This window comes from Mytilus trossulus, chromosome 9, assembly GCF_036588685.1.
Source record: "Mytilus trossulus isolate FHL-02 chromosome 9, PNRI_Mtr1.1.1.hap1, whole genome shotgun sequence".
NCBI lineage: Eukaryota > Metazoa > Mollusca > Bivalvia > Mytilida > Mytilidae > Mytilus > Mytilus trossulus.
In genome coordinates this window covers 6,461,998-6,522,294 of record NC_086381.1, presented here as the reverse complement: position 1 = coordinate 6,522,294, position 60,297 = coordinate 6,461,998, and the positions used below count along the sequence as shown (strand labels likewise).

The following is a 60,297-nucleotide window of genomic DNA, read 5'->3' as shown; positions in this document are numbered from 1 at the left end:
TGTCTATGGTTTTATATGTTATGTTTTGTCATAAACACATTATTTTATTCGTGTTGCCCTGTCTATGGTTTTATATGTTATGTTTTGTCTTAGACACATTATTTTATTCGTGTTGCCCTGTCTATGGTTTTATATGTTATGTTTTGTCTTAGACAAATTATTTTATTCGTGTTGCCCTGTCTATGGGTTTATATGTTATGTTTTGTCATAGACACATTATTTTATTCGTGTTGCCCTGTCTATGGTTTTATATGTTATGTTTTGTCATAGACACATTATTTTATTCGTGTTGCCCTGTCTATGGTTTTATATGTTATGTTTTGTCATAGATACATTATTCTATTCGTGTTGCCCTGTCTATGGTTTTATATGTTATGTTTTGTCATAGACACATTATTTTATTCGTGTTGCCCTGTCTATGGTTTTATATGTTATGTTTTGTCATAAACACATTATTTTATTCGTGTTGCCCTGTCTATGGTTTTATATGTTATGTTTTGTCATAGATACATTATTCTATTCGTGTTGCCCTGTCTATGGTTTTATATGTTATGTTTTGTCATAGACACATTATTTTATTCGTGTTGCCCTGTCTATGGTTTTATATGTTATGTTTTGTCTTAGACAAATTATTTTATTCGTGTTGCCCTGTCTATGGGTTTATATGTTATGTTTTGTCATAGACACATTATTTTATTCGTGTTGCCCTGTCTATGGTTTTATATGTTATGTTTTGTCATAGACACATTATTTTATTCGTGTTGCCCTGTCTATGGTTTTATATGTTATGTTTTGTCATAGACAACTTATTTTATTCGTGTTGCCCTGTCTATGGTTTTATATGTTATGTTTTGTCATAGACACACTATTTTATTCGTGTTGCCATGTCTATGGTTTTATATGTTATGTTTTGTCATAGACAACTCATTTTATTCGTGTTGCCCTGTCTATGGTTTTATATGTTATGTTTTGTCATAGATACATTATTCTATTCGTGTTGCCCTGTCTATGGTTTTATATGTTATGTTTTGTCATAGACACATTATTTTATTCGTGTTGCCCTGTCTTTGGTTTTATATGTTATGTTTTGTCATAGATACATTATTCTATTCGTGTTGCCCTGTCTATGGTTTTATATGTTATGTTTTGTCATAGACACATTATTTTATTCGTGTTGCCCTGTCTATGGTTTTATATGTTATGTTTTGTCATAGATACATTATTTTATTCGTGTTGCCCTGTCTATGGTTTTATATGTTATGTTTTGTCATAGACACATTATTTTATTCGTGTTGCCCTGTCTATGGTTTTATATGTTATGTTTTGTCATAGACACATTATTTTATTCGTGTTGCCCTGTCTATGGTTTTATATGTTATGTTTTGTCATAAACACATTATTTTATTCGTGTTGCCCTGTCTATGGTTTTATATGTTATGTTTTGTCATAGACACATTATTTTATTCGTGTTGCCCTGTCTATGGTTTTACATGTTATGTTTTGTCATAGACACATTATTGTATTCGTGTTGCCCTGTCTATGGTTTCATATGTTATGTTTTGTCATACACACATTATTTTATTCGTGTTGCCCTGTCTATGGTTTTATATGTTATGTTTTGTCATAGACACATTATTTTATTCGTGTTGCCCTGTCTATGGTTTTATATGTTATGTTTTGTCATAGACACATTATTTTATTCGTGTTGCCCTGTCTATGGTTTTATATGTTATGTTTTGTCATAGATACATTATTCTATTCGTGTTGCCCTGTCTATGGTTTTATATGTTATGTTTTGTCATAGACACATTATTTTATTCGTGTTGCCCTGTCTATGGTTTTATATGTAATGTTTTGTCATAGACACATTATTTTATTCGTGTTGCCCTGTCTATGGTTTTATATGTTATGTTTTGTCATAAACACATTATTTTATTCGTGTTGCCCTGTCTATGGTTTTATATGTTATGTTTTGTCTTAGACAAATTATTTTATTCGTGTTGCCCTGTCTATGGGTTTATATGTTATGTTTTGTCATAGACACATTATTTTATTCGTGTTGCCCTGTCTATGGTTTTATATGTTATGTTTTGTCATAGACACATTATTTTATTCGTGTTGCCCTGTCTATGGTTTTATATGTTATGTTTTGTCATAGACAACTCATTTTATTCGTGTTGCCCTGTCTATGGTTTTATATGTTATGTTTTGTCATAGACAACTTATTTTATTCGTGTTGCCATGTCTATGGTTTTATATGTTATGTTTTGTCATAAACACATTATTTTATTCGTGTTGCCCTGTCTATGGTTTTATATGTTATGTTTTGTCATAGATACATTATTCTATTCGTGTTGCCTTGTCTATGGTTTTATATGTTATGTTTTGTCATAGACAACTTATTCTATTCGTGTTGCCTTGTCTATGGTTTTATATGTTATGTTTTGTCATAGACACATTATTTTATTCGTGTTGCCCTGTCTATGGTTTTATATGTAATGTTTTGTCATAGACAACTCATTTTATTCGTGTTGCCCTGTCTATGGTTTTATATGTTATGTTTTGTCATAGACACATTATTTTATTCGTGTTGCCCTGTCTATGGTTTTATATGTTATGTTTTGTCATAGACAACTCATTTTATTCGTGTTGCCCTGTCTATGGTTTTATATGTTATGTTTTGTCATAGATACATTATTCTATTCGTGTTGCCCTGTCTATGGTTTTATATGTTATGTTTTGTCATAGATACACTATTCTATTCGTGTTGCCCTGTCTATGGTTTTATATGTTATGTTTTGTCATACACACATTATTTTATTCGTGTTGCCCTGTCTATGGTTTTATATGTTATGTTTTGTCATAGACACATTATTTTATTCGTGTTGCCATGTCTATGGTTTTATATGTTATGTTTTGTCATAGACACATTATTTTATTCGTGTTGCCCTGTCTATGGTTTTATATGTTATGTTTTGTCATAGACACATTATTTTATTCGTGTTGCCCTGTCTATGGTTTTATATGTTATGTTTTGTCATATACATATTGTTGTATTCGTGTTGCCCTGTCTATGGTTTTATATGTTATGCTTTGTCATAGACACATTATTTTATTCGTGTTGCCCTGTCTATGGTTTCATATGTTATGTTTTGTCATAGACATATTATTTTATTCGTGTTGCCCTGTCTATGGTTTTATATGTTATGTTTTGTCATAGACACATTATTTTATTCGTGTTGCCCTGTCTATGGTTTTATATGTTATGTTTTGTCATAGACACATTATTTTATTCGTGTTGCCCTGTCTATGGTTTTATATGTTATGTTTTGTCATAGACACATTATTGTATTCGTGTTGCCCTGTCTATGGTTTTATATGATATGTTTTGTCATAGACACATTATTTTATTCGTGTTGCCCTGTCTATGGTTTTATATGTTATGTTTTGTCATAGACACATTATTTTATTCGTGTTGCCCTGTCTATGGTTTTATATGTTATGTTTTGTCATAGACACATTATTTTATTCGTGTTGCCCTGTCTATGGTTTTATATGTTATGTTTTGTCATAGACACATTATTGTATTCGTGTTGCCCTGTCTATGGTTTTATATGTTATGTTTTGTCATAGACACATTATTTTATTCGTGTTGCCCTGTCTATGGTTTTATATGTTATGTTTTGTCATAGACACAATATTTTATTCGTGTTGCCCTGTCTATGGTTTTATATGTTATGTTTTGTCATAAACACATTATTTTATTCGTGTTGCCCTGTCTATGGTTTTATATGTTATGTTTTGTCATAGACAAATTATTTTATTCGTGTTGCCCTGTCTATGGTTTCATATGTTATGTTTTGTCATACACACATTATTCTATTCGTGTTGCCCTGTCTATGGTTTTATATGTTATGTTTTGTCATAGACAAATTATTTTATTCGTGTTGCCCTGTCTATGGTTTTATATGTTATGTTTTGTCATAGACACATTATTTTATTCGTGTTGCCCTGTCTATGGTTTTATATGTAATGTTTTGTCATAGACACATTATTTTATTCGTGTTGCCCTGTCTATGGTTTTATATGTTATGTTTTGTCATAAACACATTATTTTATTCGTGTTGCCCTGTCTATGGTTTTATATGTTATGTTTTGTCATAGACACATTATTTTATTCGTGTTGCCCTGTCTATGGTTTTATATGTAATGTTTTGTCATAGACACATTATTTTATTCGTGTTGCCCTGTCTATGGTTTTATATGTTATGTTTTGTCATAAACACATTATTTTATTCGTGTTGCCCTGTCTATGGTTTTATATGTTATGTTTTGTCATAGACACATTATTTTATTCATGTTGCCCTGTCTATGGTTTTATATGTAATGTTTTGTCATAGACACATTATTTTATTCGTGTTGCCCTGTCTATGGTTTTATATGTTATGTTTTGTCATAGACACATTATTTTATTCGTGTTGCCCTGTCTATGGTTTTATATGTTATGTTTTGTCATAGACACATTATTTTATTCGTGTTGCCCTGTCTATGGTTTTATATGTTATGTTTTGTCATAGACACATTATTTTATTCGTGTTGCCCTGTCTATGGTTTTATATGTTCTGTTTTGTCATAGACACATTATTTTATTCGTGTTACCCTGTCTATGGTTTTATATGTTATGTTTTGTCATAGACAAATTATTTTATTCGTGTTGCCCTGTCTATGGTTTTATATGTTATGTTTTGTCATAGACAAACTATTTTATTCGTGTTGCCCTGTCTATGGTTTTATATGTTATGTTTTGTCATAGACAAACTATTTTATTCGTGTTGCCCTGTCTATGGTTTTATATGTTATGTTTTGTCATAGACACATTATTTTATTCGTGTTGCCCTGTCTATGGTTTTATATGTTATGTTTTGTCATAGACACATTATTTTATTCGTGTTGCCCTGTCTATGGTTTTATATGTTATGTTTTGTCATAGACACATTATTTTATTCGTGTTGCCCTGTCTATGGTTTTATATGTTATGTTTTGTCATAGACACATTATTTTATTCGTGTTGCCCTGTCTATGGTTTTATATGTTATGTTTTGTCATAGACACATTATTTTATTCGTGTTGCCCTGTCTATGGTTTTATATGTTATGTTTTGTCAAAGACACATTATTTTATTCGTGTTGCCCTGTCTATGGTTTTATATGTTATGTTTTGTCATAGACACATTATTTTATTCGTGTTGCCCTGTCTATGGTTTTATATGTTATGTTTTGTCATTGACACATTATTTTATTCGTGTTGCCCTGTCTATGGTTTTATATGTTATGTTTTGTCATAGACACATTATCTTATTCGTGTTGCCCTGTCTATGGTTTTATATGTTATGTTTTGTCATAGACACATTATTTTATTCGTGTTGCCCTGTCTATGGTTTCATATGTTATGTTTTGTCATAGACACATTATCTTATTCGTGTTGCCCTGTCTATGGTTTTATATGTTATGTTTTGTCATAGACACATTATTTTATTCGTGTTGCCCTGTCTATGGTTTTATATGTTATGTTTTGTCATAGACACATTATTTTATTCGTGTTGCCCTGTCTTTGGTTTTATATGTTATGTTTTGTCATAGACACATTATTTTATTCGTGTTGCCCTGTCTATGGTTTTATATGTTATGTTTTGTCATAGACACATTATTGTATTCGTGTTGCCCTGTCTATGGTTTTATATGTTATGTTTTGTCATAGACACATTATTGTATTCGTGTTGCCCTGTCTATGGTTTTATATGTTATGTTTTGTCATAGACACATTATTTTATTCGTGTTGCCCTGTCTATGGTTTTATATGTTATGTTTTGTCATAGACACATTATTTTATTCGTGTTGCCCTGTCTATGGTTTTATATGTTATGTTTTGTCATAGACACATTATTTTATTCGTGTTGCCCTGTCTATGGTTTTATATGTTATGTTTTGTCATAGACACATTATTTTATTCGTGTTGCCCTGTCTATGGTTTTATATGTTATGTTTTGTCATACACACATTATTTTATTCGTGTTGCCCTGTCTATGGTTTTATATGTTATGTTTTGTCATAGACACATTATTTTATTCGTGTTGCCCTGTCTATGGTTTTATATGTTATGTTTTGTCATATACACATTATTTTATTCGTGTTGCCCTGTCTATGGTTTTATATGTTATGTTTTGTCATATACACATTATTTTATTCGTGTTGCCCTGTCTATGGTTTTATATGTTATGTTTTGTCATAGACAAATTATTTTATTCGTGTTGCCCTGTCTATGGTTTTATATGTTATGTTTTGTCATAGACAAATTATTTTATTCGTGTTGCCCTGTCTATGGTTTTATATGTTATGTTTTGTCATAGACAAATTATTTTATTCGTGTTGCCCTGTCTATGGTTTTATATGTTATGTTTTGTCATAGACACATTATTTTATTCGTGTTGCCCTGTCTATGGTTTTATATGTTATGTTTTGTCATAGACAAATTATTTTATTCGTGTTGCCCTGTCTATGGTTTTATATGTTATGTTTTGTCATAGACAAATTATTTTATTCGTGTTGCCCTGTCTATGGTTTTATATGTTATGTTTTGTCATAGACAAATTATTTTATTCGTGTTGCCCTGTCTATGGTTTTATATGTTATGTTTTGTCATAGACAAATTATTTTATTCGTGTTGCCCTGTCTATGGTTTTATATGTTATGTTTTGTCATAGACACATTATTTTATTCGTGTTGCCCTGTCTATGGTTTTATATGTTATGTTTTGTCATAGACACATTATTTTATTCGTGTTGCCCTGTCTATGTTTTTATATGTTATGTTTTGTCATAGACACATTATTTTATTCGTGTTGCCCTGTCTATGGGTTTATATGTTATGTTTTGTCATAGACACATTATTTTATTCGTGTTGCCCTGTCTATGGTTTTATATGTTATTTTTTGTCATAGACACATTATTTTATTCGTGTTGCCCTGTCTATCGTTTTATATGTTATGTTTAGTGTACTGTTGTTGATCTGTGAGTTTTTCGTTTTTTTGCCATGACATTTTATGTTATTTTTTGCTAATGATAATATCTCGTTGGTATCTTTCGCCTCTCTTTCATACCGATGAAATGCATTAGTCAAATAAGTTTTTTTTATTAATGTAAACAAAGATATGGTAAAGAAGCTATTTGAAAAATACTTCACCTGGAAACCATCATTTATGAACTATTATTATCGGTGAAAGTAAAACTGACAATAGAGAAAAATTTGAAGAACTCCATTGTGAAATTTAAAAGATGAAAAAGATATGTTTTTACTTTTTGTCCTCATCGATAACAAAGGACATTTGTTTAGTAGTATGATTAATGGTTATCTAACTGTGTGTCCAATATTTAATTATATATGATCTAAAAACGTCCTTGTAGTAATATATAAATGGTTTGAAAACATTATCATTAGCATGTATAGAACGGAACACCCATTTAGAGATTTATAAAGGCTTAGAATCATTTCAAGCATAGAAGCAGTACACTGAATACATTGTTGGTTTTTTATTTATAAGAAAATAAATGAACATATGGGGCAATGCAAATATAAAAGTGCATTACTGACGAAGATGACAAACAATCTCAACTCAGAACAATAATAAGTTTAAAATACGTAACGCTGCTTAGAATAAATTTGGAACAGATGTACCAGGGATATATGTAAAAAAAAAAGGTCACAAAATTACTGAACTCTGAGGAAAATTCAAAACGACAAGTCACTTATCAAATGGCAAAATCAAATTATCAAACGAATGGACAACTGTCATATTACTGACCTGGTACAGGCATTTTCAAATGTAGAAATTGAACCTATTACTTGTCACATCAAATTTCATTTTATTTACAACGATGCGTGTAAACAAAGATAGATGGATGGTTGGTTTGGTTTAAGGTCATGTAGCAAATATTACATGAATATAAATATTTGATAATAGTGCACGGGAACAGTTAATCTTTGGATAACCTGCGATGTTTAGAAAACTTGTCAACAATTTATAATGAATCGAATGTATGAATTGACGTCATTTATCAAGCATGTTATTATTTGTCGATGATTTCCATTCAATTTTATAAAATAACCACAACGATTCAATTAGATTATCTGCCGATAGTAACTTTTACACCACATCAAGGTTTATGATACTCAAAATACTTTGCTTCTAAATAAAAAAATTGCTTATCCTTGTTTAAATCAATTGCATGGAGTACATGTTTACATATTATATCATCAAAGTCTAGTATAAATCAGTCTGCATTAGGAAGAGCATACAACTTTTATAAATGATACAAAATTAACGACGCATAGAACTATATATTTCTGAAATTATTTTGCATAATGTCAAAATAAAATTATTTCAAATGAGTGAATATGACGGTTGAATCGGATTAATTGAAATACAATTTTGTTAACAGAACGGTGTTGAACATTCAACAGCAATATAACACAGTTAGGACAAGGAAAATCAGTGTATGTAGCCATTTAAGAGGATATTAAGCTTAAAGAACTAATATGGGATCGCGTGTTTTGTACTTCAACACATAGTTTCTCCAATGACTATGGACTATGGACTATGTTTTCCCCTTTACTTTGACGTAATCAGCTTCTTGTATAACTATATCAACATCACATGCTAAGTTTGCTCCTTAATAAGCAATTACTTGTAATAGAAGTAATAAAATGGAATCAATAATTAAAATCTAATATTTATGAAGTAATAATCGAGTGCACTCAGTGTTTTATCTGACTTAGACATGACAAAAGAATATAAATGCACAAATTAATCATTTGTTTCAGAGATGTAAATGGAATGTAACGATGCGCTTAGAATTCAAGTGCGAATCAATATGGTAACTGATTGCTATTAGGCTTCTAAACTTGTTATGAAGAGACAAAGTGTATTACATATTTTTAATGGATTGGAAATTAATGAATTACGCAACGTAAGATCATACCGTATTGTTGACGTTTTCTACTACCAAAATCCGTCAAACTTTATCAAAAGATACTTTTACAGAAACAAAAAATATGACATGAATCAGAAATAGCTAAAAGCATACGAAAACATCAACCAAAAAACAGACAACCTCTCTGAAAAACATCTAATCGAAAGACAAACAGAATAAAGATACACATTGTCCATACATCATGACTTTTGATAAAAAGCTTTTTTGGTGTTTCGTCATCCCACAGAAATGGTAAAAATAATATGGCTTGTCTAGAATGTAGATACATTGCTTGTTTTAAACGTACGTTAATTTTTGAGACAACAACCCGATTAAGGTGGTATGGGTGTCTTTCGCCATCTTGGATTGTAAAAAACAGAGAATCTAAGGTACATATTTTCTATCAAATTAGCAAAATTTGATGCAAGAATGCAGATATTTCATGTGTTTTTACATTTAAAAGATCCAATTTATAAGAATATAACTTATAAATATAAATATATGTACAAGTGTAGATTATTTTTGGTTGTTTTTAAATAATTTGAAATTGTCATTTTAAGGGGAGGTAACTCTAAAACAGTGCATTTTCTGTTGGATTGTTCATGGAATTTTCCTACTTTGTATTTTAGCCGGAAAAAACGCACGGTGACCCTATCTTTTCTTTTGATATTATCAAAGCATTGTTTGAAAGCTATATTTTCCTAATTTATTTTACAATTCTATCATTTCGTTTAGTTTCTATTCACAAAATGGTGTTTTTTCCTGTATAATCCATACAAAATGTGTCATTTTGTCACGACCCGTAGCTTGAAAAAATGCACGGTGACCTATCATTTTTATAATATTTTTTAACATGTATCAATAGATACTACATTTTGGCAAAGTATGAACAAATTCTATCATTTTCATTTTAGACTCCCATACCACCTTAAAGAGTAGGAAACAACACAAGGCCACCACTAGGACTCCAAGACCAAGTTCGAACTGAAAACCTACGAAACTCACAATAAAGGTCATTTAGATAGTACAATAGTTGAGCACACACTATTTTTAGCCCAATAAATTACTATTTCAAATAAACTCATCATAGATACCAGGACTGTATATAAGCCAGACGCGCGTTTCGTCTACAAAAGACTCATCAGTGACCCTCGAAACCAAAAAAGTTAAAAAGGCCAAATAAAGTACAAAGTTGAAGATCATTGAGGACCAAAATTCCTAAAAGTTTTGCCAAATACAGCTAAGGTAATCTATGCCTGCGGTAGAAAAGCCTTAGTTTTTAAAATTTTGTTAATTTATAAATGTAACCATATCAATAATAATTCATGTCAGCACAAAAATGCTGACTACTGGGCTGGTGATACCCTCGGGAAAATAAATCTCCACCAGCAGTGTCATCGACCTAGTGGTAGTGAAGCCTAAATTAAAATTATATGACTAAACGGTGAAAGTTCACACTAATAAACCTTTCACGACACTGACTGCATAGATGATGGAATGTTTTTATTCTGCACAACTGTACAGCATGCATGGTATTTTTTACTTTTATGATATTTATGGTAAATAGACATTATCAGCACCTACGCACACAAACAGTATTTAATACTCATTAATGAGTTTAACTACTATACCAACTAAGGAAAGCAGAAGGAGTTCTTAATTATGCACTTTATATTGTTGACAATCACGAATAAAAAAGATAAAACATCAATATTTTTCTCTCAACCCACTCCATTAAGCATACTTATTCCAAAACAACTTTAGTTAAGAAAGAATAAAAAGTGTGATTTCTTCTTTTAATTTTTTATTCAATCTTGTTATATCTTTACATTTTCCCCTTAAAAACATGTTTTGTAAATAGTGTTCTTTCGTACAGTCCTCAGTTCTTTTATCAAATAAAATAATCGATTTTTTATATAAATAAGTTAATCGATTAACATCTTTACCGACACTATATTTCATTATTGACTTTTTAATTGGAATCGATTATATTTTTATAGCATTTCAACACTTTATATAAAACTTGGTTGTTTGGTAAGTAATGAAATTGCTTTAAAGTAAAAATATAATTACGATAAGACGTCAATTTACTATTAATCTTAAATAACATCATTCATAACTATGTTACCTATTTTATATACGTTAGACAAGCATATGTGTTAACACTGTAAATATAATGGTTGATTCTTAAAAAGTAAATAGAGCATTTCAAGTGTAAGAGGAACACGTAATTATTAAAAAAATAATGGACGAGTATACAAGCATCTTTGCACGTCAATTTGTGTCAATATATTTACGTTGTTTTCTGAGGGAACAAATAGAGTACCCTTTACCACATGAGTGATATCAGCGATTTTTAATGCATACACACTACAATTGAAAGAAAATTACGGGTTTTAAACAATGAATAACTTAATGATGCTACTTAAAAATGTGAATAAAAGTCCCAAAAAAGTTTAGAATAATACAATATTCACGATTTTGGTTACTAAGGCCTACATAGCAAGAAATGCTTATCAACGTTAGTATGATGACTTTTTTTAAAACATTTTTTGACATGTTTTGACATACGTTTACATAAACTATTGTTCTCTGTGTCTAATCTTATTAGTAGAAGATTATGAAATCATCGAACACTGTCATTTTCATCTAACACTACAATCTCCACATAAAAATTGCATGCTATAGACAGGAAAAGGAAAACGGATAATACATGTACACAAAAAAGCCTAGCACCGAGGGAAATTCAAAACGGAAAGTCCCTAATCAAATGGCAAAATCTAAATCAAAAGTTCTAACACATCAAATATATCCAGTTATATCATATAGAATTTCTCTTAACCAGCTTCGCTTAACTTTTATTTAAGTTGGTTCTTAACGTCGGCTACTATCATTGTAGGCTTACGCAATTTTAACGTTGTGTTTAGAGACACCATCATGAATTAAATCTACAAATACTTATTATTAAAAATTTGAGACTGATGATTCCAAAAATCTATATTTTTATTTTGGTTTTCTGAAATCTTAGATTAACAAGTAGATATGCATATTCTCGTTTTGTTTATATAGATTAGACCGTTGGTTTTCCCGTTTGAATGGTTTTACACTAGTAATTTTGGGGCCCTTTATAGCTTGTTGTTCGGTGTGAGCCAAGGCTCCGTGTTGAAGGCCGTACTTTAACCTATAATGGTTTAATTTTTAAATTGTTATTTGGATGGAGAGTTGTCTCATTGGCACTCACACCACATCTTCCTATATCCATATAATTCATTTTTAGACGGGCTAGTACTGATCGCTTCAGGCGGACTTTTCAGACCACTCGACAACATATTTTCTAGAAAATGCGATGAATTATATTGCTTTTAATATTTAAAGAAAAAAACCAATACGAGATAATATAATTTCATCTACGAATAAAAGTTCATCGTCTTAGTTGACGTCGTCATTGCTTACTAGCAGCCTGTGCTGGTTATATCTGTAACAAAAACAGCATCCACTAGCATCACCGTTGGATTGTTTAAATTTCATATTGAAAATGAGAGAATCCAATAAAAGTAAGCCCTCAAAACAAAATTAGACTTCTCAATAAGGTTATTAATTGTTAGTATAAAATAAAGTAATAACGAGCATAATGTAGAAATTTAAACTAATTGCTGTGAATTTAATCATAAAAAAACCAATAACATTTTGTAAAACCATTCCCCATGGTTCTGAACGCTTATAATAACTATCAAAACTCTTATACTTTGAGCAAAACGGCTGCTGCACTACTCATTAAGGAATAAAGATTCTATTAAAATTTTTGCATCAAAATCAGCATAGATGGGCGATAGATATCAGAGGGACATTCATATTTATAGATAAAAAATAACGTGACAACGCTATGACTAAAAAAGAAAAAGATAAACAGAAAAATAGTAGTAGAGTAGACACAACATAGCTATATATCTATTCATATTAAATAAAGAAAGGTAGAGTAGGATTTGAAATGCGTCTATGCAACTATAAACCATAAAAAGTGTTCATGAATGATGAACTTTTTCTGGTAATATGGCATTTAGAAAAGAGTATTTCTCTGATAGTATATGACTATCTCTATTCTCAAACTGTGATCGTATACATAAAACAGAAAATACAAGATCCATTACGAAAGTTTTTCAAAAAAGGCATAGTACTTTATGTCTATTTAGAGCGTATTATTTGTTACGTTTATTTTGAATTGAAACATAACTAAAAAAACCTGATAGGAATAGTTGTTAAATAGTGCTGAATATTAACATTGCTTGTGTAATGTTCCGTTGGAAAAGTTTTCTGTAGTCAAAACAGATAGGAATATATGGATAAAATCGAATGAGTATAGAGAAGAGAAGCTTGTTATGTGACCAAGTGGCAATATCATGATATATTGGCTTAACTGGATTCCTTTATACTAAAGAAGTGTTATTGTTGTAGAATGAACATAATCTGATGTTGTGTTTGGACTTGAAACCATTCCAACTAGAACAGAACATCTAGACAATACAACACTACGATCGTCAGCCCAAGACACTATTTCAAATTCCTATGATTCCAAAAAGAGTAATGGTAGATTGCAGATTTGATATAATATATTTGTATCCTTCATCAACCGTACAACATGCACCGTATTTATGACTCTTATAATATTGTTATTCATTGACTCTACCAGCACCTTTGCATACAACCAGTATTAAAAAGTCATTAGACTTAGTGGGTTTACATACTTTATCAAAGAAGAAGCAGGCATAGTTCTTCCTAATACACTTCATAGTGTTGACAATCGCAAACCAGAAGCCTAAAACTCAATAATTTTTTTCACAACCCACTCCATTGAGCATACACATTTCAAATAACGTTACTTCAGAAAGACACAAACACAAACATGATTTCCTCTTTCATATTTTCCTTTCAAATGTTTTTCATTCTTCATTATTCCTTTTAGGGAAATTAAAAGAATCCTTCCCATTCGTACTGTTCTCAGTTAAGGTCTCAAAAGAAATCATAGATTAACATCTTTACCGGCATTATATTTTATAATTGACTTTTTAATTGATGCTGATTGCATTTTGATAACTTTTTAAATTCTATATAAAACTGGCTTGTTTAGTTTGGAATGAAATTGCCTTTTAGTACAAAAGTAATTATGCAAAGACGTCTATAAATTCTATAAATCTTAACATAAGTCATAACTATGTAACCTATTTAAATATGTGTATGATAAACATATTTTTTGATACTAAAAATATAAAGTTCGATTATTAAAAAATAAATAGAGCATTTTAACTGTAAGACGACACGGAATTAATTAAAAAGAAGTGACGTGCTTAAAAGCATCTTTTTTACATGTCAATTTCTGTCTGAAAATATCTTAAGTATTTTACGTTGTTTTCTAGACAAATAGAGTCTGTTATCCTTTCCAACCCAGTTATGACCGGGACTTATATAACTAGAAGTCGATTACTAACATTACATATACATATAAAAGACCTATTTGTTGCCCTTTGTCTAAAAACATCTCATTTCATTTACGAAGTATAAACAATTTATATATATATAAGTAAATGGAGCCATTTTTAAAATGTGGAAAAAAAAAACAAAAAAAACAGGAAAAACACAATATTCACAATAAAAATTATTAAGGTCTACAAGAATTTATTATCAACGTTTCAATGCTGAACAGTTTTTCTTAAACAAGTGTTCCGTGTATATAGTTTTAGTTGACGATCACAAGAACATATATTGAAAATACATTATCAAGGTATATCATTGAAGAATTCTTAATACGTTTCGCCAAACATTGTCACAAAAATATACAAAAATTGTTAAAAATTTCGAGATTGAGCATCTAAATATATGTTTATCTATTCTCAAGTTTTAGTTTCGAAATTATTTATTCATGACATACATACTATAAAGTTCAAGATAAGAAATCAAATATTCGAAAAATCAATTTGAAGAAAAAGTTGTATTTGAATCTTGAATGTCGGATCAAAAATGATTATTGTTCCTGGCACCTTAACTAGATCAGTAACATACATTACCTCAAGACTTGAGAGTCTGTGTATCACTAACGAAAAGCTTACAAGACCACAGCTTCGTGTGAATGTTGATAGCATATAGACTATAGAAAAGTTACAATGGCATATACGTTTGTGTTATAAACATGTCTAAATTTGTTTCAGATGTGTGCTGCAAAACTTACATTAAGATTAATGAGGTCAATCTATGAGGACTAATATCTATGTAGAAAATCATTCATACGATCTGAAAATATCAGTATTCATGTCTTAAATGGTGTTCTATTGATCAAAGAGAAAACTAATAATATATGAAATTTTGGTGGTAGTGGAAAAAAGGGCGACAACAAAGTGTCCCTCCAATTTTTCTTTCATTTTTTGGCGAGAAATATCAGTTTTAATTCATATGTTATCAATCAGATCAATAGTATATCCCACTTCGGTAATTTTGTGCGTTGTTTGCTTTTTTAACTTGCACATGTGCAAACAAATGTGACTTTCAATTTTGACTCCTTCCCTCGAAATTTACGAACACTGTAGCTGTCTAAAATTCGAATGTTGAATGAACAAATGATTGAGAATACGAAACAGAAACTTTGAAGGTAAATGGAGATATTTTAATAGTTTCAGTCAGAAGTTGTGTGATTCTTAACGTAATTTCGGTAGTATATATTCATTGTTTGAAGGAAAATACTACACAACATTATTTAAAATGTAAGATAAGATAACCGAGATAGGGACACAAGCAACGATACAAAATAACATAGCCAGAATTGTCATTATCCTCATATGAACCGTCGTCTTCGTGGTAGCCGTCGTATCAAAATAATTATTAACAAGGGTAATAGCAATAATGTAACAATACACCCATTTAATATACATGGCTTATAATTTTGCACAGCAAAAACGCACGTTCTGTCTACCGACAACTCATCAGTGAAGTTCAAATACAAAAGGTTTTATAAAGCTCGGAATAGAAAATTATAACAGTAGTAAAACATAGCACTACGAGATTAAGGACAGTATGCTAATATCTAGAATAAAAGACTATTTGCTAAAAACAATGTGCGCGTGAAGGCGCTCACAAGAACGGACACACATAAACTCCAAGGGACCTCACTTGTTTACAAATATTTCATATATATACTGATTTCAAACTCATCATAAACATTGCTTGTATTAGGTAGTATATATTCATTGTTTGTAGGAAAATACTATAATTTAGTACGCGTCTGGCGTACTAAATTATAATCCTGGTACCTTTGATAACTATTGTATAATCCTATGCAAAGTTTTCATTAAAAAAAATCTGGCATGACTTGTGTGTGCACCTGAGGGTGCACAGAAAACGAGACGGACACCAAGACCAATACATGGACGGACGGCTTTATGGACTGCCGCCATTTCTATACCATCGTCTGCACAGCGACTTAAGACGATCAAGGACATAATGATAGCAATTTGTATTTCTTTGTAAGTTTTAGAATAATTTCCGTGTTGCTGTACATCAGATTTTAAGGGCACGTTTGCATGCACTGATTTATTGATTTGTTTGTTGGTTTGTTACGCCAATTGCAGTATTTAAGATTATGTTACCGGATGAAGAGAACCGACTACCATCGGCAGAAACAACGGCAATAATAGCCAATTGAGATAGAATTCGAAAGCAAATGTCACCAGCGGGGTATGAACTTACATCCTACATAATTGCTGTAGGTTGATTAATCAGCCCCTAATTCCCTAACATTAAATGCAAATGCGATTCATTGTATTGCTTAATAGTGAAAATTAAAGCGTTTGCAGAGAAAATAAAATACATCTAAGAATTAATGTTCACCATCATAGTTGATGCCGTTGGTGCTGCTGGTTAGCAATCTGTGAGAGTCATATCTGTATTGGTGATGTAACTAAGCATTATCCACTAGCAACAGCGAATATACATTTGAATTTCATTTGGAGAATGACAGAATTCATTCAGTATCAACATCAAACAAAGGGATTTTAGACCATGCAATAAACTCATTCATCGTTAGTATGCAAAAAAAAGTAATTAAGAGCTATATTTAGTGCTTCAAAGTTATTGCTTTGAATATAATCATAAAAACCGCAAATGCATTTGGTAACAACAGTCCCTCGGGTTTTGGAAGCTTAATATTACTTTTAATACTTTGATCCTTTGAGAAAAACGGTTGATGCACTACTATTCAGGGAAACATATCTCGTAACTATCTATCGATTTATATCAAATAGGGAAATATAAAGTATGATTGGAAATGCATTAACTAACAAACAAAAGTACAACAAAAGTACAAGAATAAAATAAACTAATGTTCATCGTGTTGTGTTGTGACTGCTTTTGGTTGCAGACTCTTGAATAATAACATTGTAAAATTGTTGTGGTAATCAATTTGATACATTTCGGTTTTTGTTAAGATTTGTGGGAGAAAGTACATTATCTTCTAGCAAAAATGAATTTTCAAAACAAGATATTAGAAAAACATATAGTATTTGGATACAAAATATCAGATCAAGGGTATAACGGTTTTAATTATCTCTTGTCAATTATAGGTTTTTGTATTTACAAGTCGTACAATGTATCCGATCTAAACTGAAATTTTTAGATGTGTATGCTATGTTTATAAAGGATTTACGAAGGTTCATGAATGAGAACAAAACTGTATCTCAAAATGTATTTTTCATAAAGTTAAAAAGATCGATATAATTGATGAGAAAAAAAAATAATGGATACTCAGAAAGTATTTCACAGTGGTACTTTATTATTATTGAAGCTTGGACAATGAGGTAAAGTTGTAACAAGATATTTGAAGAATAAAGAATATTTATTTGTTGTTAAAAAAAAGAAAAAGAAAACTTAATTACTGAGGCTTAGCCAGACTATCCGTTAATATGATTACATAAGGAAGAAGTTCTTCACATGTGGTCTTCCATATCTAGTTCTAATTATCTTACTGTAAAGAACTTTCTATTTTAAATTTTGCAAGTCAATCGCCGAGGAAGTCTTGTATGGAATGATCTCTAACTTCGTGTCTTATTTGGCTTTCCGATTTTTGATAAGAAAGAGAGGAAGTGGAGCAGGATCTGCTTACCTTTCCGGATTACCTGAGATCACCCCTAGTCTGTTATCTATGATTTTTTTATGAACTTGGTTGGTGGTACTACTTGGAGATGTTTCCCACGGAGTATTTACGAAAAGTTGTGCAAAATACGACGAAGGCCATCTATGCCATGGAATAGAAAAAAACACTTTATGTTACGAATATTTCAAAAATTGTACGTAAAGAAAATCTACTGAATATGACCATTTCAAAAATATTTCATGTCAACACTATGTTCTGACGACTAGGCTGGTAATAAAGCAACATCCACTAGCAGTGGAATCAAGCTTTTGGTTGTAAAGCTCCATTAACAATTCCAGGCTTGCAATTGAAAGTATTCTCAGTGGCAATCAAACCGCATCTAATAATATTAGTTTGTTTTGCTGATACACTGATCGTTTAAGACTCTTCAATTGTTCTGTAATAAACATGAAGTTGATGATTCTAAAAAGCTGTGCTCAATACTGTTAAGGACATCTATGCCTAGAAGTAATACAAGTTTGTTCTTCAAATAATTTTATCATGTTTGATTTGGACCTCCAAGGTTTTATGACTTTTTATTTATAAAAGCGTAATCGGAGAGTCTTTGAGACGAAAAGCGCAAATAACGTAATCACATAAAATCCTGATATCTGTGAAGAGTGCTTACATTGAAAAGACACACAGAAAAATGTTTATTTGTTTCTATATTATCACGCATTTAATAACAACAATAATTCAGAAAGTGTATGAAGAAAAATTGCAAGTATTACATTGTCCACCGGGACTATATTTGTAGATACCGTAAACCATACGACTATATTTGTAGATAACGTAAACCATACGACTATAACTGTGTCTTCGGACCTAAAACTTATTGTTCAAATTTTTCAAACAAAATTTCCGTTCAATATTTATATTTTTCCTTCTAACTAGTTTATGTCGTTTCCTATGACACAATATTTCGGTTATTTATGCTTTTCAACATACGTAATTTGTCTTTGCAATGTTTTGATTCCAGCGCCACTTAAAAATGCATTGCAGACAAAATGGGCGACAGGCTTACCAAATTATTATATTGGGATCTTTAAAGAGTTTTTAATGAATGATGACCTTTTTCAGTGACACTGGGCATTCAGAATAAAGTAAATTTCTCTAATGGTTTGAATGTTTCCATTCACGAACTGTGAGCGTTAAACACCAAACAGGAACTAAAAGTATTTGTACTTTTTGTGAAGCTTTATTCGATATGCTTATAGATAAAGGAAGATGTGGTGTGAGTGCCAATGAGACAACTCTCCATCCAAGTTACAATTTAAAAAGTAAACCATTATAGGTTAAAGTACGGCGTTCAACACAGAGCCTTGGCTCAAACCGAACAACAAGCCCCAAAATTATTAGTGTAAAACCATTACTTTAAACTACACTACTAAAAAATCTCATAGAAGTATTATTTACATAGAGCTGATCAAGAACAATGCTTGTACGTTTAAAAGTATATCGGTTGTCAGGTCAACAATTTATGACTCTTGCTGCAGGTTTGTCAAAGTTTATCATATCGTGTATTTACTAGAATCTAGATCAAAGTTTGATAACTCTATTTCACTTCCATGTTTCAACATATTAATGACAGAATAGTATTTTTCGTACAATCAAGGATGACGTGTTTCTTTCTATATTTCTTGAATCACAAAGACGATTTTGCTTATCCATTTTTAGTTGTTATATGTAATTAGGCTTAGCGTTAGTATATATATCACACAGAGGTAATCTATTTGAACTGTCCTTACCAAGAATCTTTCGTCAGCATATAATAAAAATGAACAGATTTATATATAAAACATGTTTTGCACTAATATTTTGTAGACAATATTCCGAAAATGTTTATATAATTTGATAAAATAAAACACGTAGTCAAATGTCTTTGATTTAACTTATTACTTTCAAATTTCACAAGTTGATGAATTCATCTTGTGAATTACACTAATATACAGTTCTTAGACGGATATTATAAGATATGTCACTGTTTAAAATCTCTTGAATCTCCTGATGAAAGACAGTGGATGTTCAAAGTCTAAAACAAAATATCAAACAATATGTTTAATCTTTTATGCGTCTTACGCGATTTTTTGTTTTAGAAGGTCCGTTTCTGGAATGATATTGTATTACAATACACATACTAATTGGAAAGAAACATGATTTTATAAGTTTATTTCAATAATTCATTATTTCATGTTACAAATAGTTATTAAAGGTACCAGGATTATAATTTAATACGCCGACGCGCGTTTCGTCTACATAAGACTCATCAGTGACGCTCAGATCAAAATAGTTGTAAAGTCAAACAAGTACAAAGTTGACGAGCATTGAGGATCCAAAATTTCAAAAAGTTGTGCCAAATACGGCTAAAGTATCTATTCCTGGGATAAGACGTTTTGTTACAGGAAATAATTGACATCCTTTAAATGCTTTGAACAAACAGCTCTACGAGGTATATCTGTTAAGTTCCACTTAGTTTGTTGCCAGTTTTCTCGGCGTATAGAATTTTGAAAATACTTCCTCGAGTATAAACGACTCAAAACGTACAAAGAACGTTTCTAATTCAACTGTTGGCTACCGAGGTTAGTAACAAAGTAAAAAAAGGATCAATATTATTGGTTCTATTTTTCAAAAGTTGCTAAAGCGGTCGATAATTGTATTTGTGTTTCGGTAAAGCATTTTCATTTATCTAAAATATATATATATTTTTGTTTTAAACTGACATTCATTTGAACATATTGAATAAAACACTGTTTTGCTTTTTGTAGTTTAAAACATATAATATATATACAAAGACAAAATACATTTAACATTTTTTCAAATTAATTTGCTTCAGTTCCTGGCATTATATATTTTAATCTGTGACCGATTTTATTTTGGGTTCGCAAAGTGATAGAGTTCGATTAAGCTAATGCTATGTGATATGTTTATTTTATTTCTTGCACTTCTTATAAGTTATCATAGTTTCCGATTATAAAGGTCCTTGCTTTCAGTATTCAACACCAAATTATATTTAACATATAAAGTTTCTTTCATAATCTCTTCTTTGACTTTTTCTGTCGCCTTGACTCTTCAATCTTATACAGTAAATAACGAAACAAGGGAAGATCGTTCTTATCTTGGATCCAAGAAAGTCTAAGTGAAAATTTCTCTAGCACTGAACTTCGGATCTTCTCAACAACTTTTGGATTTCGTTTTTCTATTAGCCTTTCGTAATTTTTCTGGTCCAATACATATATATCTGTTTCTTGTATACAATTCACAGTGTATGAATATGTATCTAAATCCATAGCAACTTCCATATCACCTGAAATTCATCAATTAAAATAAAACATTGTAACGGAATTTATTTTAATGTCCTCGATAATATAATTATGTTCTTATGCGTTGTTATTATTTTCTTGGTCATTTGGTCTTTTGTGAAGAATTGTCTGATTGACCATCACAACATATCTTCTTTTTTTTTTATATTTTCCCTGTCAGATAAGAAAGGCCCCAAAATGACAAACCTAACACTCAAATGAGAAAATTTACTTACTAATTTATGTACACAAAAAAGAAAAGAAACATATATGTAACACAACAACAAACGACAAATGCCTGGTTTCACATCATTGAATAAATTAGTTTTTTTCCAATTCTATGGCGATGGTTGTAGGATTTAATGTTTTTCCAACTTTTTGTCCCATGATCAAAACCAATTTTGCCCTTAAAGAGACGTCAGAACTTTTGCCATAAACTAGTTTCTGATATAAAACATGATCTTGAACTTGTTATGTAACAGCAGATATTTTTAATTTGAATCTTGTTTCATCGCCCGGTATGATTAAAAACAAACTTTAGACGAATAAACTAATCATAGATTTTGTATTTGTGCCGACGCGCGTTTCGTATAATAAGACTCATCAGTGATGTTCGAATAATAAAAAAGTTAAAAAGAATTCACATGATCTCACCTATTAACTCCTGTGAACAAATTAAGCATAGTTCTATATGATGTTGATGTGGAGATCTTGTTCCGCTCTTCTCCGTGTCTTGTGTAGATAGTTTATGAAGATTTGTTACCAAGGGCTTGTACCCATCGTGCTTGTTATGTGAATGTGTGTCAAGACCAAGTTCCCTATAAACATAGATGACAATATAAATTCTAATGATCAGTTCTTCTGCGTTTATTGTTTTTCCTTCTAATAACGTTAGTACATACTTCTGAAGAATATTTAATAGACTAATGCTTTTTTTTTAAGCAAACTGTGTAATGTTTGACATCCTTATTTACCGGTTTATTCTAACTTATTAATTTTAGTTTTATATCAATCAAAATATAAAGAAAGTTTTAATTTTTTGAGTGCACACCTAGTTACGGACAATACACGAACGTTAAGAATATACAATATATAATCATAAATTGTGATTTGTATGCTTGATTTGTTGAGAACTGTTCAAATTATTGGATCTACGATGAAAATACACTTTTCAAACAATCAAATGTTACAACAAAACTTGTTTTATCTGGATTCAAACAATCATACTATGAACTTAAATTTCAACTTTGACTAACCCGTAATTCTAGACCAGGCATTTAATTGATTGATTTATATGTAATTCGATATGATTATGATGTATATCAATGAAATCCTATCTTACATATATATGTATATATGATAAAAAGAACATAGTAGTATGGTGGGTTTGTTTAACTCTATTCAAAGCAATGGTTTAAGTGTTTTTTTGTCGTTCATCTTGCACCAAGTTATAACGTTTGCTTATATTTGTGGCCACGATGACAAAGAAACTTACAGAATAACAGATATTTCCCAAATTTTGCAGAACTGTATTTTGTAATGAGCAGCCACATTTTCTTAGGGTTTTATTTTGCTAAACGTTCGATTTACCAAGGAGTTCCTTTTCTGTTTTTTTTTGTGTTTTTTTTTGTAATTTTTGTTGTTGATCTCTTCTCGTCTTAGTCTTGTGGTTTTTGCTTGTCTGTCGATTCAAACGAGAAAACTATGTACAAAAAGTGAACGAAAAACGAATATGTAACACATCAACATACGACCACCACAGAATTACAGGCTCTTAACAAGAACTCGTAAAATTGGCATATTAGGGTTAATATATGTGGAATTATGTTTTCAGTTTTTATGTAAACACACTTGAAAAGGCGAATGAATACCCTGCTTCAATTAATTTATTGTATTATTTTTTTTTACCTTCTTAGCGATTCTCTGACCTGATCTTTCTCCAACTCGTCAACATCTGGTAAAGGGTAATAATCTGGATATTGCATAGAATGCATATGTGGGTCACAGTAGAGTTTTGCCTGACCACTGAAAAGATTAAACACGTGCAAATTTCAACAATGTTTTGACAATTTTACCTATCATGTCAATTTGGTTCGCTCACACGTTATTGTCAGTATAAGGAAATTCTAAGTGACTGTCCATACAACTGAAAGGTCTAGCTAGCTACAAAAACAACTTTTAACCAACCTCTTACTACATAAAAAAAATCCTGTACTTAGTCAGGAATATGACAGTTGTTTTCATTAGATTAAGCTTCTGATTTTGTTACTTGATCAAAAACATTCCGGTTTGAAGTTTTAAGCATTTGAGGCCGGTATTTTTGTTACTTTACTTTTTTCAGCATTTATTTAAATATTTGCCAGAATAAGTGGTTTGACCCATATAATGCTTTTCACTTCAGTTGGAAATGTGATAAATTTAGCGGCGTGCCGTCTATGGACAAATATTTTTGAGTTATTAGATAACATATTTCCTAGTTCTTTTCAAGAATGTTGTACTTCGATTACAGACGAATGGATAAATACCGACAGGCTGAGATTTATTCATGACTGTTTGTCAATGTAATGATGCCAGTGGAGATATATGACTATTAAAAAAAAAAAAATTACCAGCCTAAGAAATATCGAATGACCAGGAATATAATAGCAACTTGTATATAGTCCACTCGATTTACCTCTCGAAAACCAATTTTTTGATAGATGCAAGTCTAAAGAAGGTTACTTATCGTCTGTGCATCCTCATATCAAACATAAATCGTGAACTCTTTTCAAAAGAAATGAATAGACTTAACATGATCAGTAGACACGGATTCTCAATTCGGTTAATTTTTACAGTCAGTTCAACAATCGAATGACATTCCAGTGGAAACCAATTGTATGAAACAGTTATTACTCCTACAGACGGTGCATAATAATATTTAGATAACCTAAACAATACCATAGTGAACTTACTTTAATATAAATCGTAAACCATCAAATGGGGATCCTTGTTTGACAATATAGCTTTCAAAAGTTAATTTCTCCTTCCGTAAACTCATTGCCAATTGTCTCTTGTCCTTTGGATGCCAGCCATCGAACAAAGGATTTGTTTCGACAAAATGCTTCCGTTCTTCGAATTCCTTAGTGTGGAATGAATGTATAGACCTGTTATATAACTCTCGGTCAATGACAATTAAGTCGGTGGTTTCATCTGCTATAATTGTTGCATTTCTTATACAATCTGGGTTAATAAGAGCAAGTTCCCCAAAGCTTTTACCAGAGACTGAAATAAAATTTGTAGAATAAGAATGTTTACAATATGGAATATTCAAAATATATTTACATGAATAAGACATGTAGCTTGATTATTAATCATCAAGAGAAGCAATGATTTTAATTTCATTACGAAAGGAATTACTTAAGATTTGGCAAAGCCTTTCATTATAGATGGTCACAGTACTCTACGAACCTTCGTTGGTCTTTTATCTTTTTGATTCGGGTGTCCCTGGTGAGTTGTTTTTATGGCCAAAAAGATAGTGTCGACATCACATATGTGGAAGACTAAGCAATACGAACCCAACCAAAAACTGAAGGTGACCTCAGGCGCACCGGAAGGGTAAGCATATCCTGGGTAAGCATATCCTGATCCACATGTGGCACCCGACATGTTGCTCATTGTATTGCAAACCCGGTGAATAGTATAATTTGGTAGGTCACATTAGTGAAAAGGGAACAGGATTGTCATAAGCAACATATCGGATATCTTTTGTAAAACGAATATTCAATAACGGTCAATTAAACTTGTGATGGCTTCCGTAAAATTCACAAGGGATGATTTCAACTTCACCGTTTGGGACTCTTGGTTGAATAGTTTTCTTGTTAGCAGTACCACTCTATCAAGAAAATCATGATAGAAAATACAAGACGTGGAATATTGTATTCATTTGGAGATTTATACTCCGTATGCAGGAGCTGCTGGAATGTTGCTTCACATTCTTAGGGATTGCGATTATCTACATGTTGTAGCATTATTCTTATAGAATATAATAATTTTTATTAGTTATGAAATATTCCGAAGACACATGGTTGACTACTAGTAATTGTAACATTTTTTGTATAAAAGGAGAAGTTGGGTAAACTTAGGTGAGACAATAACCCAAGTTAAATAAAAGACATCTTATATTTGATTAAGCCTGATAAGATAGGCAATGATCCTTGCCTATTTTTCCAACATATTTTCCAAACTTAGATCGAACCAACTCTTTGGGTTTTCCTTCCTCTTTATTTCCCTTGTCATCCTGTTCTTCTTTCGATCCTTCTTCTTTTCGCTCATCTTCATATCCGGATGAAGTACTAATGTGGATGGACACGGACCCATTTAGAATTATAAAGAAACTGAAAATATAGAAAAATGTCCGATCTGTCTATAGCACAAAACACTTCAATTGACATATATCATGTAATTACCATCAGGTGTATATTTAACAGTCCTTTACTTTACTGTATAAGGACAACCCTTCATTATGCTCAATATATGAGGTTTTGTGATTGAATTGTTAAATTTCTGGACAGTCATGTGCATGTCCAAATTTAACAAATGGATCCGTTTATAACCATAAGTTTATGTAACGATATGTTTATTAACAATTTTGTACACATAATACGTGATCAAGTAGCTTGTAAGAAATTTTATATGGAAAACGAGCCAACAAACACTATTATGGAGTGTTAATCGACTAGTCGTGAGGGTCTCTGAAGGTTGCGTTAAATACATTTTTGTCCCTTGCACCCGTCTTTGGAAACGGAAAGCTTAATATTTGAATGCCTATGTTGTATATGGACCGGTACAGTTGTAGAGCCATAAACAAAAAGAACCTTAACCTAAAAAAATAAGATAACCCGTTATTCAGTTCACGTGTTCGAAGAACTGAAGAAGTATTGACTGGACTTACCACTCGCCTTTATCCCCCTGTTTGATTACCACAAAATCACGATCTACTGTAGTAAAGGAACAGTTTTTAATCAAATCATGAATTATTTCTGAAAATATAAAAACCTCATGCATGAAAAACACAATTAATATGCAATTACATTGGCATTTTACAAATGATGATAAGTATCAAATTATATAATATAAATCATAGTTCAATGCAGAAATGCAAAACTGTTTTGTTTTATTTCATGTCAGCTTAAAATTGTTTTGCATATTATAATCGAAGAAGAACAGTCATATGTAGTAACAATCCTTTGCTAATTTTTAAGATTCTATTGGTTTTGTTCTCTTGTTCTTGTAGTTACTCCTTGCTTTGGTTGTAATCGATTTTTATGACATACAGTATGTGTTGAATTTTGCGATAAATCTCCTTTTTCGGAGGGCTTAGGACCATAAGGCATTCTTAAGCGATACTATTATTAATATAACAAACATTTCAATCAACCGGACATTGCGTATCGATATCAGATAATATTAAGCCTAAAGCTAAAACAAAGAACCAATCATCTCTGAAACTTACTTTCGTTTAATTGATTAAATAGATCCGATTTCTTTTTAAACCATGAAATTATTTGGTGTATTTCGGCATCAGATCGATCACTGGTATCTTTTTTAATAACACCAACTACTTTATCGTAATGGTATGCTGCAGCAAGATCTGTCGGGTGGCTTATTTCAAAATGATTAAGTTTCTTCCCATTCTTTTTATCATTTTCTCCAGAAACAAGTGATCCATCCTGTTTAGAAAATAAAGTGATAAACAAGTTATTAAATGGGGAAATATTTAACTGATCGTGATGCACATTATTAGGATAATTATAGTCTGCAAGATGGATGTAAGAAACGCAACTTACACTAATTCATACAATGACAGTATATGCTGGTTCAAATTACTGTTGTCTTCAGTGCTTACATTTCAAATTCTTATTACATATTGACAGCTTTATCTTTATCTGGAAAATTAAACTTTAAAAAATACTTGCTGATATTACCATCATACCATTTAAAGAGGAAATATCAAATATTGATTTAGGATGTTCACGTCATTTAAGTGTTTGTCATAAACATGAGATCATATAGATTGCATGTAGAAAACTTATAGCAACTTTAAAAATTCCTTAATACAGCTATGTATTGTTAAGCCGTATTTTGCACAACTTTTTGGAATTTCTAGTCATCACTGCTTTTATATTTGTGAGGCTTTCTTAGCTATTTTGACCTGAGTGTCACTGATAAGTCTTGTGTAGACAAAACACGCGTCTGTTGTATTAAAAGTCTTGAATCTTTTTAACCGTAGCTTGTCGTACAGTTCTATTGTATTGTTTATTTGTGTGTTTCTCTGTCTTTTTTGTCCTTCGGTGTATTAGTATCGTGGTTCCGTCATGTTATGTTGTCATTTTAATGTATATTTAACATTACCTTAAAAGCGGGAGATTTGGCTAGCCACAAAACTAGGTTTAACCCACTGTTTTTTTTCTTAAAATGTCATGTACAAAGTAAGTCAAATGCCCATTGTTATGTTATAGTTCTGTGTTGTTGCATTTTAGTTTCTATTGTGCCGTTGTTCTCCTATTATATTTGATGTGTTTCCCTCAGTTTTATTTTGTAACCAGGATTTGATTTTTCTCAATCGATTTATTCATTTCGATCAGCGGTGTACTACTGTTGCCTTTATTTATATGAAACCTTTGTAATGTACCGTAAAAAACACACTTTACAACGGGGACAAGCTCCATTGGGCTACTGAAAAACCTAAGTATACTAGTTTACAAACATTATTAGTTAATTTGTAAAAAATGTAACAGGATGCATATATGGTTATAAATATTTAAAAGTTTGATAATTACTTTGACGCTAAAAAGTAAAATGCAATGATATTGTCGAATAAGAACGTCGAAATAATAAGTGTATAACATATATATTATATAAATCCTTCTGTTATTCATATGAAGACGTACAACTTTAAAAACTTTAAATCATAAACTTTCGCACAAACACGCAATTTACAATATGATCAATTTCACTTGCTTTCAAGTACATTCATAACGTCTGTAAGAGATTTATTTCCTATCTTATCGAAACAAAAACCGAAGAAATATGCACCTTACCAATGCAACTCACTATCACTTAGATGCATTTGCATTTAAAAGTCTTACATGTTGTCTATACATATTTTAGTGTTGAACGATTGTTGACCTGTAAAGGAATTTTCATATGCATTTGTATGTCCTATTTGGTGTTCATTTGGTGTTCACATGAATATAACTTTTATCCATATGAAGATTGACACCCAATTGAATATTATAACCAATAAACCTAGTTTTTACAGTTACTTTGCAACTAAAACATTTAAAAAGATATTGACGAAGCAGTGATACCTAAGCTAGAGATTTATGAATGGATTTATTACAAAGATAACCTTATTGAAAAACCGAAATATAGTACATTTGATAAAAAAAATCCTAGATTATCCATTACAAATAAATTAAATAGGTAAATGCAAAATTGGTTGGCCGTAAAAAGTTTTACATTGTGATATTGTCCTGATTTGTACATTCGACTAAAAAATGAGCGAATTTTACAGATACAAAAGATGAAAAAAAATTCAAAATTGAGCAGTAACTTTACGGACATTAATACAAAAAGTAGTTTTCATACCACACATTTATCATGTCACTTTATGTACATTTAGTCTCATCGTTGAATTTGGTCTATGGTGGAGAGTTGTCCCCATTAAAGTCATACCTCATTTTTTTATTTTTATATTGTGTTTAATTCTTATCACTGTAAAATATTTCTTATTGAAAGAAGTGCAACAATTTTAATTACTTCATTGTTTTACAATTTCACATAAAATCAGTTAATATAGACTAGACTAATTGTAAGACAGACGCACTCATACCACATCTTCCTATATCTGTAGATGGTACATTTTTAATTTTTTCATGTGGAACCTTCCGTTGTGATGTAAGTTATTCGGCACTTTTAATACAAGACTTAGTATGATGTTCTGTGTTTTAAATATATATTAATTCATATAAAAAAATACACCACTATTTTATCTAAAAGAACGTGTTACATTAACATATTTATCCAAATTGATATCAATTCAATATTAAAGCCGTTATCCTGGTGTGTTAAATAATTCGGTCTGACGAATAAGTTGATACTCATACCATTATTTTGTCCAATCGCTAGTCAAATGTGCAGTTCTTTATCTGATCACAGTGAAGATCTTTATGCCTATTGTATTACAGTTGTTTTTACAATTCTTCAGTCAATATTTAAATCAGGCATGTATTTGTTAATGCGCATTTTAAAGTTATTGATTATCTCACTGTTATGTTCAGTACAATCATTATATGCTGGCTTATTGCCTTTCAGCGTTTACAAAAGGTTATAAAAATAATGTATTCTTATCGGCAAGGTATTAAAATTATCTGAATGATAAACTCTATAGTTGTTGTTTTTTCTAACTGGAATTCTTACAATTGAAGCAATCCTTAATATCGCGTGTCTCATGTTAAAAATAAATAAAAACGACAATCTACACCACTGATTATATTTTGAAAGAATGGACGATTTCCCAATAATCGATCTTTGCAAACGTGAAGATAATATAATTGTTGATTAATGATTATAGCTTTTCTAATTTATGGAACTGACACTCAATAAACGATAAAAATGTAAAGGTTAATAATTGAAGTACTATGAAATCAGAGAAAAGCAATATTCCAATATTGAAGATAAAAACTGCTTTACATCAAGTCATAGACTGTTTTTATTACTATTGATTGTGCAACAGAAGTAGCTTTGCTTTGTACCATTTTAGCGTTTATATTCATACAAGTCCGCATAATCGTTTGGTTATATGAAATCGTATTAATGCGGTCATTATTTTGAACATTAATTGTTCATAAAACATTAAATATGTTCAAGCACTCAAATGTTACTACCCATAAGCATAACAAGAATTTACCCGACATGTTTGAATTGTTATGTTCAGTGTTCATCAACTTGGTATTTCATTTGCCTTTCAATGTACCAAGCTATGAGTATGGCAGTTGTTGTAGACAAAACGCGCGTCTGGCGTACTAAATTATAATCCTGGTACCTTTGATAACTATTGTCAAATAGTTCGTTTCTATGTATTTGGCATTCGTTTTTGTTGCCCTTCAGTGTTCATGTTGTTTCTTTGTTTTCCCATTATAGTTATTGTGTTTACCTTGCATCAAGCAAACCGCATTCCAATAAAATATCACTTTTAGCTACATAACTAACTCAATTCAACATTATTAACTCATAATCAAACTTACTCATCTGCTATTTTGTAGAAATATGCGATTTCAGATGATATTTTATGTGTTATCGTCAATAAGATCAATTGAATACTCTTTACAGATTTCTTATCACAACATTATAAACATTCCCATACCATACAATTGAGAGTCTGAAATGTCAAATAAACAGCTCGGGGATAGTCTGGTGACTGTAAATTTAAAATACTGTGCACTTATAGTCTCTTGGATATACGTATTTTACGTTTATGATTAAAAAATGGTAAGCAATTTTAAATAATCAAAATAACTTATTCTGATCTTTAATAATATGTATGTTATTGTTTTGAACGTTAACAATTGAACAACATACATTTTGTTGATAAAAAAAATCTTTGATGATGTTGAATGAAACAGATTTAAAAAAAAAAAAGAAATGTACTCAAATAAAGGCAACAGTAGTATACCGCTGTTCAAAACTCATAAATCCATGGACAAAAAACAAAATCGGGGTAACAAACCAAAACCATAACATATAAGAGGAGAACAACGACACAACACCGAAACGCAACACACACAGAAACGGACCAAGCATCAGACAAAACACCACGAGAATAACAAATATAACATGAAAACCAAATACATGAATTTGGGATAGATAAGTACCGTGCCACGTCTTATCTTATCAAACAATGGAATGACTTCAAAATATAAAACTAGCAAAACATAGGAATAATCAAATGAACAAACAGGTAAAAAGTACAATCACGAAATAACTGAACTCCGAGGAAAATACAAAACGGAACGTCCGAAATCAAATGGCAAAATCAAAAACTCAAACACATCAGACGAATGGATAACAACTTTCACATTCCTGACTTGCTACCGGTATTTTCTTGTGTAGAAAATGGTGTATTGGACCTAATTATAAACAGGTTAAAACAATAGGAAATATAGGCAAACAATATTTAAATCGAATAAAAAAACTATCGTTTTATCAGATAAACGTCAAACAACAATGCAAGCATGTATACATATACATAAGATCTATTATAAGCATTAATACATTAATTATTAAACTTACTGACGTATTAGTAGAATTCTCTGCCATTTTTGTGTTTAGTTCCGTTTCCGCCAAGGTAACTTTCACACTAAGGTTTTGATTCCGCGAGTCAACAGTCTTTATATTAACCACAATTACTCACAATAATTATTAAAATTTCAGAGCGTTCATCCGTTTCGTTATTGTATTACATTTAAATATATTCCTTCTTTGATTGTATATCCGTTTAACTGTGATTTGATCCTTTAAACGGAGGTATTTTACAATTCATTAAATTATTTTGAAAACAACAAGTCTTTAACTTATATACTGAAAGTTACTTTGTTCGGTATTCAAAATAAAGGACATTCATTTATGGGTCTATCGAACGCAACCGTCTATTGATGTTTAATGTTGTCAAGAAATGCAACTAGTTTCTCTTTAAATCCGACATACAAAGTTCGATGAATTTAAAACGCGTTTTTCTACATGTGAAAGCATCTAGAAGTAAAAGATATACAGAAACCGAGCACTTCTGAGCCTGAAGACACAAGGCGGTTAGTCTGTCATTGAACTGACTATGCGTGTTGTTTTGGGACACTGAACTATATATTATATACTTCTAGTTCCTCAATTGTAGGAGAATGCTTTCAGTTTCGTTATTTATTCGTAAATGTAATACAGAAGCATTAACTAAATCTGCTGAAAACTTTCTACCAAAAGAGTAGAAGTGCTCACTTAAAACGATTGAAAAATAAAAACAACAACACGAGGCATATATAATAATCCATTTATAATTCTATGTAGTGGCTTGTGGACTTTTTTCTGGTTTTGTCTTTTCGTGTTTTTTCAAGAAAAATCCATAGCCTTGTCAGTATTTCTTCGAACTAGGAGTTTTTGATATCTCATTGGTCTCCTCCGCCGTCTTTTTTGTACACAGCAACTTTTTAATTATATTAGATGAGAATGTAATTCTTGCAATGATGACAAGGGTGTTAAACGTCATTCACAGGAAAAAATTATCCAAGAACTTAATAATTTTAACTAGGCGATTGAATGTTTCATTTGCTGACGATTTTGATACATTGCTCATGTTTCTTGTAGTTTTCAACGCAATTTTCACTGGTTTTTTTTTGTTGTTGGATGTTTATTAACTGACTAATTGTCATTTTAAACTTCGATCGATCCAATATGCAACCTGCTAGATAAATTGAACTGTTTGAAATAAGCCTATAACAGAGTCGTAGGTTAGTACAGTAAGTTTTGAAGAACAGTTTATACTAAACCTCTGATAAAAGTTCTTCAGATACACATTCTTTAATATTTCTGCTTTCTATGTGAGCATGTTAACATTGTGAAAACGAGAGTTGAACAAGTTATCATTACTAACACGAAAGCAATGCATTCACAATTTATTCTAAACTTAGATGTTGTGATAATAATGTTTATATTGATACCTGATAAAACACGTAAATTATGTTGCTAAGCAAACAAAATGCTTAATTTATACGGTATATATTGATGGAAATGAAACAGTCATCAATTCAAAATATTTAAGCCTTATCGTGCAGAGATGTCAAACTAACCATTGTTACGTTTAGGAAGCAACCACGAAACTATACCAAAAAGGCATTGTATGATTTTGTCTGAGTCAAAATTTTATATCTCACGGGTGTTTTAAGGGAAAAAAGCATTCCACCCCTAAAGTTATATGGTCGTTTCTTTGCCAATTCGTATTCACCAGACATCCCCGTTTTATCATATTTTGTCAAATATTCCCATGAGAAGAAAAAAATAGACAAAATACCTAACTTGAAAGTGACATTTAACATATGAACCATTTGAAAAACCATTTCTGTCGTGATACAGGTTTTTTCAACAACAACAAAAAGTGGGAGAGGGTTATTAGACACAAAAACAACCTCTATCTTGAAACACTATCTATCTTAGAATGAAAGAAATGTTACACTATATGTACAGTGAAGTTAACAGATATATATTATCTGATATGACTACAACCAATACACTAAGAGAACAGATCACATTTCAGATAAATACAACAGTAGTATACCACTGTTCAAAAGTCATACATTATTGGTCATGTTCTGCACACATTTTGTCAATTTTAATCTACAAAGCACCAATGCCAGTCATTCTCTTAATACCTTTAACCTCGAACTATTTACACAAAATCATTTTGGAAAGGGCAGTTTTATGATAAATCGTAAGTTTTAAAAGAACGAAGTTAAAACAATGAAAACAAGTAAATTGATCTTTCTTTAACAAGAATAAATAAAAAAAGTTTACAAAGTAAGATACATTTCAAAATCCTTATACTAGTGTATTTAGTGATAAGATAAAGGTCAACTACCTGTAGTCTTCTTGAACAAATAAATGTGTCATAAAGAAAAAGATCGTGCCTAAACTTTACACCAAGTTCCAATCAAATTTCTTGTAATCCTTAAAACGACACCAATATCCCTAACGTTAATGCATATAATACCAGTTACAAGATTAATGTACATAATGATATAGGTAGCTATCTTCTGAAGTAGAGTACATCGTACTCTCGACCGATTTTGTAAGTTCGTCAAACAGATGATAACTATTAAGCACACTTGTATAGGATGAAAGAAATTATCAAAAGTGCTTGTCATTATCTTCAACACATATTAATCTTTGAGATTTCCCTTATAGTCAGGAATATGACATTTGTTTTCTTTTTGATTGATGTGTTTTTTTCGATTTTGCTATTTTGATAAGAGACATTCCGATTTGAATTTCCCTTGGAGTTCAGGACTCTAGTTATGTTATTTTAAACAAAAGATTAGTTAGTAAGCATCTTATTGTTAAGGTAAAGACGACCAAAACTTTTGAGGATAAGAAGTTTTCTTCTGACGTAAAATCAATAGCATATTATCTTATTGTTGTTAAACACATACGATTTATCTAATAATTTAGTCTATAATGCACTGAAAATATTTGCGTTAGGGATCTTCAAAATCCATGCACTGACATGTTGATATTTGACAAGTTATAGGTAGACCAAAGGTCTATTTTGATTTGATCCCTCTGACAAGAATTTAAGATGTACTAAGATATACAAGATGTGCCTCTAACGCAAGTTTCATTTTTTCCCTTTGATTATTTTTAAAAGATAAGAGCCCACCTCTTACCATTTTTATAAATGATTAGGCAGTGACCAAGTCATTCGGTCGTTCGTGTTGTCCAGATGTAAACTGCAGCAGATCTATCTTTCATTTAAAAATCCATATAACAATCGCCTTTATTAATGATATAAAGTTACGTAAATTTAAATACTTGTTGCTTTCAATGTAAGACTTTTTATCATGGAATTCATTATTCCGACTCTGACCTGGTCAATCTTTATTCTTGACAAACAAAAATACTGCATGCAGCTAATAGTAATTACATAGGAAGAAAGACGAAACAAGCGTCTGAGGTATCAAATCATAAGTGCGAAAACTTTAATAAGTTTTATCTCATAGAAAAATAGATATATGTGAATTTTTAAGGAATCAATCTTAAAACGAGAACATGAATACAGGCAACAATAGTATACCGCTGTTCAAAACTCGTAAATCTATGAACAAAAAAACTAAATTGGGATAACAAACTAAAACTGAGGGAAACACATTAAATATAAGAGGAGACAACCACACAACATTAAAATGTAACACACTCATGAAAGTGACTTAAAAGGACTATGATGTGATAGGGAAAATATTGTCAAAAATACCATTTTATTATTAGTTAATGACGAAAATTTCATCTATAAGAGAATAACAAAAATACCAAACACTTAGTCAAATTCAAAATGAGTAAGTCCATATAAACTGCAAAATCAAACTCTATCAATCAACGAAACAAGTGGACAATAACTGCCATATTCCTAAATATTAGTGGCGCTCCAATCGTTAACACTTGGATGAAAAAATCAAATACAAATTGAAGAGAGTTAAACTCAATGTGCCAAATACGACAGATACAGTTAAGTCGGCTTCATATCTTGACTTACATCTAGAAATTGACAATGAGGGTCGGTTGAAGACAAAACTTTACGACAAAAGAGATGATTTCAGCTTTCCAATTGTGAACTTTCCATTTCTAAGAAGCAACATTCCAGCAGCACCTGCATACGGGGTATATATCTCCCAATTGATACGATATTTTCGTGCTTGCATTTCCTATCATGATTTTTTTGATAGAGGGTTACTGCTCACAAGGAAGCTATTAAACCAAGAGTTCAAAATGGTGAAGTTGAAATCATCCCTTCGTAAATTTTACGGACGCCATCACGAGTTGGTTGACCGTTATGGAATAACCGTTTCACAAATGATATCGAATATGTTCCTTACGTCGTAACTACAATCCCCTTCCCTTTCATGAATTTGACCTACCGAATTAGACTATTTACCGGATTTGTAATCACATAAGCAACACGACGGGTGTCGCATGTGGAGCAGGATCTGCTTATCCTTCCGAAGCACCTAAGATCACCCCTAGTTTTTGATGGGGTCGTGTTGTTTATTCTTTAGTTTTCTATGTTGTGTCATGTATACTATTGTTTTTCTGTTTGTCGTTTTCATTTTTAGTCATGGCGTTGTCAGTTTGTTTTAGATTTATGAGTTTGACTGTCCCTTTGGTATCTTTCGTTCCTCTTTTAGACCACAAATGTCTTAGAGGAAAAAAAAGTTCCGAATAATTCAAAATTTTGTACCAGAAAATTAACAGACAAGTACATGTTTTCATGTCAAAACATACTATCGTGCTTTTGTTACCCTATATGTTAAAACAAACATTATTTCTTATATCAACCCAATGTATGTAAAACACATCAGGGGTATATACGTGCATTAAATTTTGACTGACATCTGTATTGTAACTTGTAATGTGTTAATAAGTTCATATCCCGTTTAAAACAAATCATCAGGTTGCTAGAGCAGCAATATAATTACTAAATTGCTTTTGAGATCCTGACTGAAACTGAATCCAATAATTCTTTCTACTGATAGAGGCCAGATTTTTGAATTACAAAATTAATACAAAAAAAAAATAATCTCCAGTCTTTTGTTCAGTTTTAAACCTTTTCCAAGTGCGGTACATTATATTCTCTCAGATTTAAACACACGACAGATTCTGTTTCAAATATTTTGAAGTTCAGAAAAAAGTGTAAAATCTCAAAAATACTGAATTCCGATGCAATTCAAAACGGAAAGTCGCTCATCAAAAGGTAAAATCAAAAGCTCAAAAACATTAAACGAATGGATAACGACCTATAGTCATAAGATTATGTAGAAAAGTTATCAAAGGTACCAGGATTATAATAGGTTATATAGAAAATTGTTGATAAAAACTGGTTATAGCTAGCAAACCCTCTCACTTGTATGACAGTCGCATCAAATTCAATTAAATTGACAACGATACTTGAAAAAAACAAACAGGCATGATAGGAAACAATGTTCAAAAAAGGGGTACAGTAGTTAACATTGTGTTATAATCTTAATCACTATAAAAGCAAACAAATATGTAACAAAGAAGCACAAAATGAAAAACAAACAAATATGTAACAAAGAAGCACAAAATTAAATATATCAAATGTAATAACCTCATTTGTTGCTTTATTATTATCCGATTTTATTTATTTATACTAAGCCCACCCATACAGGACTGAAAGATTTTATGAAGTGGGACCGAATCCTTACCCTGACAGACACATGGTAAGGTTAACATTTTAACAAATCTTACGTAGAACCTCGCGTTTGACGTACATCAGCTGATCAGCATGTAAACAAGTAGATATGAGATACAGATGATCGAATCAGACCTCATCACCTTTTAGTGGGAACGATGGGTGGGTATTCTGTGTTTGGACAACAGAAGTGGTTTAATTTCAAACTAAAAGAACAACTAATGTTGACAAATAAAACATACTTAAAAATACACGACAACATTTTGATATCGTTTTTTCATATAAAACATTGAGTTTCATGCAGCCTACTTGTTAAACTGGATATTTGTTATGTCTACTGCATTCTCGGGTAATGCGTTTGTTAGCTTTATAATCTAGTTTTTCAATATTTCGCTGCTTTGCTTTCATTCGTATTATATGAAACACACTCCCAGGTCCAAACATATCAACCAAAGGTCCAGTTTTCAGACTAGATGCAATCCAATCGTCTGCAATCTTTTTATCCTGTCCTTTTATCTCTTTTTGTTTAATTTTCTGCTTTCGTTCTTTCTTTTGAATTTTGTATATCAAATATCGAAATAAAGGAATTTCCTTCTTATCTTTTATCCAAGAAAGTGTTAAAGAGTATTTTTCTTGCACTGAATTTTTAATCTTTTCAATAGTCTGTGGATGTCGTTTTTCTATTAACCTTTCGTAATTTTTCTGGTCAAGGACATACATTTCTGTTTCCTGTATACATGTTACGGTATATGAATATGTGTCTAGCTCCATGGCCACTTCCATGTCACCTGAAATATTTATTCGTTGTTATTAAATTATTATGTATAGCTATTATGTAGGAGCATACATGTTGATGAGCTGCATTTTCAAAATAGGTACTTAGATACCTGTAGGTATAGGTACTTAGATATCTGTACGTATAGGTACTTAGATAACTGTACGTATAAGTACTTATATATCTGTAGGTATAGGTACTTAGATAACTGTACGTATAAGTACTTAGATATCTGTACGTATAGGTACTTAGATATATGTACGTAAAGGTACTTAGATAACTGTACGTATAAGTACTTAGATATCTGTACGTATAGGTACTTATATATCTGTACGTATAGGTACTTAGATATTTGTACGTATAGGTTCGTACAGATGACAATTAGATGGAAAAAAAGGACTTATATATTTGGCTCATATTTTGCATTGAACCATGCACAAAATTTGCATTATAAAAGTATTTTTGGTTGTTGGTTTTGTATGTCTTTACAAACATGTTAAATGTTCCAACTAAAAACATAGATGATTCACAAACAATGTCAATTTAGCGACAATTGAACATAATGGATAATGCTAGCTTCTCGCATTCTATAATGACATTTGCATTGTGTATTTGATCTTTTATGGATAGATTATCCAAAATTTACTTATAATGTATGTGTTTGAAATGTGTACAGCTTCAATTTTGCGCACTATTGCAATCATTTAACTTTCATCTATTAAAAGTAAATGTGGTTGTTTTTGTTTTACTACATTTGATCGGTTATGTGGCTGTATGGTCATAAGTTTTCGACTGTGCAATCTATGTATTAGCCTTGGTGTCATTGACAGCTATGAAGACAGTTTCGTCACATAAATGATTTGTTATGGCTAAACGAAGAAATCTTATTCCTTCAGACATAGTCTATTGATGAAGACCATTTTGGTGCTAATGATTTATAAAATTTTAAATTAATTTAAGTGTAACAGAAGAAACTTAGAATCGGTATTCTGAGGAAATGCATTCCATTGGAAATAAATATAATACTAATAATAAGAATATGCCATACCAATGATTTCCTGGGAGCAGATTAAGCAAAGTTCTATGTTACGGTTGCTCTGTTTTGGAGATCGTTTATCGCTCCTATCTGTATCATTTGTGAAGAGTTTCGGACGGGATTTTGTTGCTGATTTGCATTCATTCATCTTCAGTTCCCTAAATACATATGTTTATTACTACATGACATAAGATTAAACGATTTCCATAATTTTTTTTATATTAGAATAAAAAAATTCATGCTCTTTTTGCAGATGCTAGAAATGAACCGTACCTCAACATTAAAACTTCAATAACATATAAAACTTAGCCTAATTATGAAGATACCCGTTATTATTTTAGATAGATGTAACGGAAACGATTCTTTGTACTGTAAATTTACATGCTGTAAATTTTGTGTGTCAGTATCTAAAATTATATCAAATTTATACTGTGTAACAAAGAAGATAAGAGCAAATTGTTTAAATATCTATCTCGTTAACTAGTTACTACACTCACTGACGAAGTGATTCTCTGACTTCATCTTTCTCCAACTCGTCAACATCCGGTAGAGGATAATAGTCTGGATATTGGATAGAATGCATGTGTGGGTCAGATGTAAGTTTTGCCTGGCCACTGAAATAAAATCCAAAAATACGAATCATGGAGCCATGAAATGAACACAGAAAGATTGTATACACGAAAACCGCACATCGTAATACGTAAGAACAATATATCCCTGACTTGTTAAGAACGACGAGAGTGCTGATCTAAGGGTATTGAATGAAATGGTTGATGTAATTTTATTGACATTATGACATATGTTATAATAACGTCGTTAATAGTCTCTGAATATTGTACAATTACATATGTCAAAGCAACTTTCCCATCCCTTTCCAAAAGTAATGCATATATCATGCATCAAATAAGGCATATAAGACGAGTTGTTCCCGTTATGAGTAACACGTTAGTGCCGCGTGTGAAGTAAGAAAAGCTTACACATTCGAAGCTTCTGTAATCAGCTTTAATGTTTTGACGTGCTTGTTTTTATTTGTCTTCGCTATGAAAATGTTTTCGTGTGCCCAACACCTATTATCATAGGTAGATAATATTATTTCAATGTCTATCTTGTTTCTGTCGGTAATATTACATTACTTCATTTTTGTCCCTAAAATCATCGTGTTTGTATTTCAATTTATGTGTTCATATATAACGGTTTACGAATTAACCTTCATAGGTAGTCATTGTCGTTAAACCTCCATAATAGTCGTAATGCATAAAGGTAAGACCAGATAAATCTATCCGACTGATATGGAATGACACATTTTAATTGTATGTTTTAGGCACTGTGTATGTTCTCTTTTTTAACCTCCTGTAGGTTTTTGAAACCGTTGTTTTTTTTCTTTAAACATATTGATATTTTTTTTGTATCGGGCTATTGTATCTTTTTTCAGTTTACAATAACATATCTAGGATATCTTTTTTACTATTTTGGATTTTCTTATAATATCACATCTTCATAAAAGAGGTTTGAAACAGGGAATGTGTCAAAGAGACCAAATAAACCTGACCAAAGAGTGTAAAACAACTCAAGGCTATATATTTAAAATTCAGTTATAAGATCATTACCTGGTAATAAAACGTAGACCGTCAAAACGATCTCCTTGTTTTACAATGACACGCTCAAAATTTAACTTTTCTTTCCGTAAGCTCATCGCCATTTGTACCTTAAACTTAGGAAGCCATCCTCTAAACAAGGGATTTGTTTCAACAAACTGGTTTCGTTCTGCAAATTCCTTAGCATGGAACAAACGGATACATCTATTGAATAATTCTCGATTAATAACAATCAGGTCTGTAGCTTCTTCTGCAATAATTGATGCATTGCGAACACAATCAGTATTTAAAAGTGCAAGTTCTCCAAAACTTTTACCAGATTCTAAAAATATATTGCATATGACATTTCACTGTACATTGATTAACATAAATCAAACAGGGTTTAAAACAAAATATATATTCATGAAATCAATATTGTCGATCTGTACAGTTTTCTATGTGTAATTTGACGTGAATATTACTGATCACTAAAATTTGAAAGAGCTTACCCTATATGAATGTTTCTGTCTGTGTATTTGTTTATGTATGTTATTTATTGTGTTTTCACTAAATAAGGTTTATTCTTTGGAATCATATTTACATATATATCCTTCTACTAATTTCTTTTTAAAGCAAATGCGCTTTCTGGTCAGAATCAATCATTATAATATATATATAACTATTGAAAATACGTTGTAGGTATATTAATTACGTTCGGACTATTAATGTCGAAATTATATTCAGCTCTTTTATTATGCGAATTATAATGGTTAAGAGCAACATACTGATTTGTTTGACAAAGGTACTAAATAGTACTGATTGACTCCAAGACAAAAGCCTGAATAATACTTAATGTACAAGAAGAATTGATCTGAAAATGACTAAACACAAGAATTAACTTGTTTAACTTCCGACTTTTTCGGATAAGGTTAAGATCATAATGTAGATGCGTCTCAATACTTCATCAGTTTTAATTTCTTGCCTATTTTGCCAACATATTTTCCGAAATTTGAACGATCAAACTTCATTTCTTTAAAATCCTCTTGTAAGTCAGTTATACCAGTGTCTTTCGTCAAAGATTCAGGTTCTTCTAACGCTCCTTCCTGACGCCCATCTTCCTTTGTTATAGAAGAACCGATGAAGATAGCTACTGATCCGTTAAGAATAATGAAGAAGCTGTAAAAGGGAATTCGTAATGTGCATCAGAATGTAGATACTAACTTGTTTTCTTTTTACAGTTTTCTTTTTTATTTATTTCTTTGGTAGATCTCAAAGTCGAATGTATTTAACATGAAGGAAGAAACAGCTTTCAGTTATCTTCAGCACAAAAGAAAAATTAATCACAAATTCGTAGGGGGACGAGTTGTTGAACATATTGTCTGTCCTCTTTTATGCTGAATGCAGACATTTAAAAAAGAAATAATAATAACCTGTTTTAAAAAGTAGTAACGTGGACCTCACTAATCTATTGAGGCTAGCAGCTTGTTCTTGTTTGATAATTATGATTATGAATTATGTTATTAAGATATATGAAGTGATATTTGACACTGTTATATAAAACTCCTATAATATATTACCAAATTAACCCAATTGCGAAATGATTGTAGAATATGCGGTTCCTTTTACTTGTTTTTGTTCTGTCGGCTTATAACATTTACCCTTGGATATTAATGTGAATGTGTCTTTTTTTTGTAGCATTCTATGGTTGAGCTGTTTAATATTTTGACTAACGTCAGAAAAAATGGACACTGGTGGAAAAGTAAGTGCTTACATTCTAATCTTAACAACCCACCGGAGTTTTTGTTTTTGTTGCTAAATTTATAGTTTTCCTTGTATAGTTTTGCGTGCTGTTTCTTTTCTCTGTTTGCGTTATCTCTTTTAGCAATATTAGTGTCTGATTTCCATTTTGAATAAAACCTTGAATACAAGTTTTGTATCTTTTATTTTGCCAACTTGATCTGTTCAATCATTCAATTTTCTATCAACTAGTTTCTGGAATTGTGTAATGATTTCCTCTTGTTTCATATAGATCTTTGTTTTTATAAGTAAATTATTGTTCTAAGTATTTATAAAAGTATATTTATAGTATACATACACTAGTGAAACTACATGTATCATAAAAAATGAAAAAAACAAAATACACTTAAAACATCTTTCATATGCATAGATATGTTCATAATTATGAATTAACTTTTCTGAATCTTTAAAATACTAAAGCTTTTCTATTTCATGGAATAGATTATCTTATCTGTATTTGGCAAAGGTTTAGAAAAGATATATATTTTAGGTCTACAACTTTCATTAGATGTATTGCTGTATTAGCTACACTATTTAAACTCACCAATCGCCTTTGTCGCCCTGTTTAATAATCAAATGATCACGTTCAACTGTTACAAACTCGCAGTTCTTAATCAGATCTAGAATAATTTCTGAAAGGAAAAGAACTTATTAGACAGTCTCGACATCTTTGCAAGGATATATTTTTAATGTTACTTTATAGTTATTAAATGTATTGAAGAAATGTTGATAAAAGTGAACCATAACCATGGAATCAGATTGAGACATAGATAGTATCAGTAAAAATATATGAAATATTGAAGAAAAAACAAATCTTTGTGAATTTTGATTTTATTTGCGTGTTCATTTATGTTGTGGGTTTCACTAGTTACAATGTTGTAGATCAATTGCAACATACAGTCATTGATTTAGGAAACATCGATACCAACCAATAACTGTAGATATTAAAGTCATAAGAACCCTCAAATAAAAAAAAAAATAATGCATATGATTTTTATAACTCAATGGATAGTTTTCAGTATAAAACTTATGTACATATACTTTTTTCTGAAGAAAATTCTTTAATTTATTCATATTTAGAAGAAGTTTACTTTATTTGAATAGCTTCCTTCCAGCAAGCAATTCCTCCGACATATTTTCCGTATGCAAGGTGACCTCAGTGTGACCAATCTCGTAAAAATCCGGTGACCACAATACGCATGGATGTCCTTAAAGTAAACTATTATCTGAATTTACATGTTGAACACGTGCTCAATTTCCATGCTTTTTTGTTTATTTTTCGTCAATTGTTGACAAACAGGTGACAATCGTTAAACTTAGGCTTCAAAACACGAACTTTAATTACCTGCCATACTTTCACAACAACACTGACCGATTGAAAATAAAATTGACAATTATACGAAATTTGCACGAAAAAATTGATAAATTCGAGCACAGAAGACTAAGTTTATGATGTTTGTATGCATTGGTTCACGAATTGGAAGAACATTATTTTTCACCGGTCACTCGTTTCTTATGACTTTAAATTTAAAACATTAAAACCGCACATTGAATAATGTTGAAGTTAAGGTTGTCGTTCTTATTTGGGGGTCTTGTTTCTGAAGCACACATCGTCATTGTGAGAGGAAAACTTTGTCACTTTTAAAAAAGTCAAGTAAGTATGAACATTTACGAGGAGGTTTCAAATTTCTATTCGAAATACAATTAAGAAAAGAAAATCGAAGTTATGAAATTAACAAGCAATAACTTTAACCCTTTGAAACTTTATCCTTTGTAATCTAAAACTTCTTATATATAATGTAGTACTAGTTGTTGACAATAACAAAAACAAATAACTGAAAGTGCGTGGACATCAAAACGATAAAATACAAACTTTCTATAGAATGAAGGTTTTCAGTCAAATTAAACAAATAATAATAAAAGCTCACTTAATATTTTATGTGTTAGTTTGAAGCTTTAAATGTTGACTCAATGACCTTTGTCATATAGAAGCGTTACTTGACAGACGTGAACTAATAACATACCGTCGTTCAACTGGTTAAACAAACCTTTGTCATATAGAAGCGTTACTTGACAGACGTGAACTAATAACATACCATCGTTCAGCTGGTTAAATAAATCTGACTTTTAGACGTGAACTAATAACATACCATCGTTCAACTGGTTAAACAATACTTGACAGACATGAACTAATAACATACCATCGTTCAACTGGTTAAACAGACGTGAACTAATAACATACCATCGTTCAACTGGTTAAACAGACGTGAACTAATAACATACCATCGTTCAACTGGTTAAACAGACGTGAACTAATAACATACCATCGTTCAGCTGGTTAAACAGACGTGAACTAATAACATACCATCGTTCAGCTGGTTAAATAAATCTGACTTTTTCTGAAACCAAGATTTGATTTGGTATATATCTGAATCAGACCGTTCATTTGGTTCCTTGGCTAAGACACCTAGTACTTTATCATAATGATATGCAGCAGCGAGATCTGTTGGTCGTGTCAGTTCAAAATGATTGAACTTTCTTGGAGGTCTGACTTTAGACGCTGACATCCTCTAGTGAAAATAAGAAATAAACTCTTAACATAATTATATATAATGTTTTGTGAAATTAGTTGACATATGCTATTAATGTAAATGAATTATTTCGGATGTTAAGACGAATAAATGGGAATTGTGTTTCATGTAGTCATTTTTGAAAATCTAGTGGAATGTATTCGAGCGTTGTTTTGACATAATAAAGATGTTAAGAAATATTAAACACACTTACTAAATACAGGAGTGTATCTTCTAAGAACGTGTAACTTTATAAGCATTCGATTACTTATTTTATCTTTTCGTTTTTAGACTAAAAATTCATTTACACTGAACCATGCAAGACTGTTTTAGTTCAATACATGATTGGTTACATTAATACCTAGATTAGCCCCCATCAGCATTTATAAGCTCTACTGGTATGTCGACTGTATTGACTGGATTTTTTTAAATTTCAATTTATATAGACATTGCCTTGGAAGTTAAATAGTTGGTAAAGTCCTATTTTTAAAATATTTTTCCAATTGTTGTTTCATGGATAAGCGCATAGAGGCAATAGGTATATGCAAACCGAGGACTACAGCAAATGGCACAACAAATCAATGGCGAGCAGTAATGGATTCAGACACGAAACTTTGTTTGAAACGAGTTTGGGTTTTTAAAAAAAACTCTTGCAATGCAAAACTTCACTTTCAACATAACGTGCACACAGCGTTGGATTTTTCTATGACAAAATGTCTAGAATCAGACCAAATGTTACATTGCATATATTTACATCTCAACTTTCTCTTATAACGGATCTAAATCGACGGAGGGGTCTAGGTAATCACTTTAAGTGTTGACTGGGATATCGATGGCTGTTGGTGTGTATTTAAATACGCAGTCACATAAAGCATAAATGGGGACATTAACTCAAATACCTTATATAGAACAGTACAAGCTCTATGCACGTTGCTAAAACCATGCAAGAAATCTATGATAGGTGCGTTTGTATTTTGTTGCAAATGTCAAAGTACTGTCTATTGCAATAATTGTTTTAATGTTCTCGTTCTAAATATGCATGATAAAACATCAACTTGGCGTTTTGCAAGCAAGAATCAATCCAAGTAATCAATTTGATATTTATAAGCTTTAGATTCACAAATGCATTGGAAAGATGAATACTTTAATGTTGTTTTCTAAATGTCCTCATTCCATTTACATGCATGATTTTTAGCGTACGTTCAGGACTTCAGTACTTCTCTTTGTGTTTAAAATATGAATAAAACATGTCCTTCCTGTTAATTGATAACGCATATAAAGCAAATCAAAAAGATAATCAGATGCCATTCAAAACAGAAACATATTGTTCGATTGGAAGGACTTTAAATTATTGGTTTGAGACCGTGTACATATAATTAAATTTGATTTTATAAAAGCAATACAATATCTTTGTTTTGTACCTTTATTCTCATCCCCATTGTAAAGACCTAGGTGCATGAACACCAATCAAGCTAGATATGTTATGTTATAACCAGTAACCATGTTTACACAGTAAAAGCAATCATTGCACAAATAATTTGCACAAGAGCTGAATACGGAATCGTGATATATGTTTATAATTATGTCAATCATTCGTGTTGGTTGGTCTTTAGTTATCAGTTTATGTTGTCTTTTGTATTCTTTTGTTTGAGTTTGAGTTTGAATTTGAGTGAGTGAGTAAGGGAGCGAGAGAGAAATGATTAAGTATCACTAAGATAATATTTTTAGAACCGGTAACAAAAGAAACTAAGCAAAATGACAATGATACATAAATTGACAAAGGACATCTAGCATTTGAAATTGTAAGTAGACATCCCTTCAAGTCCAGTTTTGTTTGTAAATAATCCATTTTACATATACTCATATTTTAATTAAAAGGAAGGACTTAAACATTTTAAGTATAAATACAACTAGTCGTTCCGCTTAATTCATATCTAACATGGAATCATGAAATAATCAGAAGCCAATCTAAGCATGGATACTTGGTCAAAACAAAAATGTTTTATTAATTTATTTTATCGGACACATTTATTAACTTGAATAAAATCGTGTACAAGATATCAAACTAATTATAAATGTAATATTTTGCATGTAGGACCATCGTCTGAACTAGAATGGATATATTGTACGATTAACATCTTTTGTTTATAAATTTGATTCTAATTACAAATTTGAAGTACATGCTCGTTAATGGATTCTTAAAATCCCGTTGTTAACTACTTTAATAGCACTGTTTTTGGTATTTTACCATGGAGTGATTTTAAAAAAGGCAACAGAACAGTCTTGTGTCCTTTAAATAATATTTTACAAAAGTGATATTATATGCAATCATAGTTCATATTTAAGGATTTTTTTCCAGTTCAGCTATGTTTATAACCTAATTCTTCTACAAGTGAGATTGAATTTATGTATATGAACTGATAGATAAACCAAACTTTCAGCCAATCAGATTACGTCTTACATCCAAAATTAAATTATTATTTAATAGCTTTGACTTAGTATCCAACAAATATGAGGGAAAACTTATCATCGTAGCTTAATTAGTAACATAAATTTTGATATATCAGTGCTATCCAGTATCATTGCATATATATATGCTGTTATTTTCCACACATCCAACAGAGACACCCAAAGACTTGACTTGAGTATAGATATATGGTGATCTGAACTTCTCAATCATATATCAAAAAAGGTCAATTTTGTTTTTCCTGATGTAAAATAAAAACAAACACAACAGCGGAATTGGGTCGTTAAATCCGGTATCATGTAAACGAGAAATGCCATGCGTTCTGAGCATCAACGCACTTTTTTCATACCAGTCTAAATGACAGTCTTTCATATTATGCATGACATATTTTCCACGGATCTAAATCAAAATATGAATTTTGTAGCGGTGAATAGTGTCTGTCTGAAAAAGCATATTAGTTTTGCAGTCCAGTATAAAACCGGCAACAATGTTGACTGCATGCTTGAAAGATAAAACATTTTCCAAATACCCATTATGTATATATATTCAGAAACAAAGATGTTAAAACAAATATATATGTGACCACAAATATACGTAGCCGAATCGAAAGTCGGCGTTTCATTGTACGATGATAAATTAATTGATACATATTCACTTATCTCATTACAAACACCGGATAAGAGTAAAATATTTCATACTTACAGAACTTTTATCCATTTTGTCCATTGTACACCTCCTTTCAAATTCACATCTACAGTATGTTTTGTTCTTTAGAACAACTGTCCTTATTTGATAACGAATATCAAGGACAAATCATACAAATAAACAAAGATATACAAAAAGACATTTCATCACAATATGACATTTAAATATACACATGATCCTATCAATTCTTCTCTATGACTGAATGAAGTTGTTCAAGTAAAATAAATCATTATTTTACAAACAAAAGACCTACTCGTTACATAAATTGTTTGACTTTGTAAGTGGTGTCTAGGTATATAAAAGTATCATTACAGCTTTATTTATTATTTTCGACAATCTTGTTAAACTTAAAATTTAGCATCGTCAAAAAAGAGAATTTGAGAAACTTTATAGTCATAGTTGTTTGGAGCTGTGATACTCGGTTACAAGCTAACTAGCACAGGGAGGTATAGAGTTGTTTGGAGCTGTTTTACTAAGCTACAAGCCAACTAGCACAGGGAGGTATAGAGTTGTTTGGAGCTGTTTTACTAAGCTACAAGCCAACTAGCACAGGGAGGTATAGAGTTGTTTGGAGCTGTTTTACTAGGCTACAAGCTAACTAGCGCAGGGAGGTATAGAGTTGTTTGGAGCTGTTTTACTAGGCTACAAGCTAACTAGCGCAGGGAGGTATAGAGTTGTTTGGAGCTGTTTTACTAGGCTACAAGCTAACTAGCGCAGGGAGGTATAGAGTTGTTTGGAGCTGTTTTACTAGGCTACAAGCTAACTAGCGCAGGGAGGTATAGAGTTGTTTGGAGCTGTTTTACTAGGCTACAAGCCAACTAGCACAGGGAGGTATAGTAGGGTTATAAAATATTGTCTAATGACTTTCCAGTCATATTAGTTCATAACAGGAAATTGCCATTTAAATTACAGTTCTGAAACAGTACCAATATAGCAATAACGTAAACGTTGCAGAAATATTACATCTTAACTACAATATTTAACTTATCAAATGACATTTTACTGGAATTCATGTGCACATAGTGTGTATGAACCTGCTGAAGTCTTATAGCATTAATAATGAAAAGTAAATAAACTGCATTTTATTGGCAAAGCTGCTCGTTAAAAAGAAAAAGAAACTCACTTTGTTTTATGGAAATAACCGATTTATAAATACAGAAAGAAGTCAATTTTATTCAAAAGGATTCAAAAAGTGAGATAACGCAGATTAATAGTAATTTATAAAATATACTGGAAATTTATCTCATCTTTGATACCATACATCGCCAGTATCTTTTCATTTTTCTGGATAACTTTTTACAAAATCTCCCCATGTTTTGTTTCAATACATTTTCATCAATATGAATGGGATAATTGATTATAAATAAATGAGACAACAATCCTATGGCATCATCATTCTCTCTGTGTTCTGTGTTATGTTTTGTACTGATTCTGATATACTGACCATGGATCGTAGATACTATCTATTACAAAAACAGCAAAGAGAGTATTTTACTAAGCATACGTGTGTTCCCTTTTTTTAAATGAAAAAGCAAAAAGTAAAATCACAAAAGTATTGGACTTCGAGGAAAGTTCAAAACGGAAAGCCTCTAGTTAAATGGCAAAATCAAATGAATGGACAACAACTGTCATACTCCTGACGTTTCCCAGGTTTTTTTAAATGTAGAAAATGGTGGACTGAAACTGGTTTTATAGCGCTAAACCTCTCACTTGTATGTCAGTCGTATCAAATTCCATTATATTTACAACTATGCGTGGACAAAACAGACAAAATAAGTAAAATTATCAAAATAGGGGTACAGCAGTCATCATCGTGGCACAATCTCAATTAGAACATACACAAACAGGGGTACAGCAGTCATCATCGTGGCACAATCTCAATTAGAACATAAACAAACAAATATCTAACAAAGAAGACAAAAAAGGAATCTATCAAATTTAACAACCAATTCATTTTTTACTTATATATGTATTTTAAATCAACCCATAAATTATGCTTCCGATAGTTTAGCACATCCAGTGACATCTACATTTTATTACACCAGCACATTCTGTAACATGAAAATAAATTCGGTGCATATATACATTTTATTTAAATATTTGAAGATTTGATACTATTTATAAAGTATTTACCTGAAAGATGGAACCTGTAAACTTAAAGACATTCGATACTACATATTAAGGTATAAAAGTAAATTTGCATTTAAGATTTGAAATATTTCATTATCGCCACTTGAACTGACCAAGATATTTCTGCTAAAAAATATTGTTCTTCTATACAAATAATCCTTGTTCAGAAATAGATCTACTACATTTCATCGTCTTTATTAATCCGTGAGAAGTATGTTGTAAAAGCATTATAAAATAATGTAGACAAGAAGTCATCATCGGGAACATTTATATGCGTTTTCATAATCATTTGTCTTTCACTTTTTTTGTTTCTTTCTTCTTTCTGTCTCTTCAGTCTTATATAGTAAATAACGAAACAAAGGAATGTCTTTCTTTTCTTTCATCCAAGACATTCGAACGGAGTATTTCTCCATTACAGAATTCTTGATAATTTTAATAACTTGAGGGTTTCTTTTTTCGATTAACCTTTCAAAATTAGTCTGATTCAAAACATATATTTCTGTTTCCTGCATGCATGTGATAGAATATGAAAATGTATTCAAATTCATAGCGACTTCAAAATCACCTAAAAATAAAAGAAACAATAAGTAGAAATCAATGCATATGTATAAACATTAAAATAATAAACAATAAAACCAAGAGGTTTAAATACAGATGATTTTCTACCCCAGGTATATATGGTCTTATAGTTGTATAACCTGGAAAATATTTCGGAATTTTGTGTCCCCAATCCTCTCTAACTTCTTATTCTATTTGACCCTTTTAACTTTTTAAACTAGAGCGTCAGTGATGAGTCTTATTTTAGACGAAAAGCGCGTCTTGCGTACACAAGTTTTATTCCGGTATCTAAAATGAGGTTTTGTGTAGAAAACACCAGTTTTTTTATATGTATATGAACCCAAAAGTTGCATAAGATTTAATCGTACTCAAAATGTTTTTATTGTAACCAATATATTATCACTGTTATATAACCAATATATTATCAGTGTTATATAACATACTTTGTGTAAAAAAAAAACCAAAACTTTCGTCTAATCAAAAGGAAGCGATATTTACTGCTTTTGAAATAGAATGTTTCGTTAAAACAGATTTGTCTCATTAAAAAAATATCAATGCACGAGTGCAACTTTCTTTTCCCTTCAATCAGAATAATAATAACTTTTCAGGAACTATTTGACAGGATGCCGAGAATATGGATACGCATGTAACACATCAACAAACGACAACCACTGAATTACATGTTCTCTCTTTGTTAGTCCTTAGTGATTATCACTGCATGTAGGTTTCAAACCGAGTTTCAAATATACTCATCAAAGATGCCAGGATTACTAGTATATGATGTATACCAGACAAACTTTTATAGTTTTCTTACAGTGACATTTAGTATGCCTTTCCGGTGTTTTCATGGTTTGATGTTTGTTTCAAACATTTGACTTCATTGCTCCAGAAATTTGTTTCGCTTACAACAAGCAGAGAATTTTCAGTTCCTGTATTTGTGGAAATAAAGTTAAGGGTTTTAAAAGCTGAGGTTTGTTTCATTAAGTATTGTGGAATATAGTTCACCGTTGTATTATCTTTTAGAAAGTCTAACTTATCTCTTTTTACCATAAATTCTAAACATTAAAAACGTTTACAGTTGTCGTGCTATTTGATAAAACACGTTTTGTTTCCTTCAAAACTTCAAAATAAAGGCGAGATACATTATATTTAAAATTTTTTTTTAAAATAACACTTTTTTTTAATAATAGCGTCCGAAACGCTTTTAATCTGGAAATATCAACCCAAATTGTATGAAGAAAATTCAATTAACAATACACATCTGATTCAGTTCAAATTAATTATCCATTAGCCTTATATTTGATTGGCATGATATGAGGATTTGAATGGAATTACAGAATAATTGATTCAAATTAATTAACTGTTATCACAGAGATATGTTCATGTATTTGGTAATTTTGATAATGCAAATGTTGAAACTAAAATAGCAACACTTTTTAAACATGTACGATTTTCAAATATTCAAAGTCAATGAACTATGACAGAAGGTACATGGCTAAACAATTGCCATGAAATTGCTAATAAAACGCATACCAAATACCATTGACTTTTCATAAGTAGTTCCCTTTAGACAAACCTTATCACAAACTAATACATGAAAACTAAGAAACGTTTCAAAGTCAATAGACCAGAACTGAGGGGTGGGGCAAAATAATCTTCATGATAATTAGATGTTCCAATACTAATACAAATGCATACCCAAATATCTTTAACATGTCATTAGCGTTAAACCACAAACTAGACCTAATCACAAACTAAAACATTGTTGACGCCGCCTCCGCCACCGACGTCGGAAATAGCATACCTATATGTCTAGCTTTTTGACTCCGTCAAGCGAGACAAAAATTAAGAAATGGGCAAAATAAGAAAAAGTGTAGAATAAATTGATGTTCAGCCATGAAGTATATAATGACAAGTTAGACACTAAATACTAATATCTTACCTAATATTTCTTGAGGGGCTACCAAACAGAATTCTAGTTGACGACGTGTTGGTAATGGTGACCGTCTACCACTTGTTGACCTCGCTCGTTGGGAGGACTCGCTGTTGGTATAAACATGGAGGGACGATTTCGGTCTGCTTATACGCTTTTGTTTTAAACCATTGGCACCTGTAAGTGCACTAAGTTCCCTATTCAAAAACATTAAAAAGCATAAGTATTTGAAAAGACCAATAACTAAACATAAAATTCTATCACAATAAAAAAACACCGAAGATGTGGTAGGATTGTTTGCATATGAAACAACGTGTATGTTCTTCTGCAATGAGAACAACTCAATCCGTATATCAAGCTATAAAAAGGCCGCAGTACCAAGCTATAAAAAGGCCGCATATGACAATCGAAAACACTTTTTTTTCTTATGTATTCCCCTATTAAGACATACTTAAATAGCAGAACAATAGAATTCGGCAAACTAAACATATCAAAATCGCACAATAAGTAACACGATAAAAAGACAACAAGTCCACAAAACATTTTATAGAAAATTAATTAAATGAATGATAAAGAGAAACCCCACCAAGAACGAGATCTCAGTGCAACATGAAGGTTCAGATTAGGTTAGTACTTGACCAAAGTATACCACCGCTGGAAACAATCGACACTCTAAACCACCAGTTAGGTTTAAGCAACCTTGTCGTTAAAGGAAATAATGGTTATCTTATACTTAAACAAAAAAAATCATTGTGTGTGAATGTGCATGTCGGTGCGTCTTGGTATAAAATGGTGTCGGGTTTCACATGTAGAGCAGGATCTGCTTACTCTTCCGGAGCACTTGAGATCATCCCCAGTTTTTGGTGGGATTCGTGTTGTTTAGTCTTTTAAATAGTTTTCTATGTTTTGTCTTTTGTACTATTATTTGTCTGTTTGTCTTTTTATTTTTAGCAATGCCGTTGTTAGTTTATTTTCAATCTATGAGTTTGACTGTCCCTCAGGTATCTTTCGCCCTTTATTTACATCGAAATCTATATGTAATATTGACAGGCATTCCCGCCCGCGCTAAAAGTTAATAACTTATTAGTAGATACCAACAATGAACCACTTCCTCAGTATTGGCCAACATTTTGCTATATAGAAATTCTACTTTAAAGATTGTTTCACTTGATCCCAAGCTAATCTAGTGATTATAATTCGTCAGACTCTTGTCGTTATATCTTAACTATGTTTACAGTAATTCCTTCACAGTACAAAGGAATCGGTCAAGAATGTGTAGCAAACAAGTTATTTAAATGATTTTGCGCGCAAATATTATATTTACAATAAAATATATTTATATTCTGCTATGGATGGTTTTGATCAGTAGTGTCCCCTTATAATTCATTTTTTATGCCCCAACGACAGTAGAGGTGCATTATGTTTTCTGGTATGTGGGTCAGTTTGTCCGTTCATCCATCTGTCCCGCTTCAGATTAAAGTTTTTGGTCGAGGTATTTTTCTTTATGTAGTTGAGGTCCAATCAACTTGAAAGTTAGTACACATGTTTCCTATGATATGATCTTTCTAATTTAAATGCCAAATTAGATTTCCTACCCATATTTCAGGGTCCACTGAACATAGAAAATGATAGTGCGAGTGGGGCATCCGTGTACTATGGTTACATTCTTGTTTATATATAATTAGAAACAAAGTTGTTGTTCTATATACCTTCTAAGTGATTCACGTGCTTCCTCCTTCTTCAAGTCTTCAATATCTGGTAAAGGATAGTAATGAGAATATTGCGTAGAATGCTGGTGTGGATCTGAAATGACTTTCGCCTGGCCACTGAAAAGTAATGTATGGTATGGAAAGTATGTAATTGATTCTAGTGTAATTGAACAAATAAAATTGAGAATGGATATGAAGTATGTATTTTAGAGATAACCCGACTAAAGCAGGAAACAGTCGAAGGCAAACAATTTGTTTTCAACACTAGATTGCATTTATCGTGTTGTTTTTCTGCAAACTAACTTCATGTGTATTAGTATTCGTTCGTGTCTTCTTTGAAACCTTAGATCCAATAAACTACGAGTGCTTAAATATAATCTATTTAGAGTCTTTTTGATAGTTGTCTCATTGGCAATCGTACCAGTGGTGGATCCAGGAGAGTGAATCCGGGGTTGGAACACCCCTTTTGACGACCAATGATTTTGAATTGATCCGCCCCTACATACCACTACAGATACCTTTATGTTATATTAACAGCAATGATTACCTGATTATAAAACGTAAACCATCAAACCGAGTTCCTTGCTTTATTATGACGCTTTCAAAATGAAATTTCTCCTTCTTCAAGCTCATAGCTATTTGTTTTTTATACTTTGGATGCCATTTGTCAAATAAAGGATTACTTTCGACAAACTGTTTCCTCTCAGCAAATTCCTTAGCATGGAAAGACTTAATACATCTGTTATACAGATCTCTACCAATTACAATCAAATCTGTAGTCTCGTCTGTGATTATTGTGGCATTTCTAACGCTGTCGGCATTTATAAGTGCAAGTTCTCCAAAGCTTTTGCCACATTCTAAAGAAGAAAACAAAAGCTCTTATCAAAGTTTTGCTTTTAGTAAGCATATTAAAAATATGTAATAGAGTTGAATTTGTTTAATTAGTATTAACCACCATTAGTTTACCCATATTTGACAAATCAAACAATTATTTCAGAAATGCATATCATTCGCTAAGAAATCATATCTAAACTTTGTCTTTAGATCTAAGAAGGTTTTGATGCCTTGCTCATCCAATGATGGTTTTAAACAACACTCATTTTGTGCAAGAAATCGTTTATTTCAAATCACGTGGTCATATATGCTCTTGGAGGACAACCCGTTCTCGAGGTTCCATCCGGCTAGTACCAGTGCTTCGGTATTGGTATGGCTTTAAAAATAATTTTCTAGTTCATATTGTACGATTGAAAAATTGCTTAGACTACCGATGTGGCTGTTTTGTTTTGACCCTTGTTGTTTTTTATGCTCTCATGCAACATATCATTGGTTACCAGTCTTTCAACAAAGTGAATATAAACTATTTGTCTTTTTTTGTTTGTTTGAAATATATGTAGTTAATAACAAATAGAATACTGGTATGTGTTAAAGTCTTGCCTATTTCTCCCACATATATTCCATATTTTGATCGATCTAATTCTTTGATTTTTTCGTCCTCTGATTTACCCATGCTCTCCCTCCTTTCTGCCAGTGGGTCCGGATTTCTAGAGACATCGGGTAAATCTTTTTCTAGTTCCAGAGTGGTATTTATATATATAGATACTGATCCATGCAATATTATGAAGAAGCTGAAGGAAATAAAAACTCCACATCTTGAACATAAAATGGTATTTCTAATCGTTACCGTTTCTTTTACTTACAATAATTTTAAAAAATACATGAATTCGTCTCTATCTTTATACAAATTTCTAAAATTAATTATGTTCAGTATAGTTCATTCAAGTTTATTGATTTAACTTAGATGATTTAACTTAGATCGATTTTTTTCTTGCTTGTCATCACTGCAGATACTATGGTACAATTTTACAACTATACATAGAGAATAATACATGGCAAAATCCGTATCATATGTCGTATCATCCCGAGACATCAATATCAGCCCGAGGGCCTTTAGGCCCGAGGGATGATATTGGTCGAGGGTGATACGGCATGTGATACGGATTTTGCCATGTATTATACGCTTTATCATATATTTCAACAGAAGAGTATTATAGTATATGAACTGTTTTCTGATCCATAGCACTGGGTAACCTTCAGTTCTGCTTAAAATTTTGTCTTGTTTCAAAGCTTTAAAATAACTGCTCAATTATTTATACGAAGCACCTAGGTTACCTTACAATATCTATTGTTTTGAAAATATTTTGTTTATTATTGTATATATTTAAGTGTTTGGTATTTTTTATAGTTGCATTGAGTGTGCCGTGACGTCACATACAATATGAAAACTTGATGTACGTGACGTTACATACCAAACAATGACGTCATTCCAAAAAATTACCTATTTTTATAAAAAAAATTCTTAAGCAAAAAAAAAACCTAAAAAACTGACTTTAGTTAAAAAAAAAAAAAAAAAGGTATGCGAAATGGGTTTTACCATGCGATACGGGGTATGCGATACGGGTTTAGCCATGCGATACGGGGTATGCAACACAGGGTAGGTGATACAGACTGGAAAAAAGAACCTTTATTAGATATACAAAATAGCTGTATTTTGTACTAAATATATGATAAAACACAATATATACGGTTACAGTTATTGTGCCAGTAGTTTGGATGTTGAAAGCACAAAAATACACTCACCAGTCGCCTTTTTCGCCTTGCTCGATGAGAAGAAAGTCACGTTCAGTTTTCATAAATTCACAATTTTTCACCAAGTCGTGGATTATTTCTGGAAGGAAATATATACACAACATCAACTTGTGCTTTCCACACAATAAAATATATATATTTTTGTTCAAAAGGTTCTATCTTATAAGGGTTTTAATATGAAGGAAATATTTATCTTAGTTTTATCAATCATTTCAGAAATGGTCTGTCTGTATGAACCGTGCTTGATATTTACAATTTGCAGTACAGTGTCAGGTTTTTCAGTCGTGCCTAATATTTACCCCATTTTAATGAACAAACTATAAAAATAAATTGAAAAAAGGACACCTCATCAGATGAATACAAATAGAAATATATCTAACAAAAACACTGAATGGACGTGGATGGGTACTTATACATCCCACAAAAAAGACAATAAGTACAAATATGAGAGTACGCATTTACTGACTGCTTGCTCAAAACCAAAACTAATAAAAAAAAATAATGCAATAAAATTATCAATCAGTAAACATCCAATATTCAATGGATTTAGCGTAAAGACGTCATAAATAGTCAGAGAAAATCATGACCTTGAATAATGCCAATATTCAGATACCGACAGGTAGAAAAACCATGAATGTGCATATGTATATAACAATAATATATAGCTTGTTTTTAATTTACTGATTTCAAAAGCAATATTTATTACAAAAATAAAACAAAATATTTAAAGATCTAATTACAGTATTAAATTGGTAATTTTTAAGAAAGGGGTCGATAAGTTTACTCGAATCAGGTTTCCAAATTTCCGGCCTGGGTGAAAAAAATCTCTAAAAATGAAGATATGCTATCCCTTAGTTTATATAGCATGATCAGGACGTCAATAGCTATACAGTTCAGCATCCATACATTTCCATTTTTAAAGACATTTTTGGAAATAAAAATCATCGGAAGTTATGTAATGTATTGTTTTTCTGTAATTTATATATTTTTTGTAGAAGGAAATGTTTAACCAAATGAATTGACATGTCTCTCAAATGAAATACGTGGCTTTGATTTAAATGTTTATTTTTTGTTTCAAATTTCTATATATATATTTGGTAAAACTTCTAGGAATTTTTGGTCCCTAATGCTCGTCAACTTCGTACTTTATTTGGCCGTCTGGCGTAAATATAAAATTTTAATCCTGGCATCTATGATGAGTTTATTTACTATAAGCTATTTACAAGCATTTCTAATTCTCTAATAATATTGTGAATGGAAACGGGTAATGTGTAATAGAGATATCAACCAGATCAAAGAGCTGAAAACAGCATTTAACAATATCTGTTTTGGCAAGTATTTAATGCTATTTTGAAAATGTTCTCTTTAATATCTTAAAAAAGATACTGAGGATTGAACACTACACATATACCTGTTCGTTTGCGTTACCGCACATGGCCCGTGAGGACCAAACTCCGATGCCGGGTTCGGGAATATTAACGTGTTGTGGTATATGATGAAAAATTAAGTTCATGTTCTCTGAATATTGTATAACTTACCGTCATTTAGCTGGTTAAATAAATCCGACTTCTTTTGAAACCATGATTTGATTTGACTTATATCACCATTAGATCTGTCACTCGGTTTCTTTGTTATAACACTGATTACTTTATCATAATAATGAGCTGAGTTGATATCAATGGGTCGCATGCTGGATGTAGAAAGGGATGAGGAGGGTCTATCCTGAAAACAAGTCGATATTTTTGTTTTATTTAAGTAAAAATATTGAGCACGAAGTTGATATTCTAGTCTTAATATATAATTTGAGTAAACTACTTATTATTTGTTCAATAATTTGAATAAAATTGAGAATGGAAATGGGGAATGTGTACAACAACCCGACCAAATAAAAAAACAACAGCAGAAGGTCACCAACAGGTCTTCAATGTAGCGAGAAATTCCTGCACCCGGAGGCGTCCTTCAGCTGGCCCCTAAACAAACATATACTAGTTCAGTGATAATGAACGCCATACTAATTTCCAAATTGCACACAAGAAACTAAAATTAAAATAATATATACAAGACTAACAAAGGCCAGAGGCTCCTGACTTGGGACAGGCGCAAAAATACCTGCTGCTTTCTTACCATTTCTCTTTTCTGTCAAAATCAATACTAGTATTTCTTATAATCGGCCTTAAACTTTTTCTAGTTGGAAATCCTTAATTTCAACTAGTTCAAAATGTTGTTGCTTTTTTGTTGCTGTTTTTTTTAATATTTCCGTCAGTTTGAACCACGTGGGTCGAAAAATCAAACTATGTGAGTGTTTGAATAACTAAAACAAACTTATATATATTTTATTTAATTGCTAAATAAATATTTCGCTCACATATATTTCACTTGCACTTAGTGATTACTTGTTTCATTGAAAAGCATACCGCAACTCCTTATTTGTATAATTAAAAGAAAATAAAGTTTTTAAAAATATCGAGAACTTAAATATATTTTTATATCATACCATTAACATGAACTTATAATCCAAGTAGTCAAAATTATTTCATTATGAAATAAGAATGAAAGTTTTTTCTTGCTTTGTGTTATAAAACACGTCACAATTTCTAAAAGCGATGCTGATTCCTTGCCTAATCGAAATGAATTAAATTGTATTTATTTAGTTTCATTAAATAAGTCTTGTTTTGGTGGACGGATTAAACGAACCAATAGTCAAGAGTAATAGCTTAATGAATTAAAAACTTAAGTAAATTATTACCGGTGAATTAAATTGTTATATCCAATGAAAAGTTAGATAAACTATTTTGGTATACAAGTGCTATTATACTTGATCATGTTTTACTTAGAGATCGAGTGCGTCATATTCGGTTACAAAGTAGCTTTTTCACATAATAACACATGTAATAACTA

The 60,297-nt window shown here is 31.2% G+C and overlaps 3 protein-coding genes across 3 annotated transcripts; all 3 read right to left on the bottom strand.

Moving 5' to 3' along the window:
- Window positions 1-21,226: 21,226 nt before the first annotated feature.
- Window positions 21,227-32,007, bottom strand: LOC134683670 (uncharacterized). The gene is made up of 8 exons (XM_063542982.1): window positions 31,829-32,007; window positions 26,988-27,204; window positions 26,427-26,514; window positions 25,694-25,869; window positions 24,448-24,757; window positions 23,405-23,521; window positions 22,151-22,314; window positions 21,227-21,501 (listed from the first exon to the last, which is right to left on the bottom strand). Exons 1-8 carry the CDS (start codon window positions 31,853-31,855, stop codon window positions 21,227-21,229), a joined length of 1,374 nt encoding a protein of 457 aa, XP_063399052.1. The 5' UTR covers window positions 31,856-32,007.
- Window positions 32,008-37,723: 5,716 nt separating this feature from the next.
- On the bottom strand, window positions 37,724-48,812 carry LOC134683669 (uncharacterized). Its single transcript, XM_063542981.1, has 8 exons — window positions 48,421-48,812; window positions 45,047-45,251; window positions 43,226-43,313; window positions 41,867-42,060; window positions 40,918-41,227; window positions 39,808-39,924; window positions 39,323-39,468; window positions 37,724-38,287 (listed from the first exon to the last, which is right to left on the bottom strand). Exons 1-8 carry the CDS (start codon window positions 48,442-48,444, stop codon window positions 37,812-37,814), a joined length of 1,560 nt encoding a protein of 519 aa, XP_063399051.1. The 5' UTR covers window positions 48,445-48,812; the 3' UTR covers window positions 37,724-37,811.
- A 1,631-nt stretch (window positions 48,813-50,443) lies between these two features.
- LOC134685036 (uncharacterized) lies at window positions 50,444-60,041 on the bottom strand. The gene is made up of 8 exons (XM_063544398.1): window positions 59,894-60,041; window positions 58,938-59,121; window positions 57,391-57,478; window positions 56,188-56,378; window positions 55,301-55,610; window positions 54,754-54,870; window positions 53,054-53,241; window positions 50,444-51,118 (listed from the first exon to the last, which is right to left on the bottom strand). The coding sequence occupies exons 1-8, from the start codon at window positions 59,900-59,902 to the stop codon at window positions 50,850-50,852; spliced, it is 1,356 nt and encodes a 451-aa protein (XP_063400468.1). The 5' UTR covers window positions 59,903-60,041; the 3' UTR covers window positions 50,444-50,849.
- Window positions 60,042-60,297: the final 256 nt, after the last annotated feature.

What these genes read in the sequence shown, in the direction of transcription:
- LOC134683669 (XM_063542981.1), bottom strand. Translation starts at nt 48,444, where the DNA reads ATGGACAAAATGGATAAAAGTTCT. An exon ending in ATTTAACCAGCTGAACGATG is followed by an intron (nt 43,314 to 45,046) that starts GTATGTTATTAG and finishes TTTTCCTTTCAG; the next exon opens with AAATTATTCTAGATCTGATT. An exon ending in CTGCTCCCAGGAAATCATTG is followed by an intron (nt 38,288 to 39,322) that starts GTATGGCATATT and finishes TAAATATTTCAG; the next exon opens with GTGACATGGAAGTGGCCATG.
- LOC134683670 (XM_063542982.1), bottom strand. Translation starts at nt 31,855, where the DNA reads ATGGCAGAGAATTCTACTAATACGTCA. An exon ending in CAGGGGGATAAAGGCGAGTG is followed by an intron (nt 25,870 to 26,426) that starts GTAAGTCCAGTC and finishes CTATATTTTCAG; the next exon opens with TTTCTTTATAATTCTAAATG. An exon ending in GTCAGAGAATCGCTAAGAAG is followed by an intron (nt 22,315 to 23,404) that starts GTAAAAAAAAAT and finishes CTATGTTTATAG; the next exon opens with GGAACTTGGTCTTGACACAC.
- LOC134685036 (XM_063544398.1), bottom strand. An exon ending in AATATATGTGGGAGAAATAG is followed by an intron (nt 55,611 to 56,187) that starts GCAAGACTTTAA and finishes TTTCTTCTTTAG; the next exon opens with AATGTGGCAAAAGCTTTGGA. An exon ending in GCACGTGAATCACTTAGAAG is followed by an intron (nt 53,242 to 54,753) that starts GTATATAGAACA and finishes GTTTTTGAATAG; the next exon opens with GGAACTTAGTGCACTTACAG.